This window comes from Caretta caretta, chromosome 1, assembly GCF_965140235.1.
Source record: "Caretta caretta isolate rCarCar2 chromosome 1, rCarCar1.hap1, whole genome shotgun sequence".
NCBI classification, from domain to species: Eukaryota; Metazoa; Chordata; order Testudines; family Cheloniidae; genus Caretta; species Caretta caretta.
In genome coordinates, this window is record NC_134206.1 from 129,061,733 (window position 1) to 129,133,821 (window position 72,089).

The 72,089-nt window shown below is 41.6% G+C and overlaps 2 long non-coding RNA genes across 2 annotated transcripts; one reads left to right on the forward strand and one right to left on the reverse strand.

Annotated features, from left to right (window-relative positions):
* Window positions 1–10,331: 10,331 nt before the first annotated feature.
* On the reverse strand, window positions 10,332–26,098 carry LOC142070251 (uncharacterized). The gene is made up of 4 exons (XR_012666237.1): window positions 26,025–26,098; window positions 20,971–21,017; window positions 11,090–11,341; window positions 10,332–10,876 (listed from the first exon to the last, which is right to left on the reverse strand). It is a non-coding gene; the product is annotated as an uncharacterized LOC142070251 (long non-coding RNA).
* LOC142070269 (uncharacterized) lies at window positions 23,390–55,924 on the forward strand. Its single transcript, XR_012666251.1, has 3 exons — window positions 23,390–23,496; window positions 50,457–50,505; window positions 53,475–55,924. It is a non-coding gene; the product is annotated as an uncharacterized LOC142070269 (long non-coding RNA).
* Window positions 55,925–72,089: the final 16,165 nt, after the last annotated feature.

The window sequence follows — 72,089 nt, forward strand, 5'->3', positions numbered from 1 at the left end:
GCTCATTGGAAATCAGACTCATATGAAGTACAATTAAAGAAATAGTCTGTTAATGCTATCTAGTAAAGTATTGAAAATTGGAGTTTCTGACATGGGAACATAACTTTAAATCCTTTCGGTGGCTCTGTAGTCACCATTTTATGCTGCTACAACCTCATATTCTACATGGCTTAAAACTTGCACCAGGAAGTGTCTCAGCAGATGGTGGTCTAGACCCTGTAGTGAATTTAGGCCTAGTTTATTGCCTACACAGTCTGAGCACATTTCCAATAAAAGCACACAAGTTTATGGTTGCTAGTTTTATAATTTTTAATAATATGATAATATGATGCATGGCATGACCTCATCAAGAACAGTTGTATGACATCATGCCAAAACCAAAATCAGATTTTGGACCTCCAATATTAAAACATTTTTCAGGAAAATATTAAAGAAGTTTTTCTGCTGCTGTGAATCTAAATCTTTGATCTTTAGTCAAATTTCTACAACATAAAGTTAAGCAAATGTCTTACTGACTACTAAATGCCAACTTTTATATGTAAATCTTACTATTATTAATTTTTATATAATGTATTTGTCTAGGGAAAATATATTTCATTTTGCAATTTTATCACGTAAGACGGAGGGTTATCTTATATCAAGAGAATATTCCTGTACTATGTCAAAGTAATTTGCTGATAATGAAATTAGATATCACAGTGCATCAGATATTAAACAATATGCATACTTTAAATACAATGTCAATATGTAGATAAAATATGATTTCCCAAGAGATTCTCTTCCAGAATGGAATATGAAACTAATAAATAAAAGTGCATGGTTTCAACACAGTTTTATATGTACAATAGATATGAGTGGGGTTTCCCACGCACTCAGTGCTGGCCTACATCTTCCCCTACTGACGTAAATAGGAGTTGACTTAAATGGAAGCACCGAGTGCTTTTCAAAATATCATCATAAAGAAGAATCCCAAACTTAAGCAAAATTTGTGTAAAACTACAAGACCATGCATTACTGCTTTTAAAATTTGTACTAAAAGTGGGTTGAGCCACTTGAACCCCCTAATGAATATACTACATCAATTAAGCAGAAGTATTATTATTTTCCTTGCCGGCACTGGCACTCAAGTTTCCCCAATGAAATAAATGAAATATCCAATAGTCAATGCAGCAGATAGTACAGACCCTTGTTCTTTGACAAGGGGAAGTCTAGATATGGGAAATGATTTTGCCTTACTGTGAAAAATAGAAACTGATGCTGGGGTTTGTTCTCAAGTGCCAAAATGTAACTTATAGGATCAAATACCAAATCCAGTGAGGGTTTCTTAGAGTAGGTACATAGTCTCTTATCCTGGTGTGATTCAGATAAAGGATGCTCTTTACACGAAGATAAATTGGCTCTAAGTGTATCTCCTGGATATGTGTCAATTTTCCCCCACTCACTTTTGTCTGTCACAATCAAAGAAAAGTCCCATCTTTTATTGTAAGAAACTTACAAGAAAAATAAGTAGCTCAGCTAATTCAGCAGGAAGTATTCTATCCATGAACTGGCTGTGAGACTGAACTGTAATACAGTAGTCACTGATTCATCAAATCACTTATGCACATACTTAAGTCTCCAAGTACTGGAGATGATCGAAAAACGCAATTTTGACCCCATCTAAAATTGTGATATGTTGACATTTGTTTTCATCCTTAAGAGGGACAAAATGCCAATTAAAAGTTCTGAAACATTTTGAATCAGAAATCTTTAAACTTTTTGTTTTGACATTGTTTTGTTTGGGTCACACTGAGGTAAATTTCTGTCTCCATTGCAATTTGAGGTTTGATTGCAAATTGGGTAGTTGTATACGCAGTAGCACAGCTAAGAACAGCAGCATAGGCACAATGGCACAGGATAGAATTACACTTCAGATTGCAGCATGGGTATACTCTGTGACTGCCTCAATCGCTGTGGTCCCTCATGGGGAGCTGTAGTTCGCTCATGCCTCATTTTGCCATATGGGCGCCGGTCCTTGGTTGGACTATATTTCCTTATTCCCAGGGGAATTCTGCACAAAAATTAAAAATTCTTCACACAATATTTTAAAATTCTGCAAAATTCTGCATTTTTTTTGTCAACATAACACCTGTTTCAATTATTTTGGTAATGTATTTCAAAATACTTGTTCATAAGTATGTCTGTAATACAGATGACAAAAAAGATTCAGAAACTGTTTTTTGACAAATAGATTCCTTACTAGGCATATTAATACAGAACTGAGTAAAAAAAACCATTTAAACTACAATACAGAACCTATTTCCTCGCTGTCTCCCCATGTTCCCTGTCTCCTGACCTAGTCCAGCAGGTGCTGTGAAGAGGGCACTGCAGGCTCTCTCTTGCTAGCTGGCCAGGAGAGGCTGCTCTGTTCTAGTGCCACAGCGCCCTTTGGTGGGCAAAAGGTGGAAGTGCAGCAACTTTCTGGTGAAAGTTATATTCTCCTGAGGCAGGCGAAGAGTGGCTGCTCTGTTGTAGTGCAACACCACCCTCTGGTGGGTTACAGGTGGAACTACAGCAACTTTCCAACAAGTTATTTTCTGCAAAAATAATAATAACAACAATAATATATGCATGGCACATTAATTATGGACACACAGTGGTGCAGAATTCCCCCAGGAGTAAAAATTGCCTGTGATATACTTTAGTCTATGTGGCTCAGCCACAACAGTGCCTCATGAGAATGCCATACGGACATGAAAATAAGTATTTTGTTTCAATTTTCCTCATGGAAAACTCTCTGAAATCAATTTTTTCCCATAGAAAACTCTGATTTTGACTTCTCATTTTTTTCCTCATAGAAAAATAGCATATTTAGATTAAATCTCAGGAAAAAACTTCCTAACCTTATGAACAGTAGGACAATGGAACAGACTGCCTAGGAAGGTCATGGAACTCCTTCACTGCAGTGCACAGCAAGAGGCCGGATGGCCATCTGTCTTGGATGGTTTAGTCACAACAAATCCTGTATCTTGGCAGTGGGTTAGACTAGAGGACCCTTATGGGCCTTTCTATCCCTATGATTCTATATTTCTTTAGAATTTTTTTTGATCAGCTCTACTAAGCACATGCTTAAGTGCTTTATTGAACAATGTGCTTAGACCAGAAGGAAACCATTTCATCTATACATTTCTTTCAATCTCTCTGTCTCTCACTCTCCTTCTCTTGTTCTCTCTGTCTTCCTTGCAGGCTAACTTGTACTAGTCTAACATTCTAGTAAGGAGAGACAATACATGCAGGCTTCCTCAAAAACATACACTGTAATGAACTGGCTGGTGCAAATGTGTACTACTCATCTACTGAAACGACTGTGGTGGGACTACTCACATGCATATAAATAAACGTGTTTTCTAAACAGTGAAGGTGTGGTCTCTGCTTTCTCAGATGCTGCTTATTCAAGACAATGAAATTTAGAGGTGGGAAGGAGATACATACAAATGTAAAACTATTTAAAAGGATTTTGTATAATAACGATGAAGGATTTCTTACTCAAATAGATTTAATCACATTTCCTACGGGAAACAAAGGGTAAAATTGTGGCCCAATTGAAGTCTTTGGGATTTTGTCATTGACATCAATAGAGCCATGATTTCACCCAAAGACTTCATATTCCTGGCTTACTGAAGCAAATACAAGTTTAACATGTATGGGAATTGTTTTGCTTGCATTAATCACCTGTGCATTGAGTAAAGCAGAAACTAAATTGGCTGTGAGTCTTCATGATGAAATGTGCCATAGAAGTGCGGATTCAGATGTTAATACATTTTAAATTATACAAGCAATTTTATGGACATAATTGTGATTTGGCCCATGCTTTTTTCCTTATAAACCAAATTAATCCATGGATGAAATTGCTAAATGATTTAGGAGAGTCAATGAGTTATAAATAACTATATAGCAGTCATTAGAATGTTAGTGCATACTTGAAAAATGCAACATATTGAAAAATATTCATATAAAGAAAATGGTGTTAGTATAATTAAAATATTAGCACATTAACATTTCATATTTACATAAGATTTGCTCTAAAATGCAGAATGTGTGGACAAATTATAGTAGTGAAATGTAAAATCATTTTCAATAATGCTTACAAAGGACTGGAGAAAAAAAGGCAAATTATAAAATCCTACCAAGTGAAAGATTTTTTCATTGACCTGAACCTTGTAAAAGTGTTTATACCATGCAAATTGTGTATAAAATGCAACTAAATCAGAATGATACAGTTTATATCTACTTTCCACTGGAGTAAATGAATGGCCTGTAATATTATTAGAGTTATAATGATTCCAAGTATAACTTAAATTTTATTTGTGCTGGATGTTGCATTTTTGTAGGCAGAAACATCTTATAATCACATTGACTTCAATAGTGACTGTACTGGATTTCTGTTTTAGGCTACTTAGATATGGTTTAGATAGCACAGTAGATATGAATTAACTTTTCTTAGAAGAATTCTCAATCTGTTTGTTTACTTTAAAATACTTTGGAATCCTCAGAAGAATTTACTATTATGTTTATTATTGTCCCTCAGGATTAAATCAAGTGGATTTTTTAAAACAAATACCCTTCAAAACATACAAAATCTTGAAACACAAAAAAGGGGAAAGATACCATCTAAAATTTATCCCCATATGTCACCATTAAATCCTGATCATGAACAGACTCTGTAGGCTTGGGTAGTCAGGAGTTTTCTTAAACTCACCACAGAATTCCTGTATTTTAGGTGCTCAAATTCACTCTGATTTTCCTTAAAATTCTCACAGTGCCTAAGATTGCTGTTTTCTGGAGGTCACTGATTGTGATGTCTTGCACTCCTAATGTGTTCTTGATCTGCTTATTCATACCCTTAGGGATCACTTCAAGTGCTCCCATGATCACTGTCTTTGTTCTAAGTCTCCATAATTCTTCCACTTTGTGGCAGAGTTTTTCATACTTCACCATCTTCTCTTCTTGTTGCTTTTTTAGGTTTGTCTGCTGAGATGACAGTATCAATTACCATGGTCATCTTTGTCATTTTTTCTACAACAACTTCCATACTGTTTGACTACACCATTTGGTCTATGACAGTTGTCATAGCCTATAAAATTTTCACCTCTTCATATTCTAGAGAGCTTCAATTCAGTCATAATACCACAAAATTAGTTTAAATCCAATATTGCCACAGAGGAGTCAGTGCAGATACTTGGCTACCTTATTGTACTTGTTCATTATTTTCCCCCAGCCAGGCTCCTGCAGGCATTCAACGTGTGTTCTACCATTTCTTCCTTTTCAGAACACATCCTGCAGTTTTGGGAGAAGTTCTATTGGTCATTTTTTTCTGGAACATAATTAAAATTTAAGGGGTGCTCTTATGCTCTCCCTTTTGAGGTACCCTTCTACAAGCCCTGAGTCTGTTAATCTTTGGTGACCAATGGGTTTGATCTCTTTCTCCACCACTGCCTGTGCATTGATCTTGGTGTAAATCTTTCAAGTTTTTCTTTGGCAATTTTCTGTCTCCTTTCTTTTATGCTTTCTTGGATTGGGATGCACTCTTGGCCATCACTTGCTATTGTAAGCAAATGATCTTTCACTCTGACTGACTCCTCATATATTTTGATATTCTATTCTTTATTGTCAATTTCTTCCTTCACATATATCAAATCTTTTCCTCTACCACATGGTAGGATGTACATACTGACCATGTATTGATAGATATTCATTATTCTATGTATCCCCAAGAGCTCCTTCCTTCCTTCAGAACATAAGAACGGCCATACTGGGTCAGACCAAAGGTCCATCTAGCCCAGTATCCTGTCTTCTGACAGTGACCAATGCAAGTGCCTCACAGGGAATGAAACAGAACAGGTAATCATCAAGTGATCCATCCCCTATCACCCATCCCCACCTGCTGGCAAACAGAGGCTAGGAACACCATCCCTGCCCATCGTGACTAACAGCCATTGATGAACCTATCCTCCATGAACTTATCTAGTTCTTTTTTGAACCATGTTTTAGTCTTGGCCTTCACAACATCAACATCCTTCCTTCCTTCAGTACCTAGAGCTTGGGATAGGCACTTATAAAGAGATATTTAGACCTAGAGCTAGAAGCTCCTTAAATTCCTATATGCTGTGGCAGAATTTAAAACAGGTACTTGAGGCATAGAAGACTCCTCAGATGGCACATACCATTACCATTTCCTTCCAGACCCAATGCAGAGGACATTCCCAGTAATTCCTACTTTCTGGATCAGCCTGCTGAAGCCACAAAAAGCCAGAACAAATGGAACAATGTTGAGGCTATTATAATTTATGGTTGGAATCGGCTCAGTGGTCTTGGTGGCCACAAAAGACAACTTCATGCCCCTACTTCGGTCCTCATTCGTGCCAGCCGAGGCTTTATTTATCTACCTTAGATTCTGAGGTGTGGTGTGGCAACTTTGTGAGTTTTGGCACTAAAGCCAACATAACTGATCATGAGGCCCATTATAATGTTGAGGCCTGTTTAGTGTTGAGGCATGTGTTTCAGCAGGGGTGCCCAACCTCGGGCCCATGTGCTGTACATGGCCCACCAGAGCATTTCATCAGGCCCACATCCGCTTCAACACAGTATACTCACAGCCAGTTCGTTAGCATTTTGTCATCATATTTACATCATTTTAGTTTACACAAGTGTGTAAACAGACAATATTGTACATAGAAACCACCTATTGAAATACATACAAAGAAGCTGAACTTAAAATATAAAGGTAACTTTAAATCTTATTAAAATATGGAGAATCTATTTGGCCCAGGCAAGTTTGTGGCCCAATGAGGTTGGGCACCTCTGTGCTACAGTATGTGGACACTTTCACTTTATATCTGTTCTGGCGATGAATCTTGCCCTGTCAGTAGAACATCTTTCATGAGCACTACATTCATACATAGATATTTAATGATTTTTTTTTTTTAAAGTCAGTGGAAAATTTTGAACAAAGACATTTAGAATAAATTCCCAGAGTGTAAGTGGAGAATATGGAATATTTCTAAGGCAACCACACTATATATAGATTTTACAAGTTCAAATCCTTTTGTGGAAGTTTAAGGGGATGGGAATATTTGCATGAATGACTCAACTATTAAACTTTTCAGCTGTTCTCTAGATTCTGAAACATATGAAAAACAGGTATATTGTCATTGTCACATACACGTATAACTTTGGTTAGAAAAATTGTAAACAAAGGCAACATTAAATGGCCCAACTTTACAACAATATAAATCATTTTACTGGAAATTTATATATACACACATATACACAAACCAAAAAGTTATAATCAGTTCTGACAGCATCTGCTCAAGCCAGATAGTTGTTGAGTCCGGAAACATCAGCAATGGAGCCAAACAAAATCCCAGACAAATGCGTATAATGAATCTGCAATGACAGATTATATAATAAGAGCAGGATCATACACACACACACACCATAATCTAGCTCTGTCTAACCCACTGTCTTACTAAAACAGTGATCAATTACAGCTACTTAAGTAGTACAATCATAACCTCCTCTACAAAAAGCAAACTGTACAATACCACTTTGTGGCTTTCACCCCACATTCCCTCCCCATTAATCTGTTCATATCCTAAAGCGGCAGAATTGAGGGACCTTGTAATTTTTATTTTCATTAGTAATATTGCAGATGCTATTTATTTTACACATTTTTTTATTCCTTTATACAACATATGAAACATTCAAAAGGAGTACAAGACTGCAAGAAATAGTCATAACAAATTGTAAGATGAGTTTCATCAAGATAACACTGACAAAATATACCAATATTGTAGTGATTGTAAAGAGCATCTGCTGAGGTAGTATTAACCACAGCATGGAGGTTAAACCCTTTCATTGATTATTTTTAAATAAACAGACAGATTTACAAAGGTTTTTAGCCACTTAAAGATGCAGAAAGCTGCCTTGTGAGATTTTCAAAAGTTGCACTGATTTTTAATGGGAGTTAAGCACTAACCTGCTTAGGTGATTTTGTAAATCGCACTAACACTGATATGCAACTTCCGACTTGTAAATGCCTTTCTAAAGTTGACCCAAAACCTCTACTAATGTGGATTGGAATTATAAATATGAACTACAAAACAATGATTTGGCCAACCAAACCATATAGAAAACAAAGAAAAAAATGAGTTATGTTTGGAAGTGTTTCTGTGAAAATTATTGTTTTAAAATGTATTTCAAATTATACAATGAAGTATCAATAAATACTCTATCAAAACATCCTAAATCTGCAAAAATCCTGCAAAACATAAAAAATCTGCAAAAAATGCCCATGATTTTGAATTGTCTCTAGTTAGGAAGGAAATAAATGAATCTGGTACATCAAGCACAAATTAAAAGAACAAATATAATTGAGAAATAAAAGAAAATAAAGGGGAAATAAACCAAATACATTACCAGAAAGAACAACAAATAGCTGAAGAACTGAAGATAGGTTCAGGATAGATGCCAGCAAACAGAAGGTTTAGCAAAAGTAACCTGTACCCAAAGGAAAGAAAAGGAAATACTAATAGTTATGGTATTAGCAGATGCAGTACATAATAGAAAGGTGTAGGAATGCAATTAAGACCTTTCTAGCAACATACAGACAAACTGATAATGGAAAGTATTATAACAACAATGATGGAATGACAGTTTCTGTAAACCAAAAATAAATAAATCAGTGAATAAGGACTGAACAACGATGAGTTCCCTCTATGGCCAAATTTCCACCATAATCCAAATAGATTATCGACTATATTTTAAAACATATCCTTTCCATGTTCCTATTATAACAACTCTTGCACTTATGTTCTTTATAACCAATCAGAATTAAAGGAAAAAGAAACCTGGAACTTTGAGATTAAAGTAGTGGATTCACCTTTTGTGAATATAATTATTTTCCAATGTGCAAACCAATATTTTTCCTCTCATATCATATCTTTTAGCAATACACATTTAATAAGCATCAGTGGAGTTGTTTCTGACATTATGCTCATGTTCTACAAATTAATTTCTTAATGTGTTCTTTTGAAATTCACTTTCTGGAAAAAGCCTGAACATTCTAATTTTGTGTGATAATGTATATATAACAATTAGGGAGATGAAATCCACCCCTCCAATCCAGACCATGGTACAGAGCTACTTTGCAGATTCACTCTAAATTCTTCCTGCAGCTGCGGTTCCATCTTATGGGCTGGAATAAAATCACAGCATCTCCATGCTAATTACAGAGGTGACAGGACTGCTAAATCCATACGCAGTATACTGATCTAAAGACTGCAGCCCTTTGCCTGGCCCATCCACTTTCTGGTTCTCTGTGCTGGTCTATGAAGGGAGAGCACGGACATCATTTCTGCAGCACATAGATGATACTCAGGCACCCATGTGCTATTGCTCAGCCCATGGTACTGTTACACAATCTTATGTGAAGTTTAAGTGCTACAAGGAACTTGAACTGGCTTTTTACACTATGGTTGATTTTCACTCTGTGCAAGAAATGCTTTTGAGAAACATGTAGTCAAATTATGGTAGCTGTGTGGTGAAATCAGTGAGATAAACTGCAAAGCCATGTGATAAATCAGGGGTTCTCAAACTGAGGGTCAGGACCCCGTAGGGGGTTGCAAGGTTATTACATGGGGGGGGGGGGGTCGCAAGCTGTCAGCCTCCACCCCAAACCCTGCTTTGCATCCAGCATTTAAAATGGTGTTAAATATATTAAAAATTGTTTTTAATTTATAAGGGGGGTGGTTGCACTCATAGGCTTGCTATGTGAAAGGGGTCACCGGTACAAAAGTTTGAGAACTACTTTGATAAACTGAATTTGTCATGAACCCTTGACAGTCTCACCTGCCCTTTTCCCACTGACCCATTTAGTCCAACATTCCAAACCTCTCAGCTGTTTCAAACAAGCCAAACAAACAAAACCTGCTAGATAAATATTTCTCTTTTGCTCAGTCAGTTCTATTAAGCCTCCTCTTTTCACTGAGAGTCTCTCAATTTCTACTATTCCCTCCTGAACACCTGAGGAAGTGCTTGAATATCCCACTGTTGTTGTTACTGTTATTATTATTACTACTTACATTCTGGTAGCAGCCCTTGCCTCAACAGCACTAGATACTCTAAGAACACAAAAAGAAAAGGAGTACTTGTGGCACCTTAGAGACTAACCAATTTATTTGAGCATGAGCTTTCGAGTGAGCTGTAGCTCACGAAAGCTCATGCTCAAATAAATTGGTTAGTCTCTAAGGTGCCACAAGTACTCCTTTTCTTTTTGCGAATACAGACTAACACGGCTGTTCCTCTGAAACCTGTCATTATCTAAGAACACAAACATGCAAGACATCATTGTTTCTATCCTGAAAATCTCACAGCCTAAATAGGCAAGGAGTGAGGAAGAGGTGCCATGTACAAGCATAGAGATCAGGGCACTGGTTGGCATACATCAAGCTAGTAGAGATGGTGGAAGAGGAGATGAATTAACCGGACCACAGGGGTAGGGCAAGAGGGGAAGGAAGAGACAAGTGACAGCGTAGGAGAGGTAATGAGAGGGAAAGAGAGAGAGAGAGACAGAAGCAAGGAAGGGGGATGTAAAGGAGCACAGATGTTGGGGGAAGTGGGACTGGGAGCAGCAGAACAACAAGTATGGGGTGTGAGCTGGAGGGGGTCACATCAGTCAATCAGCAGAGAGAGACTTCCATACTGAAGAAAATGGACTCCAATGGCATCACTTGTGTTCCCCCACCCCATTTCTCCTGTTGATATATCTGCTCCTACCCAGGTCAGGGAAATACATTGTCCTCAGGTGCATTAATCATGTGAGTCCAATTTTGCAAACCTGTGGCAGAAGTAAAATGAAAAGCAAATTCAATGTTAGAAATAGCTTAGCATAGTATTATGCTGTAAACCAGCCTCACTGCAGCTAGACTACATGACTGTATGAGACAACAACAATAAAACTGAACTCAGCACAAAGCTAGCTATGGGGAACTTTAAAAGATTCATAGTTTGGATGATGATTTGAACTGTCCAAAAATAGACAGGCTCTCACCATATCAGTCCATATTCTCTTTACAATCCCCTTTCACCTCTTCCTGGTGTTACGTTCTTGCAGGAGAGAACTGTTGAGCGTTCCATCAGTGTCTTTAGCAGATAAGCCAATTTCCCATTCTGTAGCTTCAAGGGGCTACCAGGTAGAACAACTATCCCTCTAAAATCCTTGTTCATTTTCACAGAAGTGTGGGGAGGGCTTATCCTTCAACAGAGGACTCCACAAAGCTGTTCAGTCATGCTACCACTCACTCTGAAAAAGAAGAATAAAAATGACTTGTGCTAACTCTTTTGGCCACATAAGGTATGTTCAGCCAATCAAGAAACTCGCACCTGTACAATGTGATTTTTATCAATCTTGAGTCATCAAGCCTTCCTGAAATTCAATACCAAAAAAAAAAAAAAAAAAAAAGAATTTGAAAAGAAATGCTTAAGGTTATTGTTTTTTTCCATTGCAGATAGAAAAATATTGGTGAGAAAATTCTGCCTCTTAAAGAATCCTAATGTTTTAAGAATTGCTTCCTTTCTCAACATGTTCTCAACTTTGTAAACAAGCATTTTTACTAAGAAAAGCTTTTGTTATTAATATGTTTTCCATTTCTAGCACATATGTGAACAATTACACTAATATTGAGTAAGTGTGAACAGGGTTTGGTGGAATTTTCCTTTGCTGGCAATTGTTTGCTCATGATCCTATTTGTTCACAGAATGAAGTTCAGAAACACCCTCTGCTTTGGACAAATAAGTTCTGCTTCCCTTCCTTAGGAAATGTTAAAGCAAGAACACAGCCTGTCTCTAATAACAGGGATATGAAAATGGGTATAGGATTGGAAGAATTAGATGTTATTTCATCATATACACACAAACCAGTGTAAAAATATTTCCATAGTTAATAATCACACTTTAGATAGGCAAATTAAGAAACAAAAACTTTAATAAGTTTGATGTAAGGAGATTGACATAACAAGGAGCAATGGTCTCAAGTTGCAGTTGGGGAGGTCTAGGCTGGATATTAGGAAAAACAATTTCACTAGGAGGATGGTGAAGCACTGGAATGGGTTACCTCAGGAGGTGGTGGCATCTCCATCCTTAGAGGTTTTTAAGGCCCAGCTTGACAAAGCTCTGGCTGGGATGATTTAGTTGGGGTTGGTCCTGCATTGATAAGGGGGTTGGACTAGATCTGGGGGGGGGGGTCTCAAACACATGGCCCATGGGGTTCTTTCTTGCGGCCTGCCAAGCTCCCCGCCCCCTCCCCACCTGCCCCTCTGCCTACCTCCAGGCCAGAGGTGGGCAAAGTACAGCCCATGAGTCCCGCGCTGCTCCCTGAAGCGGCTGGAACCATGCCCCTGCAGCCCCTGGGGCGAGGGAAGAGGGCTCTGTGCATTGCTCTCGCTTCCAGGCACCGCCCCCCACAGCTCCCATTGGCTGGGAACGGGGAACCACAGCCAATGGGAGCTTCAGGGGAGGTACCTGGAGGAGCAGCAAGAGCAGCACACAGAGCCTTGTGCCCCCCTCCCACAGGGATGTGGTTCAGGCTGCTTCCTGGAGTGGAGCAGAGAGGAGCGGGGCCAGGGCAAGCAGGCAGGGAGCCTGCCCTGGCCCCGGTGCGCACCACTGCCACCCTGGAGCAGCTCTAAGTAAGCGGTGCCGGGCCAGAGCCTGCACCCCAAACCCCTCCTTCACCCTGCACCCCAACTCCCTGCCCTAAGCCCCCTGCCACACCCTGCACCCCGGCCCCTCACCACACCTTGCACCCCCCCTGCACCCCTGTCAAGGTTCCTCCCCACTCTGAACTCTAGGGTACAGATGTGGGGACCTGCATGAAAAACCTCCTAAGCTTATCTTTACCAGCTTAGGTCAAAACATCCCCAAGGTACAAAATATTACACCCGTTATCCTTGGAATGGCCGCTACCACCACCAAACTAATACTGGTTACTGGGGAAGAGCTGTTTGGACGCGTCTTTCCCCCCAAAATACTTCCCAAAACCTTGCACCCCACTTCCTGGACAAGGTTTGGTAAAAAGCCTCACCAATTTGTCTAGGTGACTACAGACCCAGACCCTTGGATCTTAAGAACAATGAACAATCCTCCCAACACTTGCACCCCCCCTTTCCTGGGAAATGTTGGATAAAAAGCCTCACCAATTTGCATAGGTGACCACAGACCCAAACCCTTGGATCTGAGAACAATGAAAAAGCATTCAGTTTTTTACAAGAAGACTTTTAATAAAAAATAGAAGTAAATAGAAATAAAGAAATCCCCCCTGTAAAATCAGGATGGTAGATATTTTACAGGGTAATTAGATTCAAAAACATAGAGAACCCCTCTAGGCAAAACCTTAAGTTACAAAAAAGATACACAGACAGAAATAGTGATTCTATTCAGCACAGTTCTTTTCTCAGCCATTTAAAGAAATCATAATCTAACACATACCTAGCTAGATTACTTACTAAAAGTTCTAAGATTCCATTCCTGGTCTATCCCCGGCAAAAACCAGCATACAGACAGACACAGACCCTTTGTTTCTCTCCCTCCTCCCAGCTTTTGAAAGTATCTTGTCTCCTCATTGGTCATTTTGGTCAGGTGCCAGCGAGGTTACCTTTAGCTTCTTAACCCTTTACAGGTGAGAGGAGCTTTCCCCTGGCCAGGAGGGATTTCAAAGGGGTTTACCCTTCCCTTTATATTTATGACACGCCCCCCAAATCTCAGCTAGGGTGGAACACTGGCTGGGATTTCTTCCTGGAGCTCTAGGAAAAACAGAGTTAATAAGACACATGCATCTCTAAATATACTACCAAGTACATAAAGACTAACAATATTTTCCACATCTCAAGGACGATTTTAACCAGTTGATTCTGGGAAACTTTCACGGGAGAGTGCATCAGCCACTTTGTTAGAAGCTCCTGAGATGTGTTGGATGTCGAAATCAAAATCTTGGAGAGCTAAACTCCACCGAAGAAGTTTTTTGTTAGTTTCCTTGATGGTGTGAAGCCACTTCAGTGCAGCATGGTCGGTTTGCAGGTGGAAACGCCGTCCCCAAACATATGGGCGTAGCTTTTCCAGAGCGTAGACAATGGCGTAACATTCTTTTTCAGTGACTGACCAGTTGCTTTCCCTCTCAGACAGTTTTTTGCTGAGAAACACTACAGGGTGGAATTCTTGATCAGGTCCTTTCTGCATTAAAACTGCTCCCACACCACGTTCGGACGGATCCGTGGTTACTAGGAACGGTTTGTCAAAGTCTGGGGCCCTTAGTACAGGGTCAGACATGAGTGTCGCTTTAAGCTTGTTAAAGGCCTTCTGACACTTTCCGGTCCACTGAACAGCATTTGGCTGTTTCTTTTTGGTTAGGTCTGTCAGTGGGGCAGCGATTTGGCTGTAGTGCGGTACAAATCGTCTGTAATAACCGGCCAAGCCTAAGAAGGATTGAACCTGTTTCTTTGACTTTGGGACAGGCCACTTTTGGATAGCATCCACTTTGGCCTGTAGGGGGCTGATAGTTCCTTGACCCACCTGGTGTCCAAGGTAAGTCACTCTGTTTAGGCCTATTTGACACTTCTTAGCCTTAACAGTTAGTCCTGCCTCCCTTATGCGCTCAAGGACTTTTTGTAGATGTTCCAGGTGGTCTGCCCAGGAATCCGAAAATATGGCCACGTCGTCAAGGTAGGCGACTGCATATTCTCCTAATCCCGCTAGGAGACCATCTACAAGTCTTTGGAAAGTGGCGGGTGCATTTCGCAGCCCGAAAGGGAGTACATTAAATTCATACAGCCCGAGATGTGTGATGAAGGCTGACCTTTCCTTGGCAGATTCATCTAGCGGTACCTGCCAGTACCCCTTGGTTAAGTCCAAGGTAGAGATGAACTGGGCCCGTCCCAGTTTCTCTAATAGTTCATCTGTGCGTGGCATTGGATAGTTGTCTGGGCGAGTTACAGCATTTAGCTTACGGTAGTCCACGCAAAAACGTATTTCCCCATCTGGTTTGGGAACTAGAACCACTGGAGATGCCCATGCACTTTCAGAGGGGCGGATTACCCCCATCTGTAACATATCCTGGATCTCCCGTTCTATAGCAGTTTTAGCTTGAGGAGACACCCGGTAAGGTTGGACCCTAATTGGGTGAGCATTACCTGTGTCAATGGAGTGGTATGCCCGTTCAGTCAGTCCTGGGGTGGCTGAGAACGTTGGCGCGTAGCTAGTGCACAGCTCCTGGATCTGCTGTCGCTGCATACGCCCAAGGGTCATGGAGAGGTTCACCTCTTCCACACCACCAGCACATTTCCCTTCGTAGTAAACACCTTCAGGCCACTCAGCGTCGTCTCCTCCCTGGGCTGTAAACTGACAAACCTTTAATTCTCTGGAAAAAGGGCTTTAGAGAATTAATATGGTACACCTTAGGCTTTCGGTTGGAGGTGGGGAATGCTCTGAGATAATTAACAGCTCCCAGGCGCTCCTGGACCATGAATGGCCCTTCCCACGATGCTTCCATTTTATGGGCCTGGAGCGCCTTTAAGACCATGACCTGGTCTCCTACTTTGAAGGAACGCTCTCTGGCATGCTTATCATACCAGGCTTTTTGCTCTTTTTGAGCATCCTGTAAGTTTTCTCTAGCAAGGGCTAAAGAGGTTCGGAGGGTGTTTTGTAGGTTGGTTACGAAGTCCAGAATGTTAGTTCCTGGAGACGGTGTAAATCCCTCCCATTGCTGCTTCACCAACTGCAATGGCCCCTTAACCTCACGGCCATATACAAGTTCAAATGGGGAAAACCCTAAACTGGGATGTGGTACAGCTCTGTAGGCAAAGAGCAACTGCTGCAACACTAGGTCCCAATCATTGGAGTGCTCATTTACAAATTTACGTATCATGGCCCCCAAAGTTCCATTAAACTTCTCCACCATGCCATTTGTTTGATGGTGGTAAGGAGTGGCAACCAAGTGATTTACCCCATGAGCTTCCCAAAGGTTTTTCATAGTTCCTGCCAGGAAATTAGTCCCTGCATCGGTGAGGATGTCGGAGGGCCAACCTACCCTGGCAAAAATGTCTGCTAGTGCCTGGCACACACTTTTAGCCCTGGTGTTGCTTAGAGCTACTGCTTCCGGCCATCGGGTGGCAAAATCCATGAAAGTCAGTATGTACTGCTTTCCTCTGGGTGTCTTTTTCAGAAAAGGACCCAGAATATCCACAGCTACTCGCTGAAATGGAACTTCAATGATGGGGAGTGGCTGGAGAGGGGCTTTGACCTGGTCTTGGGGTTTTCCCACTCTTTGGCACACCTCACAAGACTGGACATAGGTAGAAACATCCTTGCCCATTCCCTCCCAGTGGAATGATCCACCCAAACGGTCTTTGGTCCTGTTCACCCCAGCATGGCCACTAGGGTGATCGTGGGCTAAGCTCAAGAGCTTGGCCCGGTATTTAGTTGGAACTACCAACTGTCTCTGAGGATGCCAGTCTTCCTGGTGTCCACCAGAAAGAGTTTCCTTGTATAAAAGTCCTCTTTCTATAACAAACCTGGATCGATTAGAAGAGCTGAGAGGCGGTGGGTTGCTCCGTGCCGCCGTCCAAGCTCTCTGGAGGCTTTCATATGCTTCCTGTTCGGTCTGGAACTGTTCCCTTGATGCTGGAGACATCAGTCCCTCATTGGATTGTGGACCTAGGCTTGGTCCCTCTGGAAGCGATATAGGGGATGGAGCTGTTTCTGTTGACTGTGAACCGCTCTCCGCTGGTGCACTATGTTGGGATTCAGGCTCCGGCTGAGCCTCTTGTGTAGGGTTATCGGCTGCTGCCAGTTCAGGTTCAGTGGGGCCCTCTGGTGTTGAGGTTGCAAGTACTGGATTCAGTGCTGGCACGGGGTCTGGTGTTGGTTGTTCGGCTGGTTCCGGTTCTGGGACTGGTTCCGTCTGGGCCTCTGGGACTGGATCCACTACTGCTGTTGCAGACATTGGCCTGGGGTCCGGGTCCATCACCTCTGACTGGGTCCTGATAGAAGTTTCCGGAACAGAGCTAGGCCTCACGGCTTGTTTAGCCTGGCTGCGGGTGACCATTCCCACCCTCTTGGCCTGCTTCACATGATTGGCCAAGTCTTCCCCCAACAGCATGGGGATGGGATAATCATCATAGACTGCAAAAGTCCACATTCCTGACCAGCCCTTGTACTGGACAGGCAACTTGGCTGTAGGCAAATTGAAAGAGTTGGACTTGAAGGGTTGAATCGTCACTTGGATCTCTGGGTTGATTAAATTGGGGTCCACTAAGGAAGCATGGATAGCTGACACTTGTGCTCCAGTGTCCCTCCACGTGGTGACCTTCTTCCCGCCCACACTCACAGTTTCCCTCCGCTCCAAGGGTATCTGGGAGGTATCTGGGCCTGTGGACCTCTGGTGTGATTCCGGTGCAATGAACTGTAATCTGTTGGGGTTCTTGGGGCAGTTGGCCTTCACATGCCCCAGCTCGTTACACTTAAAACATTGTCCAGCTGACGGGTCACTGGGGCGAGGAGGGTTGCTGGAGAACGGGGTGGTGGGACGATAAGGGGTCTGGAGGGCTCTTTGGGAGGTAGGTGGGGCTTTGGGCGGCCCCCGGTAATAGGGTGTGGTCTGGGGTGGTCCCTTCTGGTCTCCGCTCCAACTGCGACCAGTTTTCTTCTTCTCTGCCACCTCCACCCATCTGGCTCCAATCTCTCCTGCCTCAATTACAGTTTTGGGTTTCCCATCTAGGATGTATCTTTCTATTTCCTCAGGAACACCCTCTAAGAATTGTTCCATTTGCATTAGGAAGGGCAAATTTACTGGAGATTCAACACTTGCTCCTGATATCCAGGCATCCCAATGTTTCACAATGTGGTAGGCATGTCGGGTAAATGACATGTCTGGTTTCCACCTTAGGGCTCTGAACCTCCGACGAGACTGCTCGGGTGTTATCCCCATTCTGACTCTCACCTTGGATTTAAACAGTTCATACTTGTTCATGTGTTCTTTAGGCATTTCAGCTGCCACCTCAGCTAAGGGTCCACTGAGCTGCGGCCTCAGCTCTACCATGTATTGGTCAGTAGAGATGTTGTACCCAAGGCAGGCCCTTTCGAAGTTCTCTAAGAAGGCCTCAGTATCATCACCTGCCTTGTAGGTGGGGAACTTTCTGGGATGGGAAGTGGTACCTGGAGAAGGATTGCTAGGGTTTGTTGGTATATTCTGCTGGGCCTTTATCTTCTCCACCTCCTCCACATGCTTCCTCTCTTTTTCCTTCTCCTCCAGTTCTTTGTCCCTTGCTTCCATTTCTTTGTCCCTTGCTTCCATTTTCAGCCGCATGAGTTCTATCTGTCTTTCATGTTCCCTTTGTTTTTCTGCAGCCTGAAATCTGGCTAATTCCAGCTTTTGTCGAGTCGTGGATTTTGTCATTCTAACCTCTCTGTTTTTAACTAACTTTACACCCAAGGTTTAGAAATAAACAAACAAAACTTGGCTGTAAAATTTTGCTGTGCTGGAATAGAATACCTATTCTCTGATAGTGATTGTCAGCCTACAGAAAAAGACAATTCCCTTGTCTCTGCTCTGGGCCCAAATCAAAGCAACAAACCTCCAACTACTTGGAAACCTGCTTACCAGCAGCCCAAAGGAAAAAAAAAATTCCTTTTCAAACCTGTGCTCCTTGTAAAACAAAAAAAATCAAAATCCTAAAAAAAAAACCCTGCCACTTTTGTCTCCAGGCAAATGGGTAGAACACACACCCCCTATTTACTTTTAGGAAGAAAAAAAAAAAAAAAAACTCTGGGTTGGAAGACTGTGAATTTCCCTGCAGGAGTTAAGTACCCTGCCTCCAGGCAAAGAAAACCTGCAATTCACAAAGATAATCCCCTTTTGTCTCTGCTTGGCCACAAAGCAGAGAGAAACTAAGCTGCTTTCAGTTTCAAAGCTGCTTTCTGGACTTCCTAAAAATTCCTTTTTAAAATCTGTATTTCTAGTTCAAAAAATCTCAACTGGATCTCAAAATGATTTCAGGTTAATCCCACCACTGTGCCACCATGTCAAGGTTCCTCCCCACTCTGAACTCTAGGGTACAGATGTGGGGACCTGCATGAAAAACCTCCTAAGCTTATCTTTACCAGCTTAGGTCAAAACTTCCCCAAGGTACAAAATATTACACCCGTTTATCCTTGGAATGGCCGCTACCACCACCAAACTAATACTGGTTACTGGGGAAGAGCTGTTTGGACGCGTCCTTCCCCCCAAAATACTTCCCAAAACCTTGCACCCCACTTCCTGGACAAGGTTTGGTAAAAAGTCTCACCAATTTGTCTAGGTGACTACAGACCCAGACCCTTGGATCTTAAGAACAATGAAAAAGCATTCAGTTTTTTACAAGAAGACTTTTAATAAAAAATAGAAGTAAATAGAAATAAAGAAATCCCCCCTGTAAAATCAGGATGGTAGATATTTTACAGGGTAATTAGATTCAAAAACATAGAGAACCCCTCTAGGCAAAACCTTAAGTTACAAAAAAGATACACAGACAGAAATAGTTATTCTATTCAGCACAGTTCTTTTCTCAGCCATTTAAAGAAATCATAATCTAACACATACCTAGCTAGATTACTTACTAAAAGTTCTAAGATTCCATTCCTGGTCTATCCCCGGCAAAGACCAGCATACAGACAGACATAGACCCTTTGTTTCTCTCCCTCCTCCCAGCTTTTGAAAGTATCTTGTCTCCTCATTGGTCATTTTGGTCAGGTGCCAGCGAGGTTACCTTTAGCTTCTTAACCCTTTACAGGTGAGAGGAGCTTTCCCCTGGCCAGGAGGGATTTCAAAGGGGTTTACCCTTCCCTTTATATTTATGACAACCCCTCACCCCAACTCCCTGCCCTGAGCCCCCTGCTGTACCTTACACACCTCCTGTACCTCAACTTCCTGGCCTGAGGCCCCGCCAGACCCTGCACCCCTCCTGCACCCCCTGGGGGCAGGGAGGGGGCAGAGTTGGGGTGTGGACTTTGGGGAAGGGGTTGAAATGGGAGCAGGAAAGGGGTGGGAAAAGGCGGGGTGGGGCGGGACCTCATGGAAGGGGTGGAGTGGGAGGGGCGGGCCATGGGCAGCGTGAGAAGAGGGTGTCAGTGATGCGGCCCTCGGGCCAATGCATTAATCCTCATGTGGCTCTTGTGGTCATTTGAGTTTGAGACCCCTGGGCTAGATGATCTCCTGAGGTCTCTTCCAACCCTAATCTTCTATGGTTCACTTTCTATATTTTTGTATGGGATGTTGACAGTTTGTGTTTTAATGGTTATAAAGCATTACCTTTTTCAATCTTAATGTCTGTCATTAAATAACTATCTGATTCCCCCATAATGGTCTTATATAATTCTGGCGTATAGTAATGGTTCAAGCTAAAACATTCTTAAATTCCACAAAATTAAAAAAAAACCACATATTTATGTCTCCTTGCAAAATAGCAAAAATAAAAACTTATTTTTTTGTGTAGAAAATTGTTATTCAACCACATACATCTGTTCTTGCTCTAAAAGACAGAATTTTTCTCTTCAAAGTGGTGACTCTGCTCCTAATGTAAATTCACAGAAAACAGTGTTGCAAGGGAAAGTAGAATGTCACTATTTTAATAGATAAAAGCTTGCCCCCTTTATTGGAAACAGTAAAAGTTTTACTTTAGTTCATTAATAATAGCAAAAAAAAAAATCAACTCCTACACAAAGAGCTCCAGCTTATAGTATGTCAAACTACTTCCATAGCAGAAAGAGTACTCAATGCTGTGTTTCTGTGAGTATATGGTACAGCAGTAATTCACTACACAGTGCTTGTCAGCAATAATTCATTTTTGACATGATATTTATAACGTCAGAGAACCTCAAAAAGGGGAAGAAGAAAATTCTACTTACATATCTTCCATTGTCTTGATTAATCATTTCCTGTAGTTTTTTTTAACCTGGAAGAGAGATGAAAACCACAGTGATTATTTAAATTCTGGGAGATTTAAAATAAGAATACTTATGCAGCCTTAATCATCAGCACTGAGGAAATGGTATGATACAATTGTATAAATAATGTGATGGATGTCTCACTTTAGGGAATTCATGATTTTAGCTTTCATCTGCAGGTCTTTTCAGCCTTTTATGACAGATCTAAAACAAACATTTTGTCACCTTTGTTTTGTGGGCTTCAGGAATAAGTGGAGTGCTGTCCAGCAAGGTTCTGCTTGATGGTCTCAGCTATAAAAATAGTTTCTTGCAAAGGTCCATTCCCACAGTGATGATATCACAACACTTGTCTTGTGTTGAAGAATTGATTTTTCAGTTCACTGGCAGTTCTGAACAAAACATTTTGTGTGTTTGACCTGAAACAAAATGTTTTGTTTTCATGTTGGGCATTTTTAGGAAAATCAAAGGAAATTTGGAAATGAAGGGCTAGACTCCCAAGCAGGCTTAGGTGCCATTCATAAACCTGAGGAGGAGGTACCTCCCTTATGCCCAATAGCTAGTACACTCATCTGGGATATGAGGGACTCATATACAAAACCTCACTCCAGAGAAGGGGTTTAAACTCATTTTTTCCTTTTTTTGGGTGCCTGCCCCAACCACCAGACTACAGCCTATTTTACTCTAGAGCTTTCTAAATATCTCCTGTTGAAGCTGTTCTTCTTTGTATACATAAATGTGCATCGGAACGGGGGACTGGAACCTAGGTGTCTTCCTCACCCAGCTGAGTACCCTAACCACAGGCTATAGGGTCATTCTAACTCACTCTCTGTCACACTCTATTTAATTATTTATACAAAGTGGAACAGCATCAACAGAAAAGACTGAGAGTGCTCCATCCCAGAATTAGAGCGCTTACCTTGGGCAGGTGACCTGAGTTCAAGTCCATGCTCCATAGCAGGGATTCAAATCTGATGTGAGTGCCCTCACCAGTTGGCTATTGGGTATAAGGGAAGTACTTTCTCCTCCTAGATTTGTGAATGGTGCCTACGTCCCCCCATGTATCTAGTCTAAAAAAAATCAAAATATTTAATTGCATAAAATTAACTATTTTGAGATTTGTCTTTAAAAAAAATTGGCTGAAATTGACGCAAAGTAGCAAAATGTTTAGATTGACCTGAATCAGAATTATTTGGTCAAAAAAAGTTTTGGTCATATCTCCCCACCCGCCTGCCTGCCCCACATCTACTGGTCTCATTTGCTAGAAAGAATTCCTTGAAGACAATATATAGTAATCATTATGAGAACTTCACCCACCCTCTAGATAACTGAAAGAAAGACTGCAGGTTTTTTATGTACTTCAAAATACAGGACACAAATACAATATATATTATTTATATATATATATAAAATGTGTGACCCTTTCTCCCTGGAAGGGGAGAGACAGCAGCACAGACTGCCAGAAACTACAGGAAACATGCTCAGGGTCTCACTTCTTCCAGAAAGGAGAGACAGCAATTTCTGCATTAACAGGAGAACCAGAGGATTTCACATCTAATGCAGCAGAAGTCCCCATGACATCAGCAGGCTGGACTGTCTCAGCTGCTTTGTTAGGAGACGGTAGGTAATTGTTGGGATGGGGAAGGAAGGAGGTGTAGGCAAGTGAACTGAGTAGAGCATGTTGTTAGATAAGGCTTGGTTATATTGAGTCTCTGCCAGTTAATTGGCCGTACTTGGAGATCAGTCTCTACCAGACTCCTTGAGTCCTTTAGGTCTGTACTAGTTTGACCATTTCTCAAGAAATGTCAATAAGTTCTCCTTTTACCATCCAGTCCCCAACCTCCTTTTCCTGGTCAACTTTATCAAGTATTGCAGTGAGCAAAATTCAGCAACACCTGTGTGACATTCTATATCTTGGGGGAGTGTCCTGGAACCCCCATATTCCTCATTTTTATATAATTGTGATCTTACATATAAAGCATACCTTGTAAGGTATCGGGGGAAGGTTATGATTTGCTGAAAGTCATTTCTCTATCCATATATCATTAATGCATATGAAGTTATGAGAATTGTGTTTTATGTTCACTAAAACATGCTGTAAATTGGAGAATCAGCCAGATATTAGCTCCCCAGAGGCAACAGCAAGGAAAGTAACCAACACCCAGGTGGGGTATCAATCAACCCATCAACAACCATTGTCCAGCAAGGGAGCTACAATACAATGACTCACCTGCATGAGGCCACCCCAGGGGAATTGCTTAACCTTGCTTGGAGACTCAGTAATGCACTCAGACATGCCTGGACTTGTGTTTTCCAAGCACATGGACTGAGGGTATAAAACAGACACAGAGGCTATGTGCTGGGCCCTTCTCCTGCCCCCACCTATGCTGCAAGCAGCTAAGACACTGAGAAGAGAAGACTCCAACAGAGGAGATTGGCCCAGATTTCAGGGGTGAAATCTGTATACTAAGGACTGCAATATCCAATGGGGTGAGAAAAACTGCTTAATTTAGTTGTTGCCCAGTGTAATAGGGCTGAGAGTGTAGACTGTGTGTTTACATTTTATGTCTTTTGGTAACTAACTGACTTTTTGCCTATCACTTAAAACCTAATTTTTATAGTCAATAACTTTGTTTTACTGTTTATCTTTACCAGTGAGTTTGTATGAAGTGTGTGGCAAATCTGCTCAGGTTTGACAAGGCTGGTGTATATCCACTTTCCATCGATGAAGTGGAGAACCAATTAATAAATCTGCATCAGCTTGTCTGAGCAGTGCAGGACGGTATATTCCTGAGGTACAAGGTTGGGAGCTGGGGGGGATTTGGCTCTGGTGCCTTTCTCTGGGTGATTCATGAGCGGCTCTGGGAGCATTCATGCCATATAGATGGGTGTGGGGCTCCACATGCTGTTGTGCTGAATGATCACAACGCCTGGATGGTTTTGCTGCAGGTCACTAGCAAAGCATTGTGAGAGACAGCCCAGGCTGGAGAGAGTTCAGGGGGCACAGCAGTCCCACAGTCCCAGGCTGCACTCTGGGGGGATCCCATCACAACCTGATCTCTGCCAGTACCTTAAACCCTATTTTGTTCAGGTTTTGTGTCAGACAGAGCCAATATCAACATTTGGGTCCTACACCGATAAAACTCTTATAGAAATATCCACTTTTCTGAATGCACATAGTGAAAACCGCAATAAAAAATAAGTATTCAAATGAATTGGTAACAATGTAATTATCACAAAATGCAAGTAAAGAGAAAGGTTCTGTTTTTATCTTGTAGAGAAACCACATGTAGCTGGTGGTACCCTGGGCAGTATAAAAAAAGGAAAAAAAAAAAGAAGAGATACGTGCAGCAGAGTGTCCCTAGCGAAAACACAGCTTTTTATAGACTGAATTATAGCAGCACACTGGTGAGGTGAAGCAGATATCCACCTTCTTGATACTATTTACTATATATCAGAGCCAATGTGTGATCACCTATGGAAAGAAAGTGTAAAGTGATGCATGTACGAGAACATGATGTTTCTGTAAGAAATCTGTTCTTTTGCATGATTATCTCCATCCCTTGTCTTCTGAAAAACAATGACATTATGGAAAAATCTCTGAATGTTCTATTACTGGGTCTACAACTTGCATGTTCCGAGCACTATTGTGGTGGCAACTATACATAATTAAGTAATTAGCTGTTGGCATCTAAGATATTGTACAGGAATGAAGAAAATACAAGCATTGCCCTCTACAAAATAAACATTATATCTAATATTTTAAGAGCTGGTTGGGAAATTTCCAACTAAATATGTGTTTTTGGCCATAACATTTAAATTTTCCACGGGAATGTTTCAGTTTTGCCCACCAAAATTAAGTTGTTCTTCAGGAAAATGTAAATGAAATATTTAGTTTCAAGTCAAATCTGAACCAAAATATTTCCATTTGCCAAACTGAAAGAAAACAATTCGTTTTGGACCATTTCGACTCTGAATGGAAGACGTAGTCCAACCAGGGAAAATGTCCCATAGAGGAGAATGAAGGCATAAGGCCCCTGAATTACAGCTCCTATGAGGTACTAGGGACTCTTGTATGTAGACCAGGCCCATGGTGAGCACATACTGAAGTGCTTTGCTAAAAGGACATGAAGTTAAATAAGTGCTTCACTGAACTGGGACTTAAAAATTTTAAAAATTCTCCCCCTAATGCACAGCAAAGCATTGTTTTTAAATTTTAAAAAAATCCAAACAAACAATACCCTCCCCCCCCCAAAAAACCACCACAAAACCACCCCACATTAAATGGTCTTATCAAAACCAGACAGTATGCAGGGCATTGGAAGGCAGAAGGCTAAATGGGACTATATAAAGACAATGCTGTATCAACTTACACTAGCCATACAATTGGCAGTGGAATGGATATAGTGGGAGTGCTGTGTATTAATAAGCCATCCCAAAGTATATTACATAAACCTCATCCTATTTCATAACAACAACAACATTCTTGCCAATAGCTATGAAGGCTTAGGGGAGAAGATATGCTCATACTCATCTAGGAGTTCTCCCAAACTGGCTCTCGGTGTTTCAGTATATTCTGTGCCCTAGTTTTTAATTTTTCCACATACAAAATAAGAGTCATACTTTTTCTATTAATAACTTTTCTACCATGGGGGGGAAAAAAAACAATAGTCCCTTCCAAATCTTACTGATTAACATTAACAGCCATTCTTCCTTATAAGATTTGTTTTATTATCAGCCATATTACATAGTTTACTCATTACATCTTTGTTTACTTCATTTATTTTAATAAGTGACTTTGATAGTGCTGTAACTTATCTCTAAGGAAGCACACTGCTCATTTCCCCCTGAGGATTTTCTAATCATTTGGAAACTGCTAGCGTTATTGGCATTTTGTTTTCTATTTCTCAGCCAGCTCAGCAAACTCGTATTTCTTTGGATCTTCATATTTCTCTCTAGTTTTCTATCAGGGACTTCAGTGAATGTCAGGGGAAAAAAACAAAACCAAAAAAACTTACCAAAACTATCTGCTTTTAAATAGATGAGATCCATGCAGGATTCATAGAGGCTGCTCATGCAGACGCTGAGATCTTGAATGGTAAATATTTAACAAGGAGAACTCTCCTTCCTCTCTGTCATCTCACATATGTTAAACTAATTAGTGTAACAAGGAACATTCTTATCCCTCGGTTTCAGAGTAGCAGCCATGTTAGTCTGTATCTGCAATAAAGAACAGGACTACTTGTGACACCTTAGAGACTAACAAATTTATTTGAGCATAAGCTTTCGTGGGCTAAAACCCACTTCATCGAATGCATGCAGTGGAAAATACAGTAGGAAGACATACACACACACGCACACACACCATGAAACAATCGGTGTTATCATACACACTATAACGAGAGTGATCAGGTAAGGTGAGCTATTACCAGCAGGAGAGAAAAAAACACCTTTTGTAGTGATAATCACTAGTTCCCTGAACCCTACAAACAGTTCTTAGAATAAGATTATTTGCAAATTACTTCAGTGTTGACATAAATGTCTTCATTTAAATTCATCACCAATATGTTTACTTGTCTTGGAAAATTTTATTTATTGGCTTATATTTCTTAGACTTTTTAAATGTAGTGTCTTTTTTTAAAGACTAGGAAGTCTTATTTTGTGCTCCCTGCATGTTTTGTTTTATGGTTAATGTTTCTGGACTTTGCATTTAGTACTTACTTTTGACTCTGTTATCAAGTTTCACGATATTAACCAATTTGAATGGAATTTTCTTTCATCATTGTTCCTTTGCAACAAAATTTGACCCTGAAGTTGTGACTCCATGTTCCTGGCTTGGGATATATTGGCCAAACCTATGAAATATTAGTTACAGTCCTGTCTGGCAGTTTTTTGAATACCCATTAAGTAAATCCTAATATGATTCAAATGCCAAAATTCCACTTTCTTTGTTGTTGTGATTAAGAGACTTCTACCCTAGTGAAAACAGACCTCAACAAGGGCAACAAGTTCTGACTTTTTTTTTTTTTTACCTTGGGAAGGATAAAGCTAGATATAGCTTCTATTGGAAAGGCCCAATCTATCAAGCAAAAAACTGAGCCAGATATAGAATAAGTCATTCTTTACCTTGTCACACTAAGAGAGTTGCACAAGATAGTCACACGTCTACATAAATCTTTGCTCATTGTGCCCAGGGGAATAACAACGTAAAGTTAAGTAATTCATCACAACAAAGAGATATGTCCACTTCCATATCAATATGCTTGCTCTCACGTCTGACTTGCTCTAAGTCTAACAATGACTTAGTTGTTTCCTGCAAGAAGCTGCCTCCAAATAGTCAAATATTTTGATTAACCGTGTTAAGAGATCACTCTTCCTAGCTCACCACTTCCCAAAAAAGCAAGTTTCTCAGCTGTTGTGTTGTTTCAGAATAAATATAATTAGAGTTAACATCAGTTCCTATTTAATGTTTTCTTTCATACACAGGCACACCCAATAGCCTTCTGATCCCTCCCATAAATCTGGGAAGCAACACTTTAAAGAGATTTTTCAGTGGAATAGTATAAGAGCAGAACTGATTTGTATTTTCTTTAAAACATTGTATCTATTCTATACCACGGTTTGTAAAAAAAAAAAAAAAAACACAAAAAGTTTCTGATTTAGATGCATGCCAGGTCTGTTGCTTCCAGCTGTGTATTTTCCTTGAGAGGCAATCTAATTTAGGAAGTTGCTGAATCATAATCAGAGAAGATGTATAGATTGAAAGAAAGCATTGCACACTTCAGATAATTGGTTTCTCCCTTCCCCACACTGGGTCATGCTTCTCTCTGGGGGAGGGAAAAATCTCAACCGTCACTGCTGTTGACTGTGTAATCTAGCTATTAATCTACACCTCACTCAGTCTTCCCTCAAAAATCTGATTAATTCTCTCTGAGGCATCCTAAAAGTGATTACCTTGTCATGCAGTGTAGATTCTCACCAGGAGTTGACAGGGAAGGAGTTAACTGTCTCATATTAGAGAAAGGGACCATGATTATCTATCTTGCATGTAGCCTTATTCTGGTACATCTGAGCCAGCTGTGGGGAATTAATTAATTCCCTTGTGGTCCTTATAAAAGGGTTGTTCCACAAACTGAGTGTGATAGTGAGAGTTTGAACTATTCTTGGGGTTTATTTGACCTTTGCTGAAGCAAATCATCCTTCATATTTCTGTTTTGAACATGGCTCAAGTGAGCTATACCTTCCGTTTGTATTGTAGTCGATGGAAGCCGTTTGGGTCTTGAAATGGTGGGATGTTCTTTGAGCTAATTTTTCTGTTGCACAGTAAAGACCACCACAAATATATTTAATCCTAGATAGACACGTAGAATCACAAAATGCAAGCTGTGCAAAAATATACAGACATGATACCCTGATATTTCACTGTTGTTCATAGTTTCCGAGATTGGTAATTCATGATTTTTTACATGAACACACACATACATGTGTGCATGTGCAAAACAGAAAAGAGATTTTTTTCACAACAAAGCTGTAATATGTCTTGGTATGGGGCTATCATATAAATAGTGTTCTGATATTAATTTCAGAAAGAGTAGATGAACATGTTTGCCTAATCTGAAACACACTTGAAAATCATGGTTTTAACATTACAATTCAAACATTAAGTTTAATGTTTCTTAAAAAGAGATTATGAAAAAACAACATCAGAGATGAGGCAGACAAAAAAATCCGTGAAATGATAGGGTGAAAAGGGGAGTGGAGTGGGCAGAGTGAAAAATAGACTGAAAAAAGCAGCAGAGAGGAGGAAAGCAAAAAACAGACCTGTTTAGCCTAATAAACCTAAAAACAGAGCAGGCTACATTTTGCAGTTAGATGGGCTTTCTATTCCCAATATATGATTCACAGTTCTCTTTATAGAGAAGTGTGGGGGAGGGGCGGGGGGTTGTGTGTTATTTTAATGGAATCATCTTTGGGGGATGGGAATGGATTTAGATGATAGTTTAATGACTCAAACTTGAACCTCAAACCTCATGAGATCTGACTGTTCTTACTTTACAGAGTCGAAGTTCAGCTTGACTCTGAATATGTAGAAAAGATGACTCCTTAGATTTACTTCCTGTGTGTAGTCAGAGCCGTATCAGTTTGCCATAGTGACAAAAATGAGCTTTTAACTACTTTATTACTTCCTTTAGCATAGTAGAGGCAGCACAGTTAAGAGATAGTGAGCTGAAATATAATCATTAGCTGAAGGACCAAATTCTGTCTTTAGTTCTATTGAGGCACAAGTGTAACTGGAAAGACAATGGACTGGACATGTATGATCACAGAATATCAGGGTTGGAAGGGACCTTAGGAGGTCATCTAGTCCAACCCCCCACTCAAAGCAGGACCAATCCCTAATTTTTTCCCCCAGATCCCTAAATGGGCCCCTCAAGGATTGAACTCACAACCATGGGGTGAGCAAGCCAATGCTCAAACCACTGAGCTATTCCTCCCCCCTCCACTGAGCTTTAAATAATGTGATTTAAATAAATAAATTAAAAAAAAAAACACACAGGAATAAGTATGAGCACTTATATAGAACTTTTCATTTTGAAAATACTTTGGAAACAAATATTAACTAGATAATGTTTCAGTGGACCTACCTATAGACTCTCAATGGCAGACATAGTGTTTCTTGTGATAGTTAAAATGAGTGTCCCAAATCACCCTGTTGTGTTGGGTGGCCTGGAGGGTTATAGGGTAGGTTTTGGCATGCTTTAATTAAAGGAAAAGAGTTTTAGTTTAATTTGCCTGTCTCACAAATAAAACTGAGGGCTTTATTTAAAAAACTTATCCCTGTGGTTTTTCTGGATAGTTGAAGTCAGTGGGAGCTGCAGTTGCTCAATACCTCTGAAAATCAGGCCACTTACTTAACTTCTTAAATATGAATATTGGTGCCAAATTTCAGGCATCCATGTATGATAAATTTGGCCAAAGTTTTCTGTACTACTTATTTGTTTGTAGAACAATAGTATCTAAAGCAAGATCTGACTCTATTGTGCTAGGGAAAGTACAGACACCCAGTAACAGACAGTCCCTGTCTATTTAGATTATAAGCTCTTTGGGACAAGACAAATGGTAGTAGGGGAAAGTGTCACACAGATGTAGAGAGACTTGGGCCTTGTCTACGTTACAAATTAAAGTTGACTTAAATTGCGTTGATGTACAGCTATCACTAATTCAATTGCTCTTGCATCCCCACACTATGCTCCTTGCGTCAGTGAAGCGCATCCACAGTAGCAACTCTTGCATTCACACAGAGAGCTGTGCACTGTGGATAGCTATCCCACTGTGCATCTGGCTTCTGGGTGTTTTGGGAAGGGTTTTCAATGCCTTCTGGGGGCAGCTTCACCATCCCCTTGTGCAGGTTTCTCAATCCCATCATTCCATGGGCATCCAACTAGATTTCCAGCCAAATTTCAACTGCCCTGGTAACCTGCAAGCCAGCCATCTCTGTCAGAAAGCATGGATCCTCCACTGCTCTTCAGTATTGTGCATTATGAACACAAGGCTATCAGAAGAGCTTGATGGGAGGAGCTTTTTGGCTGAGCAAGGCCTTGAAGGAGTATTTTAACACTGAGCCACAGTAACATGTGCTGTTATACTGTGCTGAGCCTGGCATTGTTTGTTTGCACCATGCTATTAATCTTATCATGATTGCGGTGTGTACTCTACAGTAACAATGCACAGCTGTCATTGTGTTTAATCTCTCACGGGTGGAATGCCCTATATATTTCTGCACCCCTGAAGATACATGGAGTGGGAGTGGGGGAGTATAGGGAGGTCCTGGAATGCTGTTTCTTTTCTAATTAAGCACTGTAGGATTGTGGGAGGTTTCAGGCAGAATTAAAACAAACCTAAAACATATGAATTTGTTTCAGATAGAGATTTACATTTTTATTGAATTATTTGTTGTAGAAAGTGGTAATCCACATGCAGCACCCTGCAATATGAGGTATATAGAGAACTCCTTTGTGATTCTCTCACCCTGCCTCACCACAGTGATTTCTCTTTATATCAGGACTTGTGTACCTATGCAAAGAGGAAAGGATTTGATCCCCTTTGCTTATGATTCCTCTACAGCTACTAGCTCTTATGAATTCTCTTGTAAATACATTTCAGTAGTATTACTGCACTACAGAATTTAGGCAATAGACTCAAAAGAGCATATCAGAGCAAAAATAACTACAGCTGAAGTAGAAAGACAGATTCTTGAAGTTGGAGTCACTGGTCTAGTTTTTTTCTGAAACCTGATTACTTTTGAGACCCCTGCCCCCTTCCTTTGACAGGAGTGAGAATCCAAGGGATACCACCCTGCATCTGTGACCGTTGTGGAAGTAGCAGCCCTGTGATGCTGTCTGATTGAAACATGACCATTTATATTATTGATATGGCCGCTGTTAGACAATCGCAACAAATCTTGTACAATGTATATCATGTAAGGTATCAATGGAAAAGTTATGATTTACTAAGTATGATTATCCTGTTTATATGCATGCATCATTTTTTGTATCTGAAGTTATAGATATTAACTATGTACTGGCATCCTATATATGTGCTGTATTCCTGAGGAAGACCCACCTACATTGAAGGTAGACAGGAGGACAGAAGGTAGACAGGTAGAAGGAACGCCTACATTGAAGGTAGACAGTACATTGTGGATGGACCATTCAAGGTGACAGCCCATTAAGAATACAATGGGCCAAAGAAAAAGTTGGTCTCTGCCCAGTGAACCTTCCTGCACGCACTTTAGCCAGAATATCGGTAACAGCTGCTCCTATGGGTCATCAAGGCATGTAAGGCCATGTGACTTGCTCATGTGACCCTGGACTCCATCTTGTGCCTGTGTACTTTCCCACAGACTAAGACTAAGAGCAGTCCCTCCACCTGTGCTGTCTGTTTCAGGGAAGCCTGGCTGTTTAAAAATAGCCAGAGCTTCGCAAATCAGCTGAGCAGCGGCGAACAAGCAGAGCAGCACACTGCAGGAGTTTGCCTGGGAGTTCGCCTGGAGTGAGCCAAGTGAGGCTTACATCTTGCCAACTTCTCTGAGGAAGCTCATAGTAGAAAGGTGATATGGAAGGGGAGGGTTCAGCTGTTGTGACCTGCACTGGATGTGCCATGTTTGTCTTTCTTCCACAGGACAGAAGCGACTGTCTGTACAAAGTGCAAGCTGGTCTCCATATTGGAAGAGAAGATTGAAGTTCTGGAGCAACAGATAACAACCCTGCGTTGCATACGAGAATCTGAGGATTTTCTGGACAAAAGTCAGGATATGCTTCTACGGGCACAAAGCTCTAAAGATTTAGAGCAGGTTGCACAGTGGAGCCAAGAGGCCAGTGAAGAAGCTTGGCAACATGTGACCTCCAGAAGAAGAAGGGGGAATGTCCGGGTTCCAGCAACGCAGACACAGGTAACTAACCGCTTTCATGTTCTCTCCACAGGTACCATTGCGGAGAGTGGACCAGATGATACGTCTGGGGGGAGAAAGCAGAAGGAGACTCCGCTGGTTGGAAGGCATGAGATGCACTGTCCTGAGATTGGGGGTTCCACGACCACCACTCCCAAGAGAAGGAGGCGGGTGGTGGTGGTCGGGGACACTCTCTTCCGAGGGACTGAGTCATCTATCTGCCGCCCTGACCGGGAAAACAGAGAAGTCTGCTGCTTGCCAGGGGCTAAGATTCACAATGTGACGGAGAGACTGCCGAGACTCATCAAGCCCTCAGATCGCTACCCCTTCCTGCTTCTCCACGTGGGCACCAATGATACTGCCAAGAATGACCTTGAGCGGATCACTGCGGACTACGTGGCTCTGGGAAGAAGGATAAGGAGTTTGAGGCACAAGTGGTGTTCTCATCCATCCTCCCCGTGGAAGGAAAAGACCTGGGTAGGGACCGTCGAATCGTGGAAGTCAATGAATGGCTACGCAGGTGGTGTCGGAGAGAAGGCTTTGGATTCTTTGACCATGGGATGGTGTTCCATGAAGGAGGAGTGCTGGGCAGAGATGGGCTCCATCTTACGAAGAGAGGGAAGAGCATCTTTGTGAGCAGGCTGGCTAACCTAGTGAGGAGGGCTTTAAACTAGGTTCACCGGGGGAAGGAGACCAAAGCCCTGAGGTAAGTGGGAAAGCGGGATACCAGGAGAAAGCACAGGCAGGAATGTCTGTGAGGGGAGGGCTCCTGCCTTATACTGAGAATGAGGGGCGATCAGCAGGTTCTCTCAAGTGCTTATATACGAATGCACAAACCCTGGAAACAAGCAGGGAGAACTGGAGGTCCTGGTGACGTCAAGGAATTATGACGTGATTGGAATAACAGAGACTTGGTGGGATAACTCACATGACTGGAATACTGTCATGGATGGATATAAGCTGTTCAGGAAGGACAGGCAGGGCAGAAAAGGTGGGGGAATAGCCCTGTATGTAAGGGAGCAGTATGACTGCTCAGAGCTCCGGTATGAAACTGCAGAAAAACCTGAGCGTCTCTGGATTAAGTTTAGAAGTGTGAGCAACAAGAGTGATGTAGTGGTGGGAGTCTGCTATAGACCACCGGACCAGAGGGATGAGGTGGATGAGGCTTTCTTCCGGCAATTCGCAGAAACTACTAGATCGCATGCCCTGGTTCTCATGGGTGACTTGAATCTTCCTGATATCTGCTGGGAGAGCAATACAGCGGTGCATAGACAATCCAGGAAGTTTTTGGAGAGCGTAGGGGACAATTTCCTGGTGCAAGTGCTAGAGGAGCCAACTAGGGGGGGAGCTTTTCTTGACCTGCTGCTCACAAACCGGGAAGAATTAGTGGGGGAAGCAAAAGTGGATGGGAATCTGGGAGGCAGTGACCATGAGTTGGTTGAGTTCAGGATCCTGACACAGGGAAGAAAGGTAAGCAGCAGGATACGGACCCTGGACTTCAGGAAAGCAGACTTCGACTCCCTCAGGGAACGGATGGGTAGGATCCCCTGGGGGACTAACATGAAGGGGAAAGGAGTCCAGGAGAGCTCGTTGTATTTCAAGGAATCCCTGTTGAGGTTACAGGGACAAACCATCCCGATGAGTCAAAAGAATAGTAAATATGGCAGGTGACCAGCTTAGCTTAACGGTGAAATCCTAGCGGATCTTAAACATAAAAAAGGAGCTTACAAGAAGTGGAAGGTTGGACATATGACCAGGGAAGAGTATAAAAATATTGCTTGGGCATGTAGAAATGAAATCAGGAGGGCCAAATTGCACCTAGAGCTGCAGCTAGCAAGAGATGTCAAGAGTAACAAGAAGGGTTTCTTCAGGTATGTTGGCAACGAGAAGAAAGCCAAGGAAAGTGTGGGCCCCTTACTGAATGAGGGAGGCAACCTAGTGACAGAGGATGTGGAAAAAGCTAATGTACTCAATGCTTTTTTTGCCTCTGTCTTCACTAACAAGGTCAGCTCCCAGACTGCTGCGCTGGGCATCACAGCATGGGGAGTAGATGGCCAGCCCTCTGTGGAGAAAGAGGTGGTTAGGGACTATTTAGAAAAGCTGGACATGTACAAGTCCATGGGGCCGGACGAGTTGCATCCGAGAGTGCTAAAGGAACTGGCGGCTGTGATTGCAGAGCCATTGGCCATTATCTTTGAAAACTCGTGGCGAACGGGGGAAGTCCCGGATGACTGGAAAAAGGCTAATGTAGTGCCAATCTTTAAAAAAGGGAAGGAGGAGGATCCTGGGAACTACAGGCCAGTTAGCCTCACCTCAGTCTCCGGAAAAATCATTGAGCAGGTCCTTAAAGAATCAATTCTGAAGCACTTAGACGAGAGGAAAGTGATCAGGAACAGTCAGCATGGATTCACCAAGGGAAGGTCATGCCTGACTAATCTAATCGCCTTCTATGATGAGATAACTGGTTCTGTGGATGAAGGGAAAGCAGTGGATGTATTGTATCTTGACTTTAGCAAAGCTTTTGACACTGTCTCCCACAGTATTCTTGTCAGCAAGTTAAAGAAGTATGGGGTGGATGAGTACACTGTAAGGTGGATAGAAAGTTGGCTAGATTGTCGGGCTCAACGGGTAGTGATCAATGGCTCCATGTCTAGTTGGCAGCTGGTGTCAAGTGGAGTGCCCCAGGGGTCGGTCCTGGGGCCTGTTTTGTTCAATATCTTCATAAATGATCTGGAGGATAGTGTGGATTGCACTCTCAGCAAATTTGTGGATGATACTAAACTGGGAGGAGTGGTAGATACGCTGGAGGGCAGGGATAGGATACAGAGGGACCTAGACAAATTGGAGGATTGGGCCAAAAGAAATCTGATGAGGTTCAATAAGGATAAGTGCAGGGTCCTGCACTTAGGATGGAAGAACCCAATGCACCACTACAGACTAGGGACCGAATGGCTAGGCAGCAGTTCTCTGGAAAAGGACCTAGGGGTGACAGTGGACGAGAAGCTGGCTATGAGTCAGCAGTATGCCCTTGTTGCCAAAAAGGCCAATGGCATTTTGGGATGTTTAAGTAGGGGCATAGTGAGCAGATCGAGGGACGTGATCGTTCCCCTCTATTCAACATTGGTGAGGCCTCATCTGGAGTACTGTGTCCAGTTTTGGGCCCCACACTACAAGAAGGATGTGGATAAATTGGAGAGAGTCCAGCGAAGGGCAACAAAAAATGATTAGGGGTCTGGAACACATGACTTATGAGGAGATGCTGAGGGAACTGGGATTGTTTAGTCTGCAGAATAGAAGAATGAGGGGGGATTTGATAGCTGCTTTCAAGTACCTGAGTGGTGGTTCCAGAGAGGATGGATCTAGACTGTTCTCAGTGGTATCTGATGACAGGACAAGGAGTAATGGTCTCAAGTTGCAGTGGGGGAGGTTTAGGTTGGATATTAGGAAAAACTTTTTCACTAGGAGGGTGGTGAAACACTGGAATACGTTACCTAGGGAGGTGGTAGAATCTCCTTCCTTAGGGGTTTTTAAGGTCAGGCTTGACAAAGCCCTCGCTGGGATAATTTAATTGGGGATTGGTCCTGCTTTGAGCAGGGGGTTGGACTAGATGACCTCCTGAGGTCCCTTCCAACCCTGATATTCTATGATTCTATAAAGGATCCTGGAAGCATATTCATTTTGCCTCTTTCCTGCTCTGATCTCTGGGCTATGGAATTCACTGGTTGGAATGCTCCTTTTAGTGTGACTGAGGACCTTCCAGTCATTGGGAAGTTACGGGGACTTTACAAGCCAGCAGTCTGTAATAACACTGGCACAAATCTGATCTAAGAACTCTGCAGTGACTGTATGTAGATGATTTGACCATTGTAACTCTCGTTTCTCTTCTAAATAAAACTTTAGCTATTATATTGACATGGGTATGTGGCTGATCTTTTGAGATCAACAGAACTCTTTGGTTATTGAAAACCAATTTAATCAAACACTCACCATAAAATCTAGTATCTGGGTGGTGAAACAAGGGCTGGGTTGCTTAAGGGAACTGCAGGTTGGACTTCTTGTTAACTAGTGTGGTGAGACAGAAGTTTAGTTTTGCTTCTGGCGTGGTATATCTAACAATAGAAAACAAATTACCAGTTTTGGGGTGAGTCTGCCCTATTTCTCATTAGTTTGTCCAGAGACTGGTATTCTTAGCTGTGATCCACTGAGGCGTGGCGACATTGTCCAGATAACAAAAGGTTTATTCTAATTCTGAATTTGTGCAGTGTAATGAAAATACAGTATCTGTCCACAGGACACTGACTCACTTTTAATAATTCTGTACAGAGCCCTGTAACACTACAATTTTAAAGTACTAAAGTAAATATGTCTTGAAAACTGGGGTTTTAACAAAAAACCTTCAAGAGAAGTAAATCTACTGGAGGTATATAAAAATTGTACCATTTTCCTCCTTTGTATCAGTAATTTAACTCTGCACAGTTTACATCTATATGAAATAGTGAATGCCAGTGGTATCTGATTTTACTTGTCCAGGGAAAGTTTTAATTCTGTTTCTTTTCATTTTTCCTTAAAAACTATACCCTTTTTTCCTTACAGCCTGAGGCTAATCAGAAATCACCCTGATTTCTCCCCCTACCAGACCCCAACACATACACCACTGATCCCAGCCCCCTTCTTGTAGAAGCAGCATGTCTGTGGTTCCACACCATTATGACATTGTGCCTCCCTTTGCCTTCTGGTAGGCCTGCTGCAGCTCTGAGTTTTACAAGCCCTTATCCTCCCTGTCCCAAGCAAGCGATCTGGCTGTGGATGTCAGAGTTCCTGTGGCAGGAGCAGAGGTGTGACTGCACAGACTCCTCTCCCCACAGACACAGGAGAGTCACTGCCTCTGTACTCCAGGCTGGAGCATGTTGGCTATATGGAGCTCTGCACAGCAAGTGAACAGCAAGAACAAGTTCAAAACTTACCAGGGCTTTAACAGGAGTGGGGTATTCACCTGTGTCCCTGGCTGCAGGGCAGCAGAGTTTTAAACTATGACCAGAGGTATTATGGTGGGTATTGAGGGATACCTCCTTGAGGCCACTTAGGGCAGTAGGTCCAATGCAGTGTTTACACTAGCCCAGCGTCACCCTAGCCACATCTCTAAGGTCTATGCCTCTTCTCAAGGTGTTTTTTTATGTCAGCTGTAATACAGCATGACCATAGAGCAGCAGGAGAGTGTTAGAAGGGAGCCTTATTCCCTGTAGAGGGAAGAAAGTTTGCTATAAATTAAAGCATCTGAAGCCAATTAAAGCACTTGAAGCCAGTCACATGATAAAAACTCCCTGCTTCAGACAGGAGGAGGAGTTGAAGCAGAGTGGATTGGTGTCAGAGCAGAGAGCAGTTTGGAGGGAAGCAGAGGAGAGTTTGGAGAATTGCTGCGGTGGGCTAAGACGACCAAGACCCTAGATAAAGGGATACCTGGTTCGTGCAGAGGGAGGGCAGGAAGCCCCACAAGTTGAAGGGCAGGAGAGGGAAGTAGCCCAGGGGAAGGAACCGCTAGTTCAAGCAGTTTACCGCTATCCCTAGGGGCCCTGGGCTGGGACCCGGAGTAGAGGGCCAGCCCAGGTCCCTCCCTCTCCACTAGGACACTAGTGGGGCAGTTAATACCCAGTTTAGGGGCAAGAAACAGTGCTCTGAACCCAGCCCCCAAGAAGAGAAAGCGTGAGACCTATCATAGTAGTGCTGGCAATTTGCCACACAGCATAGCAGGTGAGTTAAACTGTCTGGAGAGGCATTATGAAGGTGTACACCTTCATAGTTAGGTAGACATAAGCTGCCTTACTTCGACTTAACTTTGTATTGTAGACCAGCCCTTTACTATGGTCACACAGCAGATCAGTGTGAGAGTCAGGAATAACACCCTGGTGTTCTGACTGTCAGTCTAGGTGTTGATCCACTAGATCATGCTTTCATACTACATTCAAAAAGTATGATAAATTAGAGAGCATATTTTTCTTTAGAATATGACATCAAGTTGTATCATGCCTCTCAGATATTTAGATGTGCTGTTATTCTACATTATATTGTTACCCCAAGAACAGACAGAGGGGTCCCAAAGTAGCCCTTCTGTTGCTTACTTCTGGGTTACACAAATATTAATCTGTTCCTGCAAGGTGAAAGGAAGAGTCCTACCCTACAGAAATTGCCAGGGTTTACCAAGGACTTCCCTATGCCCTTCAGGAAACTTCCCAGAACAGACTTGCTCACCAATGGGAGGACACCGATACAGCCCTTTGCTTAAAGGATTGACACAGAAGCAATATTTTTCCAAAACAAAAAGTGTTTTCTTTATTTAGTGTAACCAGTCTAATACAAATTAATCTAAACCTAAATTAAAAGATAAATCCCTTAGCACAGATATATAAGCTAAAGTATCCAAGACTGTAATGTCATACAGTGAGAATGGCTTAAGTGATTATGTTCTGCACATGGTGATCTGTCATGTTCAGGACACTGACAGCAATCTTAATAAACTCTAAACTTTATAAATAGTAATATAGACACACCAGACATCCAACTTTATTATGTCAAGCATACACATTCATTAAATCCTACTTCCAGTCTATATCCTATACTATTTCTAACATGCCTACAGTACTCTTTAGTTGTCTTTCCCTCTGCTCTATCTTAGTCTCTTTTCTGTCCCAATAGCCCACTGCTGCTTGTGCTGCTGCTGCTTCCTCCTCCATTGACTGACTTTTTCCTGCTTGCTTTCTGTCTTATACAATTTTTGACCTGTTCTGATAGTCTTGTTTCCCAAACCTATCACCTTTACACCCTCTCTGATCCATACTTTTAGACCAATCACAACTGCTAAATCTGACTGTCAATCAAAGCTGTTACTAAAATTTAGTAACATGGGATGTTTACTATTATGGTATGGAGACCTTCTCCTAGTTTTGGACTGAGCATGCCTGACAGACCCCTCCCTTCAGTTTTAGAGTGACCTTTACCTGACCTCAGTCCACACCTGCCTATCACCACACTAGCCAGAGGCCTAACTACGTAAAACTGCCAATGCAGTGTCCTTGGCTGCATGCCACATTGTGCACACACTTATTACCAAACTTCTAAACTGTAAACAAATTACCTTATTTCTTTAGTAGATGCTTAATTTTTTAACTTATGCAGAGTCATGCCACCCCCTTTCTTACTAATTTAATGTTATTTCAGTTCTTCCCCTATTTTCAGTTAATGGCGGTAAACCAATGTCTTCAGTTCTATGCTAAAGAAAACAGAGCAGCTCAAAATCCTTTTGTATCAATATCACCTACTGTGATATATGACTTCAGTACAATAATGTTCAAAAAACCATTAACTGATCTGAACTTCTGACTGCTGTACGGTTTTCTTTTGTGAGATATCCATCAGAGCTGAATTTGAATTATATGAGCAAGTTTATCATTCCTTACCCAAGAGCAGATTAAATGTAGACAATATTTTGTATGATTGTCAGTGCCTAATAAAATATGGTCTGTCTGTTATCATTAAAGAAGAATAACCAAGAGCATCTCAGTCAAATGATTTGTTGCCCTCAGAATTTTAAACTTAAAAACAAAATTCTGATTTATATCTAAGCACCAAATGCTACATTTAAGTGAAAGAAAAAGATTCTAACTTAAAGTTGTTCTGAAAAAAATTGAGTTTGTACCTCATTCACTTTAATTATAAGCAATGGATCCAGCCACATAGTTATGTATGTTTCCTAAAACATACTCACATTTTAACTATTTTTTTATATCTCTAGCTATCTCAGGGTTGGAAGGGACCTCAGGAGGTCATTTAGTACAATCCCCTGCTCAAAGCAGGACCGATTCCCAACTAAATCATCCCAGCCAGGGCTTTGTCAAGCCTGACTTTAAAAATCTAAGGAAGGAGATTCCACCACCTCCCTAAGTAACAGATTCCAGTGAAAAAGGTTTTTCCTAATATCCAACCTAAACCTCCCCCACTGCAACTTGAGACCACTACTCCTTGTTCTGTCATTTGCTACCACTGAGAACAGTCTAGAGCCATCCTCTCTGGAATCCCCTTTCACATAGTTGAAAGCAGCTATAAAATCCCCCCTTATTCTTCTTTTCTGCAAGCTAAACAATCCCAGTTCCCTCAGCATCTCCTCATAAGTCATGTGTTCCAGTCCCCTAATCATTTTTGTTGCCCTCCGCTGGGCACTTTCCAATTTTTCCACATCCTTCTTGTAGTGTGGGGCCCAAAACTGGACACTACTCCAGATGAGGCCTGACCAATGTCTCTCGATCTGCTGGCAATGCCCCTACTTATACATCCCAAAATGCCATTGGCCTTCTTGGCAACAAGGGCCCACTGTTGACTCATATCCAACTTCTCATCCGCTATAACCCTTAGGTCCTTTTCTGCAGAACTGCTGCCTGGCCATTCGGTTTCTAGTCTGTAGTGGTGCATAATGTAGAACAGCACATCTAAATATCTTCAGTCTTAAGTGCAGGGCTCTGCACTTGTCCTTGTTGAACCTCAGATTTCTTTTGGCCCAAACCTCCAATTTGTTTAGGTCCCTCTATATCTACCTCTCCTCCCACATTAGTGTCCTCCCAGTTTAGTGTCATATATTTACACTTTTGTTCTTTTAAATATATTTTCCAGATCTTTTGATTGAACTGGAGACTTCAGTTATATCTACTCAGAAACTTGAATCACGTTTGCCATTTTACAGCCCCTTCTCATGACTACAGCTGATCCCGGTAACCTGTTTTTTTACAGAAAAGTAGTCTGGAAGACTGACAGCAAAAGTATAATGTTATGGGACTATTTAAATAGAGAAGAAAAGTAGTGTTTGAGTGCAGGGCTTTCTTGTTTCATCTCAAAAAGTTTCCACTGTGTTAATTATATGTGGTGATAATGGGGGAGAAAAAAGTGTCCAGGGTTTTATAAACATAACATTACTTTTTCAAGTATTTCAATCTGCAACATTGATCTCTTAGAAAAGAGGATACTCACCCTTCTCAGTGTTAAGAATTCCACACAAAAGAATCTTCTGAGAATGTCCTGCCCTTCAGAATTTCACCTTTAGGACCATTGGCTGTAGTGTCTCCCTGAAGCACAGCTTTGATTGTAGGACATGGAGAGCATTGCAATGTATGAAGTAGCTTGGCTTTAGCTCATTGAGGACTTCCAAAATTAGGGACAGGACTCTGAAGCTTCCGTGTAGTATGTACAATAAGCTCTAGATGGTGTCTGCTGCATGTTTAGTCTTCAGGTAATAAAGTATGTATTTGAAAGGAAAGGCAGTCTTCTGGACAACTGAAAGCTGGAAAGGGCATATTACTGCTCCTATTTGGCGTCCCTTCCTGCTAATGTTTGAATATAGCTTCACGTTTAACATATTTATATCAGGTTTTATTATGGCTGGCTTTGGATGAGTTCACTAAAGAGAAGAGAGGGTGGAAAGAGGCCTTTCCCACTGATGCAACTGTTCAGGGAATAGCCTTAACTTTGCTGCAGAGCATTAGCAAATATAGGATGTAGGAGTCAGCTAAGGCTGCAGGAGCACTGAAGGCGCTAGAAAAATAAGTCTGGGAAAAGTAGTAGTATGGCCCTTCACCATATCCTGCCGACATGCTGGCATATCTGTAGTGTGGGAACACTAGATACTCTTCTTCAGTGGCCTTCAGAGATATAATCTTGTCTGCTATTTCCTCCCACTACCCAGCATCATCTCAGGAGCTGTAATTTTCACCTATGAATTCTCTTTTTTTAAATATAGGTTTATGTTTCAGTATTGCCTTGGAACCAGATGTCTTTTAAGTGTATCAAAAAGTATATTCAAAGTGTGGGGTGAACTCTGACTTTTAGTTACACTATGCAGGAGATGCACATGCAAGAACTGAAAACAAAGAGAAGGAGTTGTAAATCAAGTCCCAGTTTGGTCTGCTGTTGGTGACAATGCATGAGCCGGAAATAATCTGGCTTGATTTACAGATCTCAGACTGAATTTGCAGGATTGGCAGTTAGGGGAAAAAAAATATCTTTCTGCTGCTAAACTGAAAGAATTTGTCCCAAAAGTCATTGAGAGACAATAGCCATAGAATCCTAAGGTGCCATTTTTACAAACTTGCTTAGAATAGAATCATTCTTAAGGGAGGGTAAAGTTCAAATTGTGAACAAACTGATTTAACAAACTGTTTTCCTCTTTCACTAGAATTAAACACCTGAGATTTCCCCCCCCCCCACTCAAGAGATGTATGAAAAATTCTCTAAACATACTCTAATTGCACAGTTAGTACGATCCCCCCCCCACCAGACCCACAAAATTAAAAATCAGTTGCCCATTTGTGTGTTTCATTGTATTTGTGACAGGGTTAGGACTCACTGCTGCTGGCACCTCCCACTGGTTGATCCGGGAATTAGCTCTGTCCAGTCATGGAGCACCTTTTGCACATGGTGCCTTGCCCTTTGTCTGCTCTGCTGCTTTGGGGACCCTCATTGCTCCCCACTTGCCAGCATCCTTTTCAGGACACTGCCCTCCAGCAGTGCCCACTGCTCCAGTCTCACCCCCTTCCAGGGGTTTGGTGTTATCAGCAGTCCACAATCTGCACCTGCTGTAGTGGCCAGCTGCAGCCTCTAAGTCAAGCCCCTTGTCACAGGGACCAGCCACAGCCTGGATCAGGCCACACTCCTCTTCAGCCAGGTGTAGCACAAGGGGAAAGGGGGACCCAGGCCCACCCGCTACTCTGGGTCAAGATCCAGGGACCCTCTAGCAGCAGCATCTCTGCCCTCTTTCTCTCCCCTTGCCCTGCTATTGTCCCTGGGCCACTTCCCTTTCAGCCCTATGCACCTGCCTGGCCTAGGCCAGCAGCCTGGGGTTTTCCTTGGCTGGAGCTCCCCAGCTCCTTCTGCCTTTCCCCAGCACTGCTCTATCCAAGGTGCTACCTTCCAGCTCAGGAGTCAATCCTCCTCCCTTGACCACCAAGGAGAGACTACCTGCTCCCTTCCTGGACAGCCTTTATATATGGCTGAGCCTGGCCCTGATTGGCTGTCTCTTACTCAGCCTCTGATTGGCCCCCTAGCAGGCCTTCTCTGATTGGCCACCCACCTGCACCACCTCCCTGGCCTGCTGAAGCCCCATCTAGTATAGGAGTGGGGCAGCCACCCCACTACAGTATTCAACACTGCTATTTTAATCCTGAGTTCCTTAGTTCTAGGAATCTTCTCTGCAGTCCTTCCTTAGGTCTGGTTTCACTGTTCCATTCTCCTGTTCTTCTCAAATTCATTAGAGAATTTCCTCTCTTTAAGCTACCCACATTACATTTTAGTCAAATGAAGCTTGTCTCAGTGATCAAAATTATGTCACCTCTGGCTGTCCAAATAATCTTTTTTAGCCATATGATTGGCCATGAGAGAGAATATAATAACTCTAGCAATTCCTTCATGACATTTTTGCAATTACGAAGCACATAATTCAGTAAGAAACTAAATGTATACTTAATGAAAAACATCACACTCCTTGATTTATTGTTTTATCAAGTGCAAAGCAAAAGAAAATACCAAAAATCCTTTAATATGTATAAGTAATTATATATGCTTTGTTTAAATGCAATCATCATTGTTGTTAGGATTTCTAATGGTGCCAGAATATGACAGACTCCACATATGATAGAAAGAAGACTTTTTCTAGTCTCTAAGGAGTTTACAAAATAAAGCCTCAGTCTTACAAATAGTTATGAATTTGTTTAACTTCTGGTATTCATTCATAGATTCCTAGATTTTGACACCATAAAGGACCATTATGATAATCTCTTCTGAACTCCTGTATAACGTAGTCCAAGAACCTCACTTACTAATTTCTGCATCAAGCCAATAACTTCTGTTTCAGCAATAGCATGCTTCTAGAAATGTGTTCAGTCTTGACTTAAAGACTGCATATGCTAGAGAATCCAGCACGTCCCTAAGCATGGGCGTAGTCCTGCTGGTGCCAGTTTGGACTACTAATTTCCTTAAACTTAAACATGTGTGCAAGTGCTTGCAAGTACATTTGTTCTGTAGCATATCCTTGTGACCTAATATGCTGTTTCAAGGATCTGGTTAAGCCTGACTCTGGCAGAATCAGGTGACCTAATGCCATGTGGTAGCTTGGGTTCGTACTACAGGAGAGAACCTGCTCAGGCAAGGAACCAGCCATGGAGTGAGGGGAGGGATTCAGGAAACTTGTCTTCAATAGGCAGGTGAAAGCTCTGGTAGGAAATACAGCCAGGGAGTGGGGAAGAAGCTTTAGGAAAAGGCATCTGATGTAATGGCCATTCAGTTGGTCCTCTGGCCTTATATTAAATATGGTATAATGATAGGATATCAAGACAAGAGAGAGAGAAGTGACAGCAAGACTGCATAGTTAAAAATCAAAGATTAGTACAAAGCATGATGTTGGAGGTTTTCACCTTACTCAGAGTAAATAGCTGTATTTTGGGGATAATTTTAATGTACGTGATGTAGTTGTCGGTATTAGGCACCATATGAATGTGGAGTGTGAGGTAGCTTTGTGGATCTGGTCAAAAAGTATGTTCCAGGCAAAGAAGCAGCATGGGAGAAAGCTGAAAGGTAGATGAGAGACAAAAGAATGACCAGGACATTGAGGCCAGCTATCATAAGTAGCATGGATGAGGAAGGATGGCATGAGAAGAGACAAGGTCAGATAATGAGGAAGGGCAGAGTAATGGAATTCATTGAAGATAAGAATGATTAGGAAAATTGAATTTGCACTGGTGCCAAAGGGAGAGCCAAAGAAGGAGAGATACATGTTTTGATCACTGGGAACACAAAAAAATGTCTATAGTAATAGGACCAAGTATATCAGCAAGCATAGAAGGCTTACTGTTATAAAAACATTGCTTTCCTCCAACATTACAGTGGAGTCGCATCTTATGTGGCGGTTAGGTTTTAAAGTCAGCGTGTAAGGTGAAAATCGCAAATAGTCAAATTACCCTTGAAAATCCCTTAAATCGCCCATAAAGTACAGTATACTGTACATGGTTTTGTGTATACAACACTGTACAGTAATATGTATACATGTATAATGTATACAGTAAAGTACAGCATATAATAAAGAACACAAAATATAATTTTACAGTACTGTTTTTTTAATTTCAGAGGGGTCATTACAGGGGGTCGTCAGGGCTTGATGTAGATCCAGGAGATGGAGGTGACAGAGAGCTTGGGTGACAGAGAGCGAGTCATAGAAGAAGTGGTTGGCTCTGGTTCAGCTCGAGAAGTTGATTGTGTAGACTCATCTGCTGCTGGTTGTTTTTCTTTGAAAAGCATGGTGATCGGCAACTGTCGCTGTTGTCTCTTTAGCTGCTCAAACATTTCTTGATATGGTCTCAAATTGTCCATAATACTATGTGTGATTTGAGGCTTCGTTCCATAGAGGGATCATATTCAGAAATTAAATCATTTACATGTTTCACTGCTTGGAACACTTCAGCAAATTGATGAAGATTCAAACTTGCTGGCTCTTCCTGTTCCTCATCATCATCTTCATCTTCTGTAGACTATTTTATCAGTTCCTCTAACTCTTCATTAGTCAGTGTTTCTCTATGGCTCTCAATTAATTCTTCAATTTCTTCCTCAAGGATGTCCACGAAGCCATCACCACCCACTTGCCTGGCCACCTGAACAATGCATTTCACTTTTTTGGCAATGGTCGGGAAACCCTTCACACATTCTTTCCATAGGTTTTGCCAACATGCATTGACTGTTTCAGGCTTGATTGCATCCATTGCCTGTTTAATATAAGTGATATAATTGGCAATGTTGAAGGACTTCCAATTCTCCATCACATTAAAATTGGGATCAGCATCCATAGCGCTACATATCCGTGAGAACATAAGCATCGTGTATGTGGCGTTGAAACAGCAAATCACGCATTGGTCAAGAGGATGGAGGTGGTATTGGGGAGAGAAAGATGACTTCAACATCATCATGTGCAAACTGGAGTGCCGCAGGGTGGCCAGGAGCATTGTCTACCATCAGCAACACTTTAAAGTCAAGTCTTTTCTCTTCGAGTTACCACTTGACCTCTGGAACCAATCCAAACTTGTGGAACCAATCCAAAAATAATGCTGCCGTCACCCAAGCCTTTTTATTTGATTGCCATAACACAGGCAGGGGATTTTTGTTCTTGCCTTTTAGGGCACTGGGATTTGAAAACCTGTAGAGCAAGCCCGGCTTTATTAAATGCCCAGCCGCATTGCCACAAAACAACACAGTCGCATGGGCTTTAGCTGCTTTGAAGCCAGGGGCTTGTCTTTCTGATTTCTAAGTGTAAGTGTGGTTGGGCATTTTTTTCCAGAAGAGCCCACTTTTGTCAGCATTAAAAACTTGTTGTGGAAGATAGCCCTTTTCTTCTATGATTTTCTTTAATTGTTCATTGGCAGATGCAGCTTCACCAGTAGTCTGCATGTTTTTGAGGTTGAAGCTGTTCCTAAAACTGTTAAGCCAACCTTGGCTGGCTTTGAATTCCTTCTCTTCAGAAGACTGTCCCTCTTCGGTGGGAGGTTTGAACAATGCATAAAGGCTAAGAGCCTTTTCTTGCAATGTGTTACCATCGATAGGCACATGTTTACGGTTCATGTCTTCCAGCCATAAGTTTAATGCCTTTTCAGTCTTCACTAACGTCTTATCATGCACCTGGCTCATCACCTTAGCAGTTATTGGAGCACTTGATGCCACGGCTTGACAAATTTTTCTCTCTCGAATCTTGATGGCACGGATGCTAGATTCGTTGTGGCCATATTTACGCACCATGCTGGAGACCAACATACCGTCTCTCAATAAGTCCAACACGGCCAGTTTTTCCTCCAGCGTTGGAACAGATCACTGTTTCTTCAGTTGAGCGCCAGATGAAGTAGTTGGCTTGTGTTTAGGGGCCATGTTGTACAAAAAAATACGTACAGTATCTTTAAACATTAGAATCACACTTAGTGTGGCCAGATGCTCACACTATGAGAGGCATGCGGGAACTGAGACCGACTGCGGGAACAGCAGATTCACGTCTCCCATCTCACGCTCACTCTGGGGCATATGCTCATTGAGTGGAATGGTGGGTGGAATTGCCCACACTATTTACAGATATCTTGTTGTTTTCCTCTTTTTTTGCAGAGCAAGTATAGTTGAATTCGCATAAGTTAAATGAGCGTATGATGCAACTCACCTGTACTCCAAAAAATGCTTTCCTAACGCATTCTTTAGAAAAAGGTATGCCAGTCTTCCTCATCATAGACTGGAGTTCCACAGAATTGGACAGGCTATACACATGCAAGGATTCATTGACAGCATTCCCAAAATTTGACTTTCTTAATGCTTCTCCTGCTTTTTCATGTAACTTCTGATGTGATTTTGCTGAGTGTGTGGTGTGTCTTAATTTTCATGGGCTGATTTGACTCCACTCTTTTCACTTCTCAGGCCCATGAAAGGACATGATACAGGGCTAGCAACCAGCTTACATTTGATCACCTGCAATTTGATATGTGTCATTCTTCTGCCTGGTATGGTTTTAACTGAGTATCTACTCTTTTGTATTTTTTCCCGCTTAAGAATTCCCCATTTGAAATGTTCATTTTGGCTTTGATTCAGCAAGATATTTAAGCACATGCTAACCTTTAAGCATATTAGATGTCCTTTTGACTTCAGTGGGACTACTCATGTGTTTAAAGTTAAAGTTTAAACACTCATGTGTTTAAAGTTAGCCTCTGGCTTAACTATCTTGGTGATTTGGGACTTGAATTGCCTCAGTGATGTGAACTGTACAAGCAACACTAGAAATCAAATACAAAATTTAGCAAAAATAAACAAGTTCAGTGGTAACCAGCAAAGTAATGCTGCCAATATATCACTTAAATGTGAGCCAAAGCATATAATTCTGCCAGCATATAAAACAGTATGCCTAACACAGCAGTGGATATACTGAGTTATCTAGAAAAAGCATTAGAGCAGAAAAGAAAAGAGTACTCTTTACCTATACAACATCCAATGGCTAGTATTTTGTATGTATAACAGTGACCCTGAAATAATGGAGACTTGCTATGTACCCAGGGAGATAAGGATTTCAAGTGTACTATTCAGAAGAGCCAGCTATTAAAACATATAGAGAGAATATCTTCAAAACAGAAACAAACATTGCATCTAAAAATATAGCACTTCTATAGAAAGATTAAGAAAGCAATCCATACTTTGAATTGTAAACATCCAAGTTGTGTTGAACCAATACCACATATAGCCCCATTGTCAGTATATTTCATTCTGATTCTTTTTTCAATAAGGAAATTGGTGTTCTCAAAACTGCACTATTCCCAGCCATCATCCTTACATCCACAGAACAGATTGATAATCAAAGTTCAAGTTCATTTACACTGCTCTACCAATGCGCCTCAGCCATGTTCTGGAGGAACCACTCCTGTTGGAAAAGGTGAATGCCCATTCAGGTGCTTGATCTCACAGATGAAAATACCAAAAATGCCAATCAGTTATAATATGTTGGTTACTTAATCTTATCTCATTTCAAATATGTTACTCTGTGAAATGCGATAAATTGTCAAATAGTGACTACTTTCATCCAGTACTAATTTGGTATGAATCTGAGACAGTAATCTGTGGTGAAGTACTCTGTATCTGGCTAGTAACTTGGAGTTCCCATTATGTAGAACTAGTTGAGGGCCTAATATGTGATGGGGTGTAATAAATAACTCATGGGCTAATTGTGATTAGTTTAGAGTCTCTCACTCCATTCCTCCCTAGAAAAATTATAAACCAAATACTTTAGGTCAAAAACTGAACTTCTTGATTTGGAATTGCCCCGGTGGTATCTCAAGGATATTGTAGTTCGGGTGCCTCATGCCCCCATTCTCCTCTCTGTGCTGGGCTCCATGACCAGATTACAGCTTATGTGATGCATCCTGGTCTTCCTTGTCGTTGCACCATGTCACAGCATCATGGGAGCCTCTGGTCATGAAAACCTTTCTGGTTTGGGGTGGGTTTTGTTTTGTTTTTTGTCAAAAAATCAACATTTTCCCTGGAAAGCAGATACCTCTTATGAAAAAAAATGTTTTATTGAAAACCCAGAGAAAAAATTTGATCAGCTTTAATTATTTTGCTTATCAAATCATATATTGTCCAGATGGTTGCAGAGTGTTTGTATGTTTTTTCCTTATTATACCTTTCCACTATTTAGCAAGCTGTTATTATTGCATCACAGTAACTGCAAGAAAATCAAATTCCATCTGTTTCCTCCAAAAGAAGGGAATTAATGTGATTTATTATTATTAATTGTTATCAGTTAATGTATTTATAATGTGCCTTTCCGTATGTGTACATGGCACCTTATGGCTATATTATATTATTAAGGGAATTTGTGCTTAGAGAAGTTGCATGAATTAAACAAACTACTTTCTCTATAAAAAGTCTTCACAAACCTCTTTGGCATGGGTGAAGTTCATCCCATAAGGTATATGAATCAATTAAGTGGACTTTAAGTACTTCATAGGTCTTGTGCTGATCATCTGCATGGGGTGAATTTAATATATTCAGATCATGAGCAAGTTTATTGGTTGTCCAGATCAGTTTAGAAAAGGAAAACTGGTTTTCATTATCCAATCAGACATATGAGAACTTTACTATAAAGAACATGTATATTTGTTTTCCTTCTTCATATGCAAGAGCTGTTAGTTTTCTAATATCTATTAGAACTACAATATCCTTATTAATAAATATTTTAAATTGAATACAAATTGAGATATGTAGTATTTTGAGAGCATACCACAGCTGTGGTGTATATGTTACATTTACGAATGTTAAAAGAATATTATTTAGGTTGCAAAGTCAAGCCCTTGAAAGTTAGGGAATACAGGAATTTGAATTACCAGTGATATTTTAATTCTACCCTGTATGCATTTTTATATACTGCTTAATTATATGATTACATTCTATTTTTTTCCCACAGGGTCCCTGCCTCATTAAGTGCACAGTATGGATGGTGCTCAGGGAATGAGGTAGCCGTTCAATATTTTTATCCTCACAATTCAAATAGTATTTACTTCTTTATTTTCCATGTGTATCCCAAGGTCCAGTGTGCTTCAACAGCAGCCCTGGGAACTACAAGTTGTGGACTACAAACTGTGGCATGTTGGGAGGACTTCTGGGTCCTCTGCCCCCCGCACCCAGCAGGAAGTCTCAGCACTGACTGATCTGGGAGCACAGGGCAGGCAAGCAGAGAGAAGTCTGCTGGAATGTAATCCTGTTCTATGTTCTTTACAGAATCAAACCTTGTTCCTGGAGGTTTGTCTGAGTGGGTCTGGTCTGAGGTGAACACACACTGACATACAACACAGAGCACACAAAGAAGCCTCAGGTCCAGTTTTCCGAAATTGTGTAAAAAGTTGCAAGGCAGGCTTCCCCTATCTTGAACAACCGCATACTGGAACAGTGAACAGGAGACGGGGCTACATGTGCACCATCCAAAGTCTTCAATGAATACAGAAATATTAATTTCCTCATGTTCTTTCTAGGGTGCTCATCACTTTGATATCCAAATGCCTCATAAACATTCATGAATTTAACTCCATTGTGTTATGACAGAATTATTAACACTAATTTACAGATGGGATAATTCAGGTAAAGACTTTCCTGAGTCTACACAGTAAATCAGTGACAGAGCCAAATCAGTGACGCAGGCCGAGGGACGTACTGGCCGCTGCTTCCCACAGCCCACATTTTGGCCGGGCACAGTGAACCGCGGCCAGTGGGAGCCGCGATCAGCCGAACCTGCAGACGCGGCAGGTAAAAAAACCAGCCAGGCCCGCCAGGGGCTTTCCCTGCACAAGCGGCGTCCCAAGTTTGGGAAACACTGCTCCAGACCGTACTGTTTCACTGCCAGAAGTACATCTCCACATCTCACACTGACTTCATTTACAGTTGTGAGTTCTCCGTACTTTTGCAGATCAGGTCTCAGATGTCTCAAGTTGAAAACTCAGAAAATAAGGAACACATAATTAGTGGCCAAGTGTGAAAAGTTTCATTTAAGTAACTTTGCCCGCATCACAAATAAAGACTGCAGTGGAAATAAAATCAGATACTGCTGTGTGGTATTCACCTGCTTTATCCACAAGATCATCCTTTCTTTGCTTGAGATCTCTTACTTTGTTCTCTCCACACCTTTCAGCTACTAAAGCAAATGAGTCAGGTATCCTAGCAACAGTTTTCATTCTCTACACAGCCCTGAATCATTCAGCAACTAAGTTGGAATGAGGACTTGTAGTTCATTTTGAAGACAAAGTATGAGCTTGTCTATGACCAGGATAAACCAAATTCTGTCAACCTATTCTCTATGATATTCTATTTGAGCAACTAAAACATATTTAGGGAAACATAATCCTACTGGAATCATGTATATGTATTCACAGTGTTCTGGAAGGCACTACCCTTCTCGGAAATAGGTTCACAAACTTGAAATAGTATTGCTAAAAGGCAAAGCAGGAATGTGGCTTATCCATAATGCTTCCATAATGGTTTTGAGTAAATCAGATTTTGTTTGATGCCCGCAGATGTTATAGTGTGTCCTAATAAGCTGAAAAATTGTACAATGAATTGGCAATTTCTACATTCCCGGCTGAGGACACAATATTTTACCCTCTATAGTCCATTTCTTAAAACTGGATTATGCCATTCCTGAATTGCTTCATTTACATCTATACCATTCCTGAGAACATCATATCCCTGGCTTCATCTTATCAATGTTATACATCTTTTTTGGGGGAGCACACAAGCTTTGGAAGCAATCCTGTTACACATATGTATCTGAAAAATGAATTAGATATGAAATATTAATCATATTTCAGCACATAAGTAAAAAAGAAGACTAATTGCCTAGGATTCTCCCATAGGAATGCTATTGCATAATTGTTTGTTATAAGGGATATACAACTTCTCTGAAGTATCTAGTACTAGCCACTGTCAAATATAAGGGACTAGATTAGATGGATCCTTGTTCTGATCTGTTTTCCTATGCAACCATTTTCATTCATATTTCAATCCTATCCTTTACATGGAGAATAAATCTCTGTTGAACATACTTAACCACAAATATTGTTACTGAATGTTATGGGCACACACAAATGTACAAAAGCAAGGAGAAACGGAATTATTTCTTGAAGTTTATGTTGACATTTCAATCAGAATTCATAGTTGGGAGAGAGAAGTAAAGGCAAAGTTAAATTTGATATTAAACATGAGTATAAGGCTAGTTCTTAGCCTTAAATTTTAAGAGTTCTCAGGTTTTATAGATTCATTTTACATCATATCCTCAATGTCAATTGCATATAATTGGGGAGCTGAATGCCATTTGTTTTAGCAGTATTTACTTTTTCAAATAAGGTACCTATAACACACTTTAAAATGATATTATATTTACTTTCCCTTATCTTAGCTATTTTAAAATATGTATAATTTGCTTGACAGCCACCAAAATGGCTCCAACTAACATTTTAATTATGTGGTTATGTTTAAAATGTTTCTTTCTTTCTTTTTTTTTACTTGTAGTCTGAAAGACTTCAAAACCGTTAAAGGCTATGGTCCAGACCCTCAGGTGGTATAAATCAGCATAACTTTATTGAAATCAACAGCACTATGCTGATTTACAATGGCCAAAAATCTGGCCCCCTTTTTTTCATTTGCTCGGTTATGAACTAATTGCCTGTTAAGTTGCAACTTTAAAAGCAAGTGAAAATTCATGGTGCATAAAAGCATATTAGGAAATGTACTGTTCATTTTTTTTCTCTGTGTTCACAAATATCAAATGCAGTTCAATTTAAAAAAAATAACCACAATCCAGCACTATAGTACTAAAAAGCACATTAAATTATCACATACTCTCTTCATATTGTATTTGCTAACATCCTAATTACCAGAATATTTGTGTGTAAATAATAGCTTTTCTTTGTTTTGTTTTGTTTTTAAAATGCAGAATACTACCAGTGATGCAGTGGCTACTCAGGGATCTGAATGTAGAGGAGGCTTGGAATTACTAAAAGTCAAAGTTGCAGAAACTATCTGAAGTCTGCGTCCTAAGAAAGGGAGAAGAATTGTAGGTAAGAGTCATAGACCAACGTGGATGAGAAAGCATCCCAAACAAGTAATTAAGGGAAAGCCTACAAGGAATGAAAGATGAGATGGCTAAGCAAGGAAAAATACCTCTTGGAGATCAGAAAGTGTAGGGAAAAAGCGAGAACTTCTAAAAGCCACGCAGAGTTAGCTCTTTCAGGGGAAATTAAAACCAATAGTAAAAGGTTACATAGCCATATAAATAAAAAGAAAACAAAGGAAAGTAGAAGTGGGACCTCTAAGCACAGAGATGGGATGGAGATTAAAGATACTCTCGGCATGGCCCAACATTTTAGCAGATACTTTGCCTCAGTTTTTAATAAGAGTTATGAGGAGTTTAGGGGTACAGGCAGGGTGGCTCATGGAAATGAGGATATGGAAATAGAAATGACCACATCTGAAGTAACAGTTAAACCTCAAGCAGTGTAATGAAACGAAAGCAGGGGGCCTGGATCACCTCAATCCAAGAATATTAAAGGAACTGGTACATGAAATTGCAAGCCCAATAGCAAAGATTTTAAATGAATTTTGTAAACTCCAGGGTTGTACCCTATGACTAGAGCATTGCTAATACAGTACCTATTTTAGTACCTATTTTTAAGAAAGGGGGGAAAGTGATCTGGGAAACTACAGGACTGTCAGTTTAAAATCAATTGAATGCAAGATCTTAGAACAAATTTTGAAAGAGAATGTAGTTAAGGACACAGAGGTAAATGGTAATCGGAATAAAATACATCATGGTTTTACAAAATGTTGTAGATCGTGCCAGACCAATCTGATCTCTTTCTTTGAGAAGATAACTGCTTTTTTAGACAAAAGAAGTGCAGTAGATCTAATCTCCCTGGATTTCAGTAAGGCATTTGATGTAGTTCCACATGGGAAATTATTGTTATACTGGAGAAGATGGGGATTAATATAAGAACTGAAAGGTGGATAAAGAATTGGTTAAAGGGGAGACTATAATGGGTCATAGTGAAAGGTGAAATGTGAGGCTGGTGGGAGGTTACTAGTGGAGTTCTTCAGGGATCAGTCTTGGGACCAATCTTATTTAACACCTTTATTATGATCTCGGCACAAAAAGGGGGTGCATGCTAATAAAATTTATGGAGGATGGAAAGTTGGAAAGTACTGGATCATCTGGATGATCTTGAAGACTGTAATAGAAATGGGATGAAATTTAGTAGTGCAAAGTACAAGGACATGCACTTAGGAACTAATAACAGGATTTTTTGCTGTAATATGGGGAATTACCAGTTGGAAGCAGCAGGGGAGGAAAAAGGCCTAGGTGTATTGCTTGATAACAGAATAAGTATGACCTGCCAATGTGATGCGGCCATGAAAAAGGCTAATGTGATCCTAGGATGCATCAGATGAGGAGTTACCAGTAGAGACTAGGAAGTGTTAGTACCATTATACAAAGCACTGGTGAGACCTCATCTGGAACACTGTGTGCAATTCTGGCATCCCATGTTTAATAAAGATTAATTCAAACTGGAACTGTTTCAGAGAAGGTCTGATAGGATGATCAGGGGATGGAAAACCTACATGATGAGAGAAGACTCAAGGAGGTTGGCTTGTTTAGCCTAACCAAACAAAGGCTGAGGGGAGTTATGATTACTTTCTATAAATACATCAGAGGGATAAATACCAAGGAGGGAGAGGAATTATGTAAACTCAGTACCAATGTGGACACAAGAACAAATGGATATAAACTAGCTATCAACAAGATTAGGCTGGAAATTAGACCAACATTAATATTTTGTAACCATCAGAGGAGAGAACAGTCTTCTAAGGGGAGTAGAGGGGACAAAAAACCTAACGGGCTTCAGGACTGAGTTTCATACGTTTATGGAGGGGATGGTATGATTCATAGATTTATAGATACTAAGGTCAGAAGGGACCATTATGATCATCTAGTCTGACCTCCTGCACAATGCAGGTCACGAATCTCACCCATCCACTCCTGCAATAAACCTCTCACCTATGTCTGAGCTATTGAAGTGCTCAAATCATGGTTTAAAGACTTCAAGGTGCAGAGTATCCTCCAGCAAGTGACCCGTGCCCCATGCTGCAGAGGAAGGCGAAAAACCCCCAGTGCCTCTGCCAATCTGCTCTGCAGGAAAATTCCTTCCTGACCTCAAATATGGCGATCAGCTGAAGCCTGAACATGTGGGCAAGATTCACCAGCCAGATACCCAGGAAAGAATTCTCTGTAGTAACTCAGATCCCACTCCATCCAACATTCCAGCATGGGCAATTGGGCCTATTTACCATGAATAGTTAAAGACCTTAATGCAATATTTAGGAACAAATGTGTAAAATATGTGCGTGAAGATTATTAAAATAGGCTGTTTTCATGCTGGTCAGTTCCTTTTGTTTTATCTCTTAACTGGCTTTCCTATCTGCTGTTTTCATCTCTTGAATGTCAATAATTTATGTAAGGAAAGAGACTCCCATGCTATTAACAATTGCAGTTCTCTCATTAATCCAAAAGTAAAACCAGCACATGGTTCAATAGTCTATACATTCACTTTTAGTGATAATTCTTTAAAATAGATTTTTTCCCCACTTTTACCTCACAATAAAGTTTGTCCAAAAAAAGAACAAAGTGAACACAAGCCATTTTTAACCAGGAACTGTATTCCAAAAAAATATAAAGCAAAATCCTGAATTATATGGGGTCAAATCTACTCAGTTCTATGTTATTAATTGGTTTGTCAGAGTAAAAATGGAGTAAGCACCTCAAGAATTGGCCCATAGAGATTTCTGTTTTATGAGAGGTTGCATAAGTTGTGTATCCTGATGATGTATGATATGGCTAAAACTATGTTACACTATATAATATATTTATAGTATAAAGTATAGTGAAGTGTGCTATATATTGCAATATACCATATTCCAGAGGTTCTCAACCTTTTTCTCTCTGAGGTCCCCTCAACATGTTATAAAACTCCAGGGCCCAGCAGGGGCGGCGGAGAGCGCTTTGAGGCAGTGGCCTTGGGCAAAGGTGTAGTTTGACTTCTATTTTGCGTGGGCTGGGAGCAATGGGGCTCGAGCGCACCACCTCCACCTCCTGACTCACCTCATTAGGCCATCCAGCTTGTCTGGGTTGTGCGGGGGGGGGGGGGGGGGGGGGGAGGGCACAACCAAAAATTATAACTCAAAGGCAGAGGGCTTAGCTCAAAAAGTTTGAAAACAGCTCAGGGTGTAGGAAGGGGGTAACCTAGGGGCTCTGTGCAGACAGGGGCTGGCTATGGGTGCAGGGAGGGGGGTGGCTAGGGGCTGTGTGAGGGCAGGGGGGTAGCTCAGGGTGAAGGGAGGGAGTAGCTGGAACTGTGTTCAGGCAGGGGGTAGCTCAGGGTGCAGGGAGAGAGGTATTAGGGGCTGTGTGCTGGGAGGGCTCCCCTGCAGTTCCTGTTCCTGGAAGGGTCTGCCAGCCATGGAGCTGGCTCTCCCCACCTGGAGGGCTCTTAAGGGCTGCCTCTGTGGGAGCAAAGGGGGCTGGGAGCTGAGGAGCAGCTTCAACCTGGGGCATCATAAGGAGAGGAGGGAACGCTGCCACTGCCTGCTCCATAGCACCAGCCAGAGCAGCAGCTTCCTCGTGCTGCCTAGTTCCGGCTTTCTGCCTCCAACCTGGCCAGGGGGTGGGAAGATGAGATGGGGGTGGGGGAGGTGTGGAGCTGCCCCTGGGACTGCCGTGCTCTTGTGCTGCAGTGTAGATGGGGCAATGCCCTCCATGTCGCCGATTCTGCCCATGGGCTCAGGTCTTCTGCCGTACAGGGAGCACCAGGCTAGGGGCTCCAGGATTCAGCCCCGCGCTTCCTGGTTTCAGCCCCACAGGGGGGCACTGGGGATTGGGGCTTCAGCCCCACACCTCCCAGCTTCAGCCCCACACCTTCCAGCTTCAGCCCCATGGGGGCGCTAGGACTCAGGCTCTGGGTTTCAGCAGCAGGGCCCCTTGGCCCCCTCGAAAGGGCTTGTGGAAGCCCATTGGGCTGCGAACCCCCGCTGAGAACCGCTGCCATATACATATGATATACTATCATAACTGATAGGCAGATCATAACTGATAGCAGTTAGTTACAAGCAAGTTATATAATAACATGACAAAAGACAATGATGCTATCATTTCCATAGTAACCTTGCTGCTCACATGATGACTCAGAACAAAGCTGTTAGATAAGTTACACACGATAGTTTACAATTATATATAAGACTCCATGGCAAAGGAATCAAAAACATAACAAAATTTTGGGGCTAATCTTTGAAAAATAACTTTATAAGAAAAGCTTTTAGAGCTGACAATTACCATTGTTAGTATTTATATACTACCCAGATATACTGCAGTGCTGGTACTTACCTCTATAGTGGGAAAAAATGACAGAAGCTATTGGTATTCTTATATGAGAAACTATCAACAACTTGGGAACTAAGCGTTCATGTTCCTGGCCATTCTGAATGTTTGTTCTGAACGCAAAGGGTCAGGTTCTCACTGTGGTTATACCCCTATACTGAGGAGAATGGATGCATCCAGGGCACCCTTACTTCCCTATGCAGGCTACCCATATCGCCAGTAGCAGTGTGGTAGGGAGAGCAGCTGCAAATGGACGGTATTCCCCTTCCCATCTAGATGTGTGAGGAGTGAGCCAAAGGGATAGAAAATAGACAGGGCATTAGCACCACACCCCAATACAACCATGCCAGCACAGCTGAGCCAGTGCAGACAGCGAAGTCCTGTACACCAGAACAAAGGACTAACACAGCTTGGAGGAATGAGAAAGCTGACCACTCTGCACCAACACACACTCACTCAGGCTGTTTACCTTGTCTCCCCCTCCTCCACTCCTGTTCTTGTGATAGCAGAGTTACATGCTGCCCCTTGGGAGTAATTTACCAGGTGGAAGAGAAAGAATGGGTGAAATAATAAATCATTTTATGTACTACATTTAGATTTACGTAGGAAATAGAATCTCTATATTCTGCAAATACACACCATGGACATGCATACAGCTGTTTAAACAGCAAGTACCTTGGAATACCCTGTTCTTACATCGTCTCTCAGTTTTCAATTTCCCCAGATGCTAGATCTGTGTTTGATCATGTTTTACAGCCCATGAAAAATGTTGAGATTTAAAAAAAGTTTCCCATCTTGAATTGGAACAAAAAGTTGAAATCTCAAAAAACTTAATGAACCAAAAGTCTGGAAAAAAAATGGTTTCAGTAAATCAAAAAGTTTTATCTTGATAATGTTTCATTTTGATTTTAACCACTTTTTAAAATTACAAAACAAAATTCATTTTGAACTAGAAAACTGGTTGCTTTTTGTTTCAAAAATGTCAGAGTGGAAGGTTTTGATCATTGTGGTATTTTTTCAAAATTGTTTTTTTGTTGAAAAAAATTGTGAAAATCAACACTTTCCTGCTAAATATTCATTTTTGGTGAGTTATCATTTTCTGGGGAGATGGTGGTCAAAAATTCCCAACTGGCTATAATAGCTACCTTGGTATTGGTTGTGGGACACCGATGGCGCTGGGTCAGTAGAAGCAGTGCCTGCCACAGGAGAGAACGTTTCTTCGCATTCCTGCTTCCCAGTGTGGGGACAGTCCATCACCTTAAAAATATTTTTAAAATATTTAAATTACCCCAATTACCCCAATGGTAGCTACGCTGAGTGTATTTGTTGGTGGGGATTGGCCTCCTAGCTCCCTCTGCAAACAGGAGAAAGGAGCAGAGATGGGATTAAACTCCAAAGGTCCTGGAGACTTTTGTGGTGAAAAGAACAGCCTGGATTGAAGGGATATGGGATGCTTCCTTTTAAGTTCAAGTTTGAACTCCCAAATGAACCTGCAAGTTGCTATACTGCCAACCCCTGCAGAATGAACTTCAAGGTTCATTTTACAAACCTCTTCATGAACTGATGTCTGTGATATTCACAAACCTACTCAAAATACTTAATTTAAAAGTACAGCTGTCTGTATGCATTTGTACCAAACTGAAATAACATGGTCACTAAGAGTATGTGGGGACTGGAGGAAACCAGTAATTCCTGTTCATGGATTGAGAACAGTGATAATACAGAATTTCACAAAATTTAGTGAAACAAAATTTGTGACATTTTAGAAGTATGAGAAATTTGCATTAATTCACATTGGCACTAAGTTTCTATGAATTCTATGGATGATCAGAAATGTACATGCTGTCAGGAAAGTGACAGTTACATTCCCTTTGCATGGAATATACCAGACCTGGCATTTCAAGCAGAATTTGATTGCTTGTTTTTTAGGCTGGTACTAGCTTTTACATTTTAAAGCAGTTTCACTGAAGTATTTGGGTGTGAACTGTAGGCTAGAAACAAAGTCTTAATCAGAACTATTGATCTAAATCTAGACTTTCCCAAAATTTGAGGTATTCTTTTTTAGTCCATTATAGATGTGTGTATAACTAAATGAAGGCAGTCTTTGCAAACTGCTTATTCCAGAGAATGTATTCACTCAAAATGAACTTGGATTTGAGGTTTGCTACATTTTAAAACACTTTTTTTTTTTTTTTGGGGGGGGGGGGGGGGATGGTTCAGCAAATTCTCCCCTTCCCCGCCCAAACCAGACTCCATCCTTTTTTCTTTCCCATTAAGCCTTAGAACCCGCTGCATCTCAGTGGTCCAAGTGCTTCCTCCCACTCCCACTCTGTGGCAATTGATCATTCCCTTTTCCTCTCTCTTCAAAGCAGGGAGGATCAGGAAAGGTCAGTGCCTCGCCCAAATTATTTGGGCCAAATCCTCTCTAGTGGGCCAAAAAGTGACCTGTCACTTTGCAATTCTCTTTCCTTACGGTTCCTGTGATTAAGGAAAGAGAGGGCTCAAAGTAATAAGATTTGAACCGCAGCCACTGGGAGCTGTGGGGGCCTGTGCCTGCGGACAGTCAATGTCAGCAAAATGTCTTGCAGCCCTCAATCAGATTACCCTGATGGGCCGCATATGGTCCGCAGGCTGCAGGTTGCTCACCCCTGTGGTAGAGGGCCTTTCCTTACCTTCTCCCCTGGTTTTTGTCACGCCGACAGAAAGCAGAAGACCAGAAGTCCGAAGCGTAGGCAATGCAATATTTATTGGGTTTAGTTTCCAGCAAACATTTATACCATAACTCTGACGCTGCAGAGCCTTGTTTCCCAGTGTCCCACCCCCACAGCAAGCATAATTATACCTGAAATGCATGCCCACAGACCCATCCCTTTCAACTTATGGTCATGTTCCGTTTTGGGGGGTCATGGGTCTGGGGTCTTCTTCTCACCTCTTTTGTACCCTATGGGAGGGGTAAGGAGTGAGGTTGTGCTACGGTCAGGGGCACGCATTTCTCTGGCCTTTTAGTGCAGTCTCCCACCATGCCTAATAACATGTTAACTGCTTTTATCAGTTCCCATTATACTAACAACCCATCTGGCTAGGCAGAAGCAACATACACAGTGTATTTGTCCTTTGTTTAAATATTAGTAAGGATCCTTTTGTTCACACATATTAGTGAGAATGTATGTGTATCAAAAAATCAAACAGGACAGCAAAACTCAGAATACCATCTCAGGTGAAAATACAGGCCTGGATCCTACAATGGCTCTAGCGCTCCTAACGCATTGTTTCTGGTTTATCCTTGCTACAGGACTGAGTGAATGTCATTCTTATCCAGTTAAGGCATATACATATTGTGGAGGGCTGAATGTTTTTATTATTATTCTTTTTTGCATAGATTTGATAAAAAAGTACAAAACTGTCTCATCAAATGTCTTGATCACTCACTTCTTGTGGGTATCACTGTACAAGTAGGTCTAAAGGATGGATTTGAATATGGGCATATGGAACCAATTTGGGGAGAACAATAGCAAATGACATGTAAACAGCCACACAGACTGTGAGAGAAACAAACAAACAGGGCATTGAAGTTGGTGTCTTACAGTGGAGAGGGTCAGAGCAATTTATTCCAGATATATACCTATACTGCCCAGGCAATTTCAAATTGGATACTGTATTCTTTGACCTTTCCTGTCTTAAATTGTTGTTGTATTTCATTGCTTTTTCATAGAGTTTATGGCCAGAAGGTACCATTAGATCATCTAGTCTGACATATCTGAGTGTTATAATCTAGATTTGGGATGTTTGTATTTATAGCAAGATAGGAATTGCCAGCACTACTAAAGTGTCTTTGCTAGTCCTTCCTGTGCTTCTTTCTCAGAAGTGAATCTCTCCTCTAAACAGAAGGGGGGAAAAAAAAGCCAAGGTAGAAGAGAGAATCCTTTGTCTGTGTTTCTGCCCTAGTTCTATAGCAGGTGTTACTCAGGGAGCCCCTCAGCGCCAACTGGCAGAGAGCAAGCACACCATAACATAAATCATATCAAGTCTGACTTACACATTGCTAGAACTCACTACTGTCCTATTCTGAATCTAAAAATGTCATGTAAGGTGTCAACGTTCCTTCCCCACTTTGAACTCTAGGGTACAGATGAGGGGACCTGCATGAAAAACCCCCTCAGCTTATTTTTACCAGCTTAAGTTAAAACTTCCCTAGGGTACAAACTATTTTGTCCCTGGACTTTATTGCTGCCACCACCAAGTGTCTAACAAATATAACAGGGAAAGAGCCCACTTGGAAACGTCTTTCCCCCCAAAATCTCCCCCCCCCCCAAGCCCTACACCCCCTTTCCTGGGGAAGGCTTGATAAAAATCCTCACCAGTGTGCATAGGTGAACACAGACCCAAACCCTTGGATCTTAAGAACAATGAAAAAGCAATCAGGTTCTTAAAAGAAGAATTTTAATTAAAGAAAAAGTAAAAGAATCACCTCTGTAAAATCAGGATAGTAAATACCTTACAGGATAATCAGATTCAAAACATAGAGAATCCCTCTAGGCTAAACCTTAAGTTACAAAAAGACACAAAAACAGGAATCTGCATTCCATTCAGCACAACTTATTTTATCAGTCATTTAAACAAAACAGAATCTAACGCATATCTAACTAGATTGCTTATTAACCCTTTACAGGAGTTCTGACCTGCATTCCTGCTCTGGTCCCTGAAAAAGACACAGACAGAGAGAGCCCTTTGTTCCCCCCCACTCCAGCTTTGAAAGTATCTTGTCTCTTCATTGGTCATTTTGGTCAGGTGCCAGAGAGGTTATCTTTAGCTTCTTAACCCTTTACAGGTGAAAGGGTTTTTCCTCTGGCCAGGAGGGATTTAAAGGTGGTTAGCCTTCCCTTTATATTTATGACATATATAAACTGGAGACCTGTTGGCCATATATAAATTGTTCTTTGTTATTACATTTCTTTTTAGTTTTATCACAAACCATTTCAGTACTGTATATTTCAACCAAATGTTGGTGTTGAATTAAACTAGCCTGTTTGTATGTCTTCCCTGAGAGGCAGAAAACTTAATATATTTGTGAGAGTACAGTGAGAGTGATGGGGTAATGCAGGAAATGTGGTTTGGGGGAAATGTGGGGTCTGGAAGAACTGCTAGTGTCATTCTGTAAAGAGTGATCAGACTGCTGGAAGCCAGGGTGAGGCTATTGCTCTGTGACCATGTTGCTGGTATCAGGCCTCTGAGCCAAGACTGCATAGCACTGGAACACCAAGGGATAGAAGGAAGGGGGTGACAGAACCCCTTATTGGTCTGGGTTGAACCCCAAAGCATCACACTAGTTTAAAAATATATGCCACTGAAGGTATTTGATTGTAAAATGTTTGAGTTTCCAACTCACTGTTCTTTCCCTGTCACACACAGTAAAAGGAGACACCCAAATTTCCTTCCTCACATGTTGGTTAAACAGCTCTTGCTAATTAGCTTAGCAGTGTCTGTACGTCAATTATATGTAAAGTTATTTATAGGTAGGCAGACTGATGAGACCTGATCTAATGCCCAGGGATGTTAGTGGAAAACCACCCAGTGGCTTCAATGGGCTTTTGGATCAAATTAAATTTATAAAGTGCTTGAGGATGCAAGGTGATATAAGTGCATAATATTATTTATTATTAATAAAAGACAAACAGTAAAACAATTTGTTTAAGTGCTCAATTTATACAATGAGACCAAACCCACAACACTCGCACACACAGATACAAGATATAAGTCATTGTTTTTTGAAGAACATAAAGGTTTTACTTACTGGAGTAGAAATATTTCATTCTGCAACTTGAGACTACTAAACACTTCTCTTTTTTACAAGTGCTTTTTTCACTTTTTATTATATGTTTTAATAGACAGTGGTCAACACAAAAAGTATTTTATGTGCTTACATAGCTTCCATATAAAGTGGCTGATGTTGAAGATAACATGTTCCCCTTGTGGAATGAATAAAGGACACACTTCATTACTGAGAAACATTTTAAAATTAAAAAAAAGGTTATGGCGAATAAAGATTTTTTTTATCAATGTCAGAAGAAAAAAAAATATAAAAAAACCCACTTCATTAAGTGGTAAAAAATGTAGATTAATTTAATGAAGAGGAAGAAATATGAGCGTGGTGGACACCTATAGTTATCCACTGGAAACCTCCTCAAGTCCATAGGGGTGATTTGGGGTGCTCTACTAACTTGTTTCAGTATGTGTTACTGCTGGAGGCTAACTAAAGTATGTTTTGAGTCAGAGCACTTTTGTTTGCCTGCTTGCACCAACTGTCTATCAGCCATACAGGTCATGTCCCCGTTGATTTATTTCCTGCCACCACCTTGCAAAGAGTAAAGTTACCAAGACCTTTGGGTTCAGCAAAACCCCAGGTAACACTACATGCTTGTGCTGTTTGTTTATATTCATCCTTTGTAATTTGACCTAGTTTCCACTTTTCGTAGGACTCCTTTTTTGGTTTCAGAACATTGAAGATCTTCTCGTTTAGACACGGTGGTCTCTTGTCATACTTCCTATCTTTCCTACACAGTGGGATAGTTTGTTCTTGTGCCCTTCAAAACATCTCTTTGAAAAACTGCCAACTGTTTTGAACTGTTTTTTCCCCCTTACACTTGCTTCGCATAGGTTCTTAACTACCAACTCCCTGAGTTTGCTAAATTCTGCCTTCTTGAAATCCATTATCTTTATTGTGCTGTTCTCCCTCCTACCATTCCTTAGAGTCGTGAACTCTATCATTTCATGATCACTTTCATCCAAGTTGCCTCCACTTTAAAACTCTCAACCAGTTCCTCCCTATTTGTCAAAATCAAATCTAGAACAGCCTCTTCACCTTGTGCAATTAAAAAAAAAATTCTCCAAAACATTTCAAGAACTTCTTGGATAATCTGTGCCCTGCCGTGTTATTTTCCCATCAGATGTCTGGGTAGCAGTAAGTCTTGTGCTTTGAATGATTTTGTTATTTGCTTAAAAAAGCCTCATCCAACTCTTTTTTTTTTTTTTCTGGTTAGATGGCCCTAGCATGACATCACTGTCGTTTTTTTCCCCACTGCTTTTATCCTTACCCAGGGACTTTCAAAAAGTCTGTCTCCTATTTCCATCTCAACCTAGTCCAAGTCCAAGCGTACACATCTTTGGATATATAAGGTAATACCTCCACCCTTTTTCCCTGCCTACATCCTGATCAAGCTGTGCCCTTCTATACAAATATTCCAGTCATATGTATTATCCCACCAAGTCTTTGTAACACCAGCTATGTCATAATTGTGCTTATTCACTAACATCTCTAGTTCTTCCTGTTTATTCCCCATATTTTTACATTAGTGTACAATGAAGAAATTGATTTGATTTCCCCTCTATGTTCCCTCTTGTCTCTCCCTTGTCCCTGCTATAATGATCCATGCTCCCCCAGATTCCAAACCTTCTCCCAGATCTCCAAGTTTATGTCTTATCTGTGGGATTTTGTCTACTTCCCCCACTGAATTTAGTTTAAAGCCCTCCTCACTAAGTTAGCCAGTCTATATCCAAAGATATTTTCCTCCTTCCTTGATAGATGGATCCCATCTATACGCAGCAGTCCTTCTTCTAGGAAGAACATCCCATGGTAAAGGAAGCAGAAGCCCTCCTGGCGACACCATCATCATCATAGCGAGGCATTCACCTCCAGGATGCATTTGTCTCTGCCTGGACCCCTACCCTTGAGCAGAAGGATCAAAGAGAACACTACCTATTCCCCCAACTCCTTTACCCTTACACCCAGAGCCCTGTACTCAGGGCAGGTGCAACCACTAGGTGGTCGCCTAGGGCGCCAAGTGGTTTGCAGCAGCGGTGGAGCGGAGGTAAGCTGGGGCAGGGGGGCGCAGGGAGGGCTGCCTGCAGCAAGTAACGGGGGGGCGGCACACAGGGCAACCGCTCCCCACCCCAGCTCACCTCTCTTCCGCTCCTCCCCTGAGCACCGCCCCGCTCTGCTTCTCTCCCTCCCAGGCTTGTGCGCCAAACAGCTGATTGGTGTCGCAAGCCTGGGAGGCGGGAGAAGCTGCGGCGTGCTCAGGGAGGAGGTGGAGCAGAGGTGAGCTGGGGCGGGGAGCTGCTGCACGTAGCTCCCCGAGCCAAGGGGAGGGAGGGGGTGGCGGGGAGCTGCGGCAAGGGGGGCTCCCTGGGTTGAGGGGGCGGCAGGGACCTGCCACAGGGGGGGCACCTCAGGGTGGGGGGGGAGCTGCCGTGGGTGGGGGGGTCGGCACAAGATGGAAGTTTTGCCTAGGGCATGAATCCTTCTTGCACCAGCCCTGCCTGTAGTCACTTCTGATCTGTTTAAAGTCATACCTCACAGTATCACTAGTGTCCACACAGATGAATAGTATGGGGTAGTAGTCAGAAGGCCAGATGGTCCTTGACAATCCCTTGTAACATCTTGAATACGGGCCCCTGCCAGGCAGCATACCTCCTGGGACAATCTGTCAGGCTGACAGACTGGTTCCCCTGTCCCACTCAGAAGAGAGTTACCAACCTCCACTACCCTACATTTTCTCCTGGGAGAGGTGGTCATGATCCTCCCAGCTGTGGGGATACAAAGCTTCTCCTCCTATCCCTTTTGGGGCAATCCTCATCTCTTGTTGCCAGGGAAGAAGAGCAGATCTTCATCACCATGGTGGGTCGGTTGGGAGTCGGGGTGGAGCACTGCCTGCCTCCAGAAGTAACCAGCAGCCAGTGTCCTCCCTGTGACAGAGCCATATCTTCCTCCCGCAGTGGTGTAACAGCAGTCCTATCTAGCTGGAGAGCTTCCTCAGCCTTGTGGGTCTCCACATGAATACTCTTGATGAATTTCTCTTGTGCATGGATGCTCCTCAGCCTAGCCACCTCCTACTGTAGCTCTCCCACCTGCTTCCTGAGAAATTTCACCAGCAGGCAGCTTTCACACTGGACAATCTCCATAGCCTGGCTTTCTGTGAGTGGGAAATGCAGGCCATAGTCTCTGCAAATCCATGCCAGGATCTGAGTAGAGGCATCCATCCTTAGGTTCTCTGTCTGGATACAGTGCAGGTGGAGGAGACAGGAGCAGGATTGGCACTGGTGATGTGGCCATTCCTAACCGTAGCAAATATTTTCTGTCTCCCTTCTACAGACTCCCTCTCAAACTCCCGTTTGTTGTCTCTGGTCGCTCACTCCCCTTGATCACTTAGCCTCTGGCTTTTAAGCCCTTCTCTCCCAGGTCAGCCCTACCTCCTTGTTAATCACACAAAGGGAGGGTGATCACAAGGCTGACCAAAGATTATCAAGGATGATCCAGGGAACAAAGGAAAGAAAAGTGCAAACAGCCAAAACCCAAACAGTCAAACAAGCTCACTCAGCCCAAGATTGTGGATGCTACCAAATTGGGAAGGGTTGCAAGGGCTTTGGAGGGTAGGATTAAAATTCAAAATGATTTGAGCAATCCGGAGAAATGGTCTTAAATAAATAGGATGAAATTCAATAAGGACAAATGCAAAGTACTCCACTTAGGAAGGAACAATCAATTGCACACATACATAATGGGAAATAACTAGCAAGGAAGGAGTACTGTGGAAAGGGCTCTGAGGGTCATAGTGGACCACCAGCTAAATATGTCAACACTGTAACCTTTTGCAAAAAAAAGCAAATATCATTCTGGGATGTATTAACAGGATTGTTGTAAGCAAGACAAAAGAAAAAAAAATCTTCTGCTCAACTCTGCATTGATAAAACCTCAACTGGAGTACTCTGCTTCATTCTAGGCACCAGATTTCAGAAAAGATGTAGACAAATTGAAGGAAGTCCAGAGGAGAGGAACAAAAATGACTAAAGATCTAGAAAATATGACATATGAGGAAAAATTGAAAAAAAAAGGTTTGTTTAGTCTGGAGAAGAGAAGCATCAGGGGGGCATGATAATAATTCTCAAGTGCATAAAAGGTTGTTACAAGGAGGAGGGAGAAAAACTGTTTTTGTTAACCGCTGAGGATAGGACAAGAAGCAATGGGCTTAACTTGCAGAAAGGCAGTTTAGGTTGGACATTAGGAAAAACTTCCTAACTGTCAGGGTGGTTAAGTACTGGAATAAATTGCCTAGGAGGTTGTGGAATCTCCATATTGGAGGTTTCTAAGAGCAGGTTAGACAAACACCTGTCAGGGATGGTCTAGATAATACTTACTCCTGCCTTGAGTGCAGGGACTGGACTTTCAAGGTCCCTTCCAGTCCTAGACATCTCTGATTCCATGATTACAAAGAAAGAGGTATGCACATTTAGAAAGTTTATAGACCATAGAAATATATTGCATGTGTTGATTAAACACAGAGCCAAACTATAGTATTCTAGATTAAATTCTTTGTACTTTGTTGGTTTATGTAAATCAGAAACAGAACCCAGCCCATCCTTGGTTTTGGTTTTATAAAACGAATACACATTTCAGGATTTTCAAAGAGAATGACACAACAAGAAAACCCAAAATGGACTCTGTTATAGCTCAGGGGAAAGCTGCACCTCTGAAGCGTCTTCCTGTGGGCACTTTCCAAGCGTCAGGCCTTTACATGCCCTTCTCCCAGTGTGGAGTCCCGTGGTTCACCTTTTTAAAACTAGATCACCACGCTACAAGCCCACTGCTTCTCTAACAATATTTGCCTCAGCTAACCCAACTAGATCTAGATCTTGCTATAGAATCTTTTTCTAGGCGCTTGTGGGCAATGTGAAATGCAGTGACTCAGGACATCAAATTTTCATAGAATTTTAACAAGCAGAGAGAAATAGAGTTAAAAGTCTAAATGGATTCTGTCTTGCCTAAATTTAGACTTTCCTTGCTAGTTTAAACAGGCTTTAGCTTATCCTAGACCTCCACTCTGAATCTGAATATTAGTTTCCATCTCTATAGACCGCTTCGCTGTGTCTTCAAGACTCTTTCTCTTGTCTGTATGTTTTTATCAGAACCAAAACTCTTTGTTTTAGTGTCCCCGGAGGGACTTCTCCCTCCCCTGGCATTGCTAGCCAGAGTTGAGCAGAATTGAAATTTCAAAGGTAATGATCTATCTTGTTTTGCTGAGTACTGACAACAGAACTTACCTGAAGTCACCAACTGTTCTCCAGGCCTATGTCCTTGTGGAAATTAACTCATTGGTAGTCACATAGACAACAATGCAATAACCATCAAATATGGACACATAATATTCATAAAGGCAAAACAGATATAATTCCCATTTGTCATAGCCTCCTCAGCGCAATGCTGCTGAGGGTGGCTCATGTGGAAGAAGTTCCTAAAAGGATGGAGGATTCAGTGGTGCTGGCAGGAGGTGACCAAGGGGTGTGATTATTTATTGAAATTTAAATAACTATAAATATGCTCATACAAAACACATTAGTCACCCTAACACTTAATGAGCCTCATCATTGCAAATGGCAGCAGCAAAAATTAAACGTGTACAAATGATGAATTAACGTAGCCACCCAATCAATCAAAGAAGGGAAACAGTCCCTTTAAACACCCCAGGCTTTTTGCAGCATTTGTGAGAGGTCATCACATCTGGGTGAGGGGGGTGCTGTGGGGATGTTAAAGGGACTGGGATGCCATGGTCGGGCAAAAATTCTGTGCAAGGAGTGGCTAACAGCCTGGGGTGTGAATTTTGCAATATGATTGTGATGATGGCATACCACGTGCCAGGTCATGCCACGGCCCCAGGCCTCACTGAACACTTACAAATGCATAGGTGGAAACCAATCTGGCTTACCTGTGTGTTAGCATCATCAACTTTGGATTTCTGGTCTTCTGCTTTCTGTCTGCATAACAAGAACCGGAAAAAAAAGGTGAAAAAAAGCCCTCTAACACTAGATGTTAAGGTGATAAGAATATGTTTAGTGTTTTATGAAATTCTTGTAGGATGCTGCATATATTGTTCTCACTCAACAATACCCCATGTTATAATGTAACAGCAAACATTTACATGTAACTAAGTAACCCGTCAAATTGGAAAGAAGCCTTGTGGAATGCAAATTGTCTCTTGCAAGATGTTAATTCCTGTTCATTGAAAGCAAATCAGCCATTGTGTAAGATCAAGGATCAAAGTCTTTAAGTGTGTTCCTGCCCCCACTGCCCCATGAAGACGGAACCTGTGTGGGAACTGTATTTTCCACTGAATGCATCCGATGAAGTGATCTGTAGCTCATGAAAGTTTATGCTCAAATAAATTGGTTAGTCTCTAAGGTGCCACTAGTACTCCTTTTCTTTTTGCGAATACAGACTAACACGGCTGCTACTCTGAAACCTGTGTGGGAACTGTTGCTGTCAGCTCAGTTCCAGGAAAAGAAGCTACAAATTTGGATACAAGGAAGATTTCTTCATCCTTTGACTGTTTGGATTCAAATAGGGCAGAATAACCAAAAGAGAAGAGATCCCCAGAGTTTCTCTGGGTAGCCCTAAAAACCTTTTGGAAAACAGGCAGATCACTACATCTCTGTTACCTGTTGAAATTATAGAGTGGGAGTCACCTGTACATATATTTTAACCTGATTTAATCTCTCAAAAACTCTCATTCCTTTTCCTTACCGAATAAACCTTTAGTTAGTTCACAGTATGCATCCGATGAAGTGAGCTGTAGCTCACGAAAGCTCATGCTCAAATAAATTGGTTAGTGTCTAAGGTGCCACAAGTACTCCTTTTCTTTTTGCGAATACAGACTAACACGGCTGTTACTCTGAAACCTACTATAGAACTGGTTTCCAGTGCTGTATTTGGTGTGAGATCTAGGATGCAAATCGACCTGGGAGAGTGACTGGTACAGAGTGCAACCTTGGTATCTTATGATTTTTGGGTGTAAGTGACCATTTATCACATATCCCAGCTAGATAGACTGGAATGTCTAAGGGGACTGCCTGTGACTCCATTATAAGACAATTGCTTATTTTGGGAATTCACATTTGTTACTGGCTCAGTGAAATCTAATTGTGGAACATACGATCAGTTTGGGGTGTCTGCCCTGCTTTTGACAGTCTGTCCTGAGGTAGACACTCACGGTCATGGGCAACTCCAGACAGCATGACAATGATATGAGAGCACACACAAAAAATAAACTAAAATTTATTTTGGTTAATACACAAAAGCTTATCACACAATGGATCAGAAAATGGAGAGTTCCTCTTTTTATAGCACTGGTGAAATTACATTCAGAATATATTGTATGATTTTGAGTTTTTCAATATGAAAAGAGGACAAATCAAGAAAAATCAAAGGGCATCAAAATGATTGAGGGCTAGAGAGAATAATTTACGCAGAAGAATTCCATGAGCTAAATATGCCTCTTGGCTTGGCCATATGACAGGAGATTGATGATATGATAACTGCCCACGTGTATTTAAAGAATGTAAACAGCAAAGAATTCCAACAGAGTACAACACCAGAGTAATAGCATGAAATCTCATTAAGGAAAATTAGGCTGAACATGAAGAAAAATGTCTTACATCTGAAATTTGCAGCAGTGGAAAACAATGAAACACCACTGCTTGCGTATGTTAAAATTGGACTTGACAAATTACTGGACAGTAATTTTCCTCTTCTGACTTAAGTGGTTCTAAAAGTATATTTAAAATTAATTTTCAAATGTTTTCTCACGGTTGCTTGTGATAATAACCTATTAGACTCATGCTACTGAAACACTTTTCTTTATTGAAACATTTTTTCAGCCATCATGGTTGCACATTTTTTTCACTGTAGGGTTAGGGTTGCCTTATGTAATGTACTTCTGACATGAATACATTTAGAAAAAAAAATAACAAGGGATATTTAAAAACACCACAAGTCAAATCGTAAGTTGCTTTGTGGGTCACGCCCTAAGTCCCCGTCGTGGCTCTAGTCCTAGTGCCTTAAGTCATTTTTGAAAATGAGACTTGGGGCTTGTCTACATTGGCATGTTACAGCGCTGCAACTTTCTCGCTCAGGGGTGTGAAAACTTCCCTCTTCCTCCTCCCGAACGCTGCAAGTTTCAGCGCTGTAAAATACCAGTGTAGACAGTGCAGCAGCCTCAGGGAGCCGCGCTCCCTGCGCTGGTAGCTGTTCCCCTCGTGGAGGTGGGTTTTTCAGAGCGCTGGGAGACCTCTCTCACT